We start from the raw sequence: 72,089 nt of genomic DNA, 5'->3' as shown, positions 1-72,089 counted from the left end.
ACATATAACATTTAAAAAAAAAAAAAAAATTTAGATAAATTTTAAGGTGTTTAAAACACCCGCCAGGCGTTTAAAACACCCGACAATTTTGGCCCAAAATCGAACTGGCGGGGACCCTAAAAATTAAATTTTTTAAATTTTTTTTTGCTCAAAATTATTTTTATACAAATAGTCAATTTATAAATAGATTCGCAAGTTCGATTTCAAAAATTGATAAAATATGAAACACCCTAATATATATATATATATATATATATATATATATATATATATATATATATATATATATATATATATATATATATATATATATATATATATATATATATATATATATATATATATATATATATATATATATAAGCACCTTACCTATAATTACTTTTATATATATACATACATATATATATATATATATATATATATATATATATATATATTCATATATATATATTCATATATATATATATATATATATATATATATATATATATATATTCATATATATATATATATATATATATATATATTCATATATATTATATATATTCATATATATTATATATATATAATTATTATAATTATTTATAATTATAAATAATTATATCTATAATTATTTTTACCTTAGTTTTTATCATTAGTTATAATTTTTAGTAACGTAATCATAATAGTTACTATTTGTAATGTTTTTTTTTATTCATATTATCATTATTTTTTTTATTATATTATTATTGCAGTTATTAATATTATCTTTATTTATTAGTGCTTTACTTTCTTTATTATCATTTTTTTTCTCTCTTTTTTAAGTATTCTCTGTTTATTGTTGTTTTTTTCTCCTTATTTTAAATTTTTTCCGTGTTTTATTTATAGTTTTTTTGTTTTTGGTGTTTTTTTTAGGTGTCACTCCATTGACTAGTTTTTAACTATATGAGTGACACCTAACCTTATTTATGTAAGTTTATAATATATTATTGTAAATTTTTCATATTTTATGGTTAAATAAATGGATATATATATATATATATATATATATATATATATATATATATATATATATATATATATATATATATATATATATATATATATATATATATATATATATATATATATATATACATTATTAGCACTAAATAGTATATATACTGTTTTTAATATAGAATTTAGATTACACTCAATAAGCATGACAAAAATAAAGTAATAGTTTGTTCAAGTTTTTATTTTAACTTTTTAAAGTTTTACCTTTGTAAAGTTAATATTAAAATGGGTTTAAAGACTATTGATTAGTTGAATTGGCTTTGATGGGTTTAAAAAAAAGTTAATTAAAATTTAATGATTTTAAAACTGCTTGTTTGATTTGCTCGTACTGATTTTAAAAAAGATTTGAAGGCTATTGATTGATTAAAATGACTTTGATTGGTTTAAAAAAAAATCAGGTAAAATTTAATGATTTTAAAATTATTCGTTCTATTTACGAATGCTTACACCAAATAAAATTTTTTTTAATGAGACTGCAAATAGGTCTGCGGACTTATTTGCCAACTTAAATGATCTTTATGCATTTAGATACTTAGCACAAATATTATTAGCATATATATATTATTAGTACTTTCCCAATGCTTCAGAGGGAAAATACAGGAGGGCCACAACAGTCGAGGAGGCTACTCGTTATTTTTTTTGTTTGGTTTTATTTCTAAGTCTCCTTCCTAATCCTAATATCCGAAATACAAACTTTCTTAAACAAGACCATTACGAGAAGAAACAGGTTGAGCGCGGTACATCAAGAGGCATAGGGAAAATTTGAATCTCGAAGCTTTTCATTGTGAGACAAAACTTCTATTAATTTTAGGCCCGAGTATTGTCTGAAATTGTTATTGTCCAATTTTATTAACCTAAATGTAAATTTGTCCAATTTTAAACCTGTAAAAGTAAGTTTATTTAAAGATCATCCAGAAAAAAAGCAAATTTGTATTTTGGATTATCCTTTAAATAAATAAACAAGTTTAATGTTTTTGTTTCTTACTACTGAAAGGTTTTCAAAACACGCTTCATTGTTAACTATTACAATAATTTATTATAATAGTCTGAAATGAAAAACTAAACATTTTGAGTGGGCATTCTAATTTTTGTTCAGGCTTGTTCAATATAAATTTAGAAGTTTAAAAATCTTTACGTGCCATTAGGAAATTTTTATTTATTTATTATTATTAAAGTAAATAATAACGAGTAGCAAAAAAACGCAGCATCTTACTCTAGTTTCTAAAAAAGAAATTAAAAATGCTTACACACTTGATCAAGGAGAAGTTGGTCATAATAATAAAAAACTGCGCAATGACAGATCCAGGATTTTTTTGGATTTTGTGTGAGATAGCTAACTTCCAGATATGGAGCGAACTCCAAACATTTGTATGTTTATACTTATGTCAAATAATGAGGCTTTGCAAAAAATTGCGATGATTGGAGGCTGGGAACATAAAAACCCTTTGACTTCATTGCCCCCCTCATACATCAAAAAATACTGGATCCGTTGTAATGTTAATATTTTACTCCGTTAAAATTTTACTGCGCAGTAAATTTTTGACGTTAAAAATTTTTTGCGCAGTAAAATTACAACGTTAAAATTTCACTGCGCTTGTTATTTTTTTTACTGTCATCAAGTAAAGAAGAAATGTTAAAGTTTATGGGAGAGGCGGGTATAAATATACATGTTTTATATAATTAAGGGTACTTCAATTTATCTTCCTATGAAACTTCTATTATTAAATGCATACATTAAATGATAGTTTACTTTCCAGGCTTGATTTTAGTTTACTTTTTTATGTAAAGATATGCATTTTCCTTTATTCTTTGCATTAGAAGATTTTACATTTAGGAACATATATTAAATAAGTCTACCAATAACTGAAGGTCATAAATTATTGACGTATATATCTGACGAATGGATTCAGATATACTTTCAATAGGACTGTAAATACTTCTAAAATAACATAAAAAACAAGTGGAACCGACAATAATTTATTTCGGTACAAATTTTTCTCACTTTAAAGTTTTTAGTGACAAATTAAAATTAAAATGATTATTGTTTTTATTTTCTAAAAGAATAATATGAGATGTTAGTTGGTCAAGTTTAGTGGAAGCTGGATATTTTAGCCATGTTAGTTTTTGTCTTGTGAATGACCACACCGCTATATCAACTCCAATAAGATTTGCAGTATCAAGAATCTCTACATTTGTAGCCCACATACCATCTGCGGCCATACCACTTTTGGTGAGATAACTTTCCACGTCATCACCTAAATATCCTGATAAGAGACTGGAGCAAGGTTCTGTTGTCATGTGTTTCACAACCAGATCGCGAACACATGTGTTAAACCTGACAGCAAAAACAAAATTGCTCAAAAAAAACAACTTCCATCAGCTTTGCATGCATGCATTTTCAAAGGTACTTCATTTTCTTTTCCATCAATAAGATCTAACATAACAAGTATTTTGAGAGCAAGTTTGTCAGCAATTTTCTGGCGAATATCTTTGGAGGGATGTTTCATAAGGTTTTAGAGGCGACGTTGAAATTCATCTTTATCACCACATTCTGAAGATAATTCAGACATTTTTTAATTACTTTCCTTTTTAATAAATGGTTTAAGATGATGTTGAGAGTATTTTTTTTCCAATGTGGTATTCCCTTTACTGATACTTAATAAGCATGTATAATTTAATAAAATATCAAGAACCTCATATGGATCCAGCCACGAGAAAGTCATTTTTGCACCTTTCCTATTATCTCTTTTAATATTTCTTAAAAGTACTTTCTGACCATCACAATACTTTGATGCTGTTGCATACTTTCGGTCATAGTCAATTTTTTGTTTCTTTTGTGAACAAACAATATTGTTCATGGCTTTTTCTTCAATTCCTCTTTTCATTTCTAAAGTTTTTTGTAAAACCAATTTATCATATACAGGATTATATTCATCATCATTTGAGTCTATCTATATATTTTACATCAATTGGAAGGCAGGGTTGTCGGTTATACATAAGGAAAAATGGTGAGTACCCCATTGAATCATGTACTTTAACACGTAAAGCAAAAAGGATTCCATCTAAAACTGAAACCCAATTTTGAACATTTTCATTTAAGACCTTAATGATTGCTTTCTTAATTGTTTGGTTCTGTCTTTCTACAAGGCCATTGGCTTGTGAATGGTAAGCCGAAGTAACATGCTGCTGAGTACCTGTCATGTTATGTAATGCAATGGATACAGAGTTTACAAACTCCCAACCTTTGTCATTGATTTGTATTTTAAAACAACCATGTCTGCAAATAACCTTATAGGGAAAGAATGCTACTGATACTGCTGTTTTGTTGCTTAGAGGTTCAGCTTCAGTCCATTTAGAAAAATAATCAATAAGAAATATCACAAATTTGAATCCATTCGATTCAGGTGATTAAATTAAATCCACACCAACTTGCTTCATTACTCGTTGTCCAACTTTAACAGGTTTTAAAGCAGGAGAGGCTTTAAGATTTTTGTTGGAGATTTTCTGACATCGCTCACATTGATTTATAAGATTTGTGATATCCCTCACTATTAAATGCCAAAAAAAAGATATTTGCTTTCTAACAGCATTAATGCCAAGGTGACTGACTAATGCAACAGCTTTCTCTGAAGTTCCTAGACCCTCATGCACTTCTTTAACTATGTTTAGTTGCTCTTCTCGATCTATTACCACAATCACCTACGAGAAACAAAAGTTTGTTTGTAGACAAAAAAAACAAAAACAATAATTAGAACCAAAAAAATGTTTTAAATGTTAAAATTTTTTTGAAATTTTGAATAAGTTAAAAAGTTTTTCTCACCATGCTAATATTTTTTTTGCAATGCATCAATTTGTTGTCTATAATTGCAAAGTTATTACATTGCCTTTTAAAGTTTGCCTTTTTTCCTCTCTCGTTTACAATTTCAGGAAACTTTTTATTATTCAAATATTTCCTGATATCATGAAAGTTAATATTTTTGTACATCTTGAAAACGCCGAAAAAACAAACGCCAAAAACTGTATATTAAAAAATTCAGTAAAATAATAACGATAGCAGTAAAATTCCAACATTGAAATTTTACTGCGCAGTAAAATTTTAACGGCAGTAAATTAAAAACGCTACACCGTCACTGAAAATGCATGGTTTTACTGAAAATGCGCTTGCGAAAGTGAAGAGTACTTGGTCAGTTACAAATTAAATGTCCAACTCAATTTATTTCTTTATATACTGCCTAAAACAATGGTACGGAAAAAAATTGCATGGATTTGATAGTAATACTTTTTTTTACTATAGACAAATTCGAAATGACTTTAAAATCATAAACATTCTACAACATTGGAAAAATAGAGCAGAAAAAGTCTACACGAGTGTAGGTGTGGATGATGCATCCTCATCTGAGCGCAGAATCTCAGCTTGGAAAAGAGATAGATCAGGTAAATTAAAAAACCCTTGGGTGGGAAATGCATAGCAAAGAAAATTACCATTTTTCACCAATTTTCACGTTTTTTATTGTTTTATGTACTACTTCAAAGTTAAAATAATTTCCTTGTTTCAGAAAAAATTGTTGCGGAGGAAGAATGTTGCATTTGCTATCAAAAAAAGACTAATAAAGATAGGAACGGATATGAAACGCTAACAAAATGCGTAACGGAAAGTGCTGCAAAAATGTTAAAAATTATATTATACATAAAGGCTTCTAGCAAAGAAGTTGTCTTTTTTATTTTCTATAATCGTTATTTGCTTCTTTTGAAATAAAATATATTAACAATAACAGTTCAATTGAAAACTTAATAACAGTTTCATTAATTTGTTCCGTAATTAATATTGACGTCAAGGTCTTTCCTATTTCAGTTGCTGAGTAGAAGACAACATGTCGCTCAAGAAGAGCTCTTCTAAAGCGGAGAAGAACAAGGAAGCCTGGACAAAGAACTTAGTCCAGTTTCAAGCCCCATCAAGAAGAGATAACGTGGCAACTTATGAAGCACCCTTGAGCAAACGTAGTCGCATGCTCCTAAAAACCACGTCATTGGACGCTTCAAATTTCTTGAATCCCCTGCCAAAGAACGGAGAGAGAGGATTGATTTAATTGCTGTAGAGCTTAAAGAACTATGGAGCAAAACGTTGAACTTCCCGAATATATCTGATTAAGCTATTTGTGCAAAACATGCAAAACTTCTGAAAGACTACGAGCGCTGCAGAAAAAAAAAAATTTGATTCATTGAATGAACTGTTTGGCATAACTATGATGAAAGGCGAATGGTTGTGCAAAGAGGTTGAGAACCTCTACAAACTGCAAATTGAGAGCAAAGGTCAAGTTAGTTATTCGACTGGCAAACCTGCTAGTGCCAATACCATCCACCCATCCAAGTGAAAGAGGGCGATGGAAGCGACTGCGTCTACACTTACCAGCTTAGCACTACCTGATTGTTCCGAAAGTAGCGCGGACTCATCCGAGGACAGTGCAAACGGTCCTTGGGAGGATGACAATGCAGCATCAATGAGCAAAAGGAAGCATAATCCAACAGGCATTGCAAGACATTTTGTTACATGCTCAAAGCTGTCGTCCAACGGAACAGCAGTCGTGTGTCGCCAGCTTTCTGGTGAGGGCATTGAAATCCCAACCCCATGTCAATCAGCAATTTACAAGGTTATCTACACAAGAGCTGCTCAGGTGAAGAAATAATTGGTGAGCTCACTTCATCTGGAGAAGTGGAGCATACACTTTGTTGGCAAACACATTGAGGGCTTTGAATATCAGACCGTGGTCCTCAAGAATGAATCTAAAGAAATTTAGTTGACTGCGCTAAAATTGAAAGATGGGAAAGCTAAAATAATCGCAGAAGGACTCCAGGATGTGTTAGAGGAGTTCAATCGGTGGAAATCAGTTGTGATGATTGTTGTTGACACAACAAACATGAATACCAGCAAGAAGACAGGCGTTGTTGTTCGGCTGCAGCAAATGTTTAAAGAGAATGGTCACCCCAATCCCAAATTCATCAGTTGCCAGCACCATGTGCTAGACTGCGTTCTTAGCGTTGTCATGGACGATGAGCTCAATGGGTCAACTAAATCACCAAACATCGAGTATTTTTTTTGTGCAGGACTTGATGAGCAGTTACAATAAATTGAAAGCAGCCTTCAGCAACGGTAAAACTGAGATTAAGGAAACAGGCGGCTGGAGAGATGACATGAAGTTTCTCTACCATCTCACTCGTGTCTTCCGTCACTTAACTGAGAGGAATGAGATCCCCTTCGTGAATTTCAAACAGATCCCAAACATCAACAATGCATGCTGGAACTGTCGTGCTATTCTAGCCCTTCTTGCATTTATTCTAATGCCAGAAACCCGGATCAGGTTGCGTAAAATCTGTTCATTCATTTCTTAATTATGGGCTGACCATTGGTTCAGCAGTCAATTGTTTCGCGTTGAAGATTTTGAAGAACTATCTGAAACTCTGAATGATGAGCATGCCATCAAATTTATGCAAAAATTGCACGACTCCTGCTGTAAAAAGGACAACCTTCCAGTGAGATTCAGCTTCTCTAATGACATTATCGTGAATATTTGACTTCCTTTTGCGTTTGATGATCCTATATAATGTTGTATGCATGTGAATCTAAAGCTTGTGTTCAATATTGTATCAGTGACTTCAAAAATTTGGCTAAAATGCTTATAAATAAAATTATTAAAATCATTTTGTGCGTGAGATTTTTATCAAATCACCTTGAATGTAATATTTTATTTAATCTTAAATAAAAGCTCATCAAATTATGATATAGGGAAACGGGGTTGTATAAAAGTCATCACCCTAATATATATATATATATATATATATATATATATATATATATATATATATATATATATATATATATATATATATATATATATATACATATATATATATATATATATATATATATATATATATATATATATATAGATATATATATATATACATACATATATATATATATATATGTATATATATCTATCTATATATATATATATATATATATATATATATATATATATATATATATATATATATATACATGAACCTCGACAAACAAGGCCGCTGCGCAGAGGTATAAGTTGAGCGCGGTACTACCAGGGACGTGGTGGGGATTAAACTCGGAACTTCTTGCTTATGAGGCGAGCGCTCTACCACTTCACAACTACCGCGTATTATCCGACTGATTGTTGCATATATTCTAACAATGTGATTTCGTATACTTTTTTCTTTTCTCTTCTCTTCTTCGTCTTACCTTTAATCTTTTGTTGTTCATTGTAATCTTTTGTCTATCTTTTTCAAAGCTAGTTTTACTAGCTGCATTAAGATAATCTTAATTACCAACTTTAAATTAAAATATTTAGTAAAGATATAATTAATTAATAACAATATAAATGCATAAATTCAAAACATTCAACTATTTAGATGGATTCCTGATAATGCCAACACGTTCTTAAAAGTACGTGTAATGTTTATGCATTTATATTTAGTGCCAAATCAAGCAGCATAAATTAACTTTTTATTTACTAATGTAGTTTAAGCGTTCATTTTTATAAATCAGTTATAAAAACAATGTTTCTTTTTAGAATAGGTTTTGCTAACGAACCCCTAGCACTCCACATGTTTTTTGTGTCTTAACCTCGAGTTGTTGCCTCTGAAAAACGATTAAAGCTAATTGGTTGCTGTTAACCGACTTTGCAAAATTATGTGCTTATCGTTTTAGAAACTTATGAAATATACTAGTTTAGTAATTTAATAATTAAAAAAAAATTTGTGCAATAGTATTTATACTTTATAAACATTTTTAAGTTTATTTACATATAAGAATTTTTAATACTTGCTTTTTTTTTGACATAATTTTTTTATTATTGTTCGTTTTTTGTTATTTTGTAAATTGATCTTGATGAAAAAAAAGGAGATACGAAAAGATTTTGTTATTGTTACGTACCAAGTTTTGCTCAGTCAGACTCTGTGATAAGCACAATGAAGAATAGCTTTGAACAGTTCATGAAAGTCGCTTTTATATTCAAACCCTTAATTTAAAAACTTTTTAGGATAAGGATTGTTTAGAACTTATTAAATTTCTTACAGAGCAGTATCCCAGCGATATCACAACTTTAGATGTTATCTCTCAAAAACTTTTTTTGTACAGATTTTTTAGCAAGGAAATTGGGATATAAGATTTATGCAGAAAAAACCTGTAAAGTTTTTTTTAACTATTGATTTCTACGACATTCACCCAATTATATCAACATTGTATAAAATATACATTTATTTATTTATCTAACTTTATTTAACGTGGGTGAATTTTACAAACGTATTGTAAATACCAAGCTACAGTAAAATACTGAACTATATACCAATCACATATATGTCCACTATGAGTGAGTTTTGATTATCAACTTTAGAACTACTATCAATTGAAAGAGACTTGGATAAACCTCGATCATAAATCTGTGCTGGATGGTTTTTCCCGTATAAAACCAAGAAGCCTGAATCTGAATTAAGTTTCAGACATTTAATTCTTAATGTATAGTTTGGAACATTATGAATAATTTAACAAGTTTTGTTTTTATCAGTATTTTAAACTCTTGTGATGAGCATATAAGCAATTCATAGTAAATCCAGTATAACTTAAAAAGATAAGCAGTTGTTACTGCTTTTAACATATTAAAGCTTTTTGTTTTTTAACGTTATTTAATTACAAAAACTAGCTTTAATAAAATTACAGGTACAAAATAAATTTTTTCTTCTATATATCTTCATTATCAAATTTTAGTTTTGCAATTTGACATTTTTTTCCTACACTTTTATTGAAGTTACATTTTATTGAAATTTATAGTTTGTCTATAATATTAAAAAAATTTTAAAGTAATGTCTTACCTCAAAAGTTCTCAAAAGTAACATCCAAGACTTATAAATGACCTGCAACCTGCTGCAGTAGTAGGTACAGTAACATTAAATAACATGGTATTGTAACGTCGTGTTATGTAACTGTATCTACACAAATAAAATAAAATGTATTTTAAAACATGCTTTTATTTAATTCTTTATTCCTTTGAACTACGAAAAATAAATGTTTTTCAGAAAAGTTTCGCTCCATCTGTTATAAAAGCCTGGCTATGCTTCTGGTGTGTGTATGTGTGTGCATAAATATCGCCCCCTCCTTAACTTAAATAGGTAGTCTGGATCCAATGAATCAAAAAAATTCTAAAATTGCTCCCACCCCCTCCTTTTACTGGATGGTTTAGATCCGCCCATGCACCTTAGGTCCTCAATATGTAATACAATATTCTGTGTATTTATTTTCCTTTTAAGGCAGTTTAATTGTGGTACATTGATTTGTTCTTAGAAAACACTTCTCATTCTGATTTTCATTAAATTCACTAAAAAGATTTCAAGAGTAAGCTTGTTAGTATACTTACACATAAAATTTCTAATATTGGGGTTCAGAGGGGATCGGGGCAAATTCAATAAGAGAATTCAGCAATTGAAATGGCTAGCCAATAATTCGGAAAGAAACGAGCACCGATTGTACTACTTTGATATACATTTTAACTCCAATAGGTATCTCAACTTGCAACCCCACATACAGAATGATGATAACGACGACAACTGCAATGATATACCTTTCTAAACTTTATTATCAACACTAGTTCTACCATATAATAAACTATATACTATACCTACACCTGGGATTTTACTCTAGAAAGACTATACTTAGACAGTTGTAGACAGATGTACAATAGAAAGTAATATGTGCACCTATTTCTTCTACGTAAGCTTTAATTTTTACTGGACATATGTCCAATTTTAATAACCTGATACTAACACTCAATCTTACTAGTTAAATCTTCCTTACTTTTCTCAGGCAATTACGGCTCAAAGTGTTCCAACCAGTACACGAACCCTGTTCGTGTATGAAACTATACAAAATTTAGTGTTTGTAAACATTGGTATATGTTCATCATTTTCATTTCTTTTATTAAAAGTTTAGTGCAGTTGTTCCGTTTTTTGTTGTATATAATTTTACAGGGATGTTTTTGTAAACAAAATTTTTTTTTGAAGTTTTGTTAGTCGACAACTTGCCCACGTCATATTTGAAAAGGTAACAATTAAGCAGAAGTAAATAAGTTTTAGACTTGGTGAATTTAATACATCTTACCAATGTAATAAGTAAATGAGTTTTTGACTTGGCGAACTCAATACATCTTACCAATGGTAGTAAGTTTTGGTTAGATATTCTTTATATGTGGGACTCACAGGGCCGCCCACAGGATTTTTTGATGTTTTAGATATGACACTTTCACGTATTGTGCTTACTCCAAACTTAAGTATGGTCATGTCTATGCCAAATAAGGAAGTTTTTCAAAAAATTGCAATGATGGAGGCCTGGAAACCAAAAAATAGCCCCCCTCGCTCAAAGGTGAGGGCAGATATGTAGTAAAATTTTGAACTTTATTGTTTATACTAAATTTAAATTTATCGACAGGTTTTTAATTTCATTCAAAAATATTTTTAATTAAAAAAGTTATTACCATGCAAAATTTACAATCCCCTCATTTTTTTTTTGGACGGGGAGGAGGGTTGAAAAGTTTGCATGGTAATTCAAAAGTTTTCTTAGAACAATATATAACAAAAAATTGAGCAATTGCACTAAACTTTTAATAGAAGAAATGAAAATGATGAAAATGTACCAATGTTTACAAACACTAAATTTTATTGATAAGTATACTAACAACCTTACTCCTGAAATCTTTTTAGTGAATTTAATAAAAATCAGAATGAGAAGTGTTTTCTAAGAACAAATCAATTACCACATATAAACAGAATATAGAAAGATTAAAATTTTACTACATAACTACCCGTTCCTTTGGGCAAGGGGGGCTAAAATCTGAGGGTATTTTTGTTTCCAGGCGCAATTTTTTGCAAAACCTCCTCATTTGGCTTAGGTATGAACATACTCAAGTTTAAAGTTAACACAATGCGTGAAAGTGTCACATCTGAAACATAAAAAAAACCTCTGGGCGACCCATGATAAATGTTTATCAACAAAAAATCCTAAAAATTTATAGTCTTTTGCTCTTTGATTTGATTGTTATATACTATAAGATTTTATGGCAATCGATGGAAATGTGGTAGACCGGGCAAAACAAGACCTAGAGACAATATCATCGTGAAACGCATCGTTGCGCAATCTCCAACAAGTTCCTGGAAAATTATTTCTGCTCAGTTCTTTACATAAGGTATTAATTTTAGTATAAGCACAGTTTTGCGTTGCCTCAGCAAGGAATTTGGGTTAAAAACCAACCACACACACTTTTGACGGAAAAAAAAATAATTAGAATTTGCCAAACATCACCAGCACTGAACTGTGGACAAATTGGGAAAAGTGTTAAATCAACATTACAACAGTTCATTGTTTGACAGTTTAAAACCGTTTCAACCATGAAACATCCACCAAGTCAGATGATTTGGGGTGTCATGAGCAAAAAAGGTACCACTGGATTATATTTTCTATCTCCTACGACAAAAATGAATCTCCATGAATGAATAAAAGTTTATTTATGGAGATTCATTATTGTCCTAGGAGATAACATACTTTTGTTCATTCATCTCCATGAATGAACAAAAGTATGTCGAATTACTCAGAGAAAAGTTAAATCTGTATATAACAATACACAAAACCACAGTTTTTACGCATAACGACGCTTCATTCCACAGATCCAAGCTTGTGAAGGATTTTTTAGAGATAAAATATAAAATATAATAAAATTGCGTCAAAGTCCTTGTATGGCCGAGTAATAGTCTGGACCTAAGCATAATCGAAAATATGTATTCTCAAAAAAATGCAAAATTTAGCAATAAAAAATAATTATGTAACCATAAATTCAGAGAAAGAGCGCGCGCGCAAGAGAGAGCTTGTGGCGCATATTGACCTTTTCAGTTATATTGTTTGAATTTCATTGTTGTTGATTTGAAAATGCCTAAATGTCAGGGTGAAAATCTTAAACTATTTAATAAAGCCATAAAAAAGGTTCATATATCCCCAAAGTTGATGAAAGTTTTTTTTTTTTTTTTTTGTCTTGTTTAAATTTCTGATATTCAACATCTGTTTATTCAATTAATTTTTTTCAATAACCTGTCTATTTATAGAACTTTTAGGTTCGCTCAAGCTATTATCAATTTTCCTATTATCAGATATCTAAGAGAGCGATTTCAACAGAAAATCAGATGAAAAGAGAAAAGAAGTTTATACAATTGGTAATATAGTTAAAAAGCAGCAGTTAAAAATATAATAAGTAAGCCGCGTTTGTTAATATTTTTATTGTTATTAATACTATAGTTATTATTGCTATTATTATTATTTTTATTTTATAAACGTATGTAGTTTATAGACCTGATTCAAAACTAAATTTCAAACAGCATTATAAAAAAGATTTTTGCTCATTCAAGTTAAAATAGAAACTTAGAAACTTATTTAAACAAAAAATTAGGTTTTTGAATCTAACTGATCATATACCAAACATTGAGCCCTATAATTAAGAATCAGTAAATATATTTGCATCAAAATATGATTCGTCAACTACGAAGCTAAATATTACAGCTGGGCCCGAAAAAAAATTGCGCGTGATTATAGATAAAATTATCTCATAACTAAAAAAAAAAGTTTATATAAACTAAGTAAAGTTCCTAATAAAAAGTTAAACGCCATTTAATGTTCTTTGTTTTTTATTTAAATAATAAAGAGACTTACCTCTAATTTTCTTTGAATAATAAAAAACAAAACATACAAACAACGATTTGACTAATAATAATCTTATTCACAAAGCATTTTACCAAACTATTTTTGACAGATGTTTTATTTTGAATAGTGGCGCTTATTTTGGAGCTAAAGTTCACCAAAGTTAGTCGTAATTTTTTGAAAACATTGAACATCGCCAATTAGAAGCTAAATATAAAAACTAATCTCTCAATCACAATCAATCTCATCGCCATTTTAAATGTACACTTTTGAGCTTTTTTTACCCTCTTTTACCATTATGTAAAAAAATAAAAATGTAACATGGTCTAAGTAGGTTTAGTTAGAGTTGCACAAAACATATCACGTTAACGTATGCATGAGCCTTATTTGGCATATTTGTGTGTATATTATTTATTTTGTATTGGTTTTTGAGACAAAAAAACAACAACAAAAAAACAGTATAAACCTTTTACATGATGTCACCAGATATTTGATCGCACTCTGTTTTTTAACCTTATGCCTACCTTGCAATCAACTATCATATAATATATTTCATATAGGTAAAGATTATTTTTTATATTATTAAGCATAAGGAATAGCAGCTAGTTAAACTGTCACTTTTTAGCCGACAAGGATTTGCGTTTTAGTTTTTTGTTAGGTGAGTCCCCAGAAAACATTGAACAGTTGGTAAATAGTTGGCCCGATTCTAATAACCAACTATTAGCTACAGTGGGGCCAACAGTTGGCTATTTAGTTGATACCGTGAAAAAAACGTACCGCTTTTACCAACACTTAGCCAACTGTTTTATAAACTGTTGGCTAATAGTTGGGCCGTTAATGGTACATTAACGGCCCAACAGTAATAAAACAGTTGGCTAACAGTTGGTACTGGCCCAACTATTTGATTTTTTTCGCGATTTTTTAAATTCGCTTTTGCACTTAAATTGAAAGTGCAAATGTTATAAATGTTTACAACTATTTTTACAACTTGAGGTGGTGGTGAAAAATGAGTTGCATATTTGAAATCAAAATGAGAAATGCTATACGAAAAACAAATTGTTTGCTCGGCACCAGAATATAATATTTTTTTGTTACCTGTGTAATAATACAGTAATAATCATTGTAATAATAACAGTAGTAATAACAATAACAACTACAACTATGATAATAGCAGTAGAAATTTACAACAGTAGCAATAATAAAAAAAACTAGCAGTAAGCAACCCTTAATAGGGGTTATGAGTAATTAAATCATTAATAACAAAAACACATTAACAACTTGATATATTATTTAAAAAATTAAATACAAATTTATCTATAAATAATATTTTAACTTTGACTCCTTAACAACAATATCATTGCTTATAGTTAACGACATAAAGACCGCATTAACATCAGTTAAGTTCTTTTTAAAATCTGTCACAACACAGGTACCAGAAAATGGAAGTCAAGTAAAGCCTGCAAAAACCTAAAAAAAGAAATTAAAAAAAAGTTACAATTTTTAATCAAAAAAGTATTATTTGCATTTTATTGTTAGTAGAATTAGGATAATAATATAACAGAAAATATAAAGAATAAAAAATAGCTATAACAGCCTAGGTCTATCAACACTAAACACAGCAACAATAGCGCATAACATAAAATATTTGTAAGCACACAATACTGTCTCCCGAGTAATTAAAAAAGTTTTATTAATTCTCCCTCTCATCTAAAATCGAAAGAGGGAGAGAAAGTGTTTGCAAAGCAGCATGTTAAAAAAAGTAGAAAAACACGCAATAAATAGTAGTAACTGGTTTTATTATGTTACCAGTAAATTATTTTTACCTGTTTTAATTTCCAGCATTTCTTAATTAAGCTCCAGCTTCTCTCTAACTGTTGACTAATGATTAATAGAGTAAACTTTATATCATATTAAATTTACAAAATTAAAACCATGTTTCAACAGTAAACAAACTAATCAAGTGATGACAAAGGCAACTAAAAAAAAAAAGAACATAATTATGTTTGAAATTGTAAAAAAATTTAAAATAATTTAAATTCGAAACTGTTATTAATTGTTACTATAAATAGTAAAATTCATATTTTGCTTTGTTCTAAAAAGTAAAATCAAATTAACAGACATTAACACTGCTTGACAAATTAACAGACATTAACACTGCTTGACATTAACACTGCTTGACTCTGGCAAGTAGGATTTCTGCTCGCTGAGTAGAAAACTTACTTGCCAGAATTTTTATTTCTAACATTTCCACAATGATTAATTTTATCTTGCCTAGACCTATATCTTTTACTTAAATACAACTATTTTCAAGTTGCCTATTAATATTTACATTAATAACTTCTTTAAGCCTAATATTATCCACTTCAATTTCACTATTATCATTAAACATATTGCCAGTAACCAAATACGCCATGGCCTAGGGGCCCCGCAAAAAAAGGGGCCCCAAAATCGAATTGCAACAAAATTAAATTTTAATTTTTGGAAAGTATATACATTTTCATTAGAAAGTAATTGTGTAAAAAATTTTACTTTTTTATTTTTTTAAATATTTTCATGATTAAAAAAAAAAAAATATTTTAAAACGAAAATTAAACAAAAAGCATTTTGCAACATTTTGTTTATTAGTATAAATAATAACTTGAGCGAATAATCAACTCAACAATTTTATTTAACATTTGACATTTTTTTAATAACATTACATTTTTTTATTAAAAGTTCAACCAAGAACCTTCTAAAATAATATTTTCTAGAATTACTTGGTTCAACTTATCAAACCAAGAAAATAACTATAATTAGGGCTGTTTTTCTAATTAATTAAGATTTAAAATAGTAGTAAACATTTATTTGCAAAACAGCCTGATTAATTTTCCAGATTGATATTAAAAACGGTAAATAATAAATTTGTTTTTTTATTATTTGTGCATGTTTCAAAATATTCTATTTAAAATAAAATGAATGCGCTTATTTTAAGAAAAATTTTGCACGCTTTTAAGTAAAATATCTTGGTAATTGAAGAAAGTAATTGTTTTAATTTTTAAATTGCATTAAACTTAAGCGATATTTTGGACGCTTTTAAGTAAAGTAAATAAGTGCGCTGGGAAAAAAGTAATCATAAATTTTTAATGTTTGTTTTCCTGTTTATTTTTAACAAACTTTCACTTATTTATGTAGGCTATTTTACTTAATTTTAATAATAAAAAATAGTGGAGTGTTATCTATTAGTAAAATTAGTGCTCATAAACAATAGCAATTAAATTAATTAAATGTGTTCATTTTCAGAACCTTTTAACAGATATGGGTAGAAGCTATGAAAAAGGAGCCGCAAAAAAAAAAAAAAAAACAAGAAAAAAACATAAAGAAACATCAAAAACTTGATAGTTTTTTATTAAAAGCAGAATGTCATGGTAATTCACCAACTTCAGCTAATCTTGCAAACTGTGGCATAAGTAAAGAGGTAAAATATTGGATTTTGTAGAGGACTCAATGAAACTCAAACTTTAAACAAGCAATCGGAACTCAATAAGGAGAGAGTGTGTTTCCCTATCGATTTGCCATTGAATAGGAAAAGATCCAGGATTTTGGGAAATTCTTTCAGCTGAGGATATACAACTTTGGATAGAGAACGGTCCATTAAAATGTCAAAATGCAGATTATGACTTTAAATCCTCTAAATGATGTATCAAGATCGCGATTGATATTGCTCAAAAAGCTTGTTAATGGGAAAAAAAGTAAATGATGAAACGTTTAATAGAGAATGGCTCATATATTCTCCAGTATTAGGTTGTGTATTCTGTTTTGTCTGCAAGCTTTTTGAACCCTCAAAATGTGCTTTAGCTTCAACAGGATATAAAGATTGGAAAAATTCAGGGGCATTAATTCAGGAGAATGAACACTCATCAGACCACAGAAAAGCTTCATAAGCATACTCTCACAGATAAAATAACAAGGTTTATTTAAATGATCAACTTCTTACAAAATTCGCAAAGAAAAAAAACTACTGGAGAGAGGTTGTAAGAAGAGTTATAGCTATAATTTGCACATTGATTGAAAGAAACTTAGATTTTAGAGGTTCAAAAGAAAAATTTGGGTCTGAGCAACAGGAATTTTATTGGTCTGCTTGAGTTGATTGCTCAGTTTGATCCTTTATTGGCCAAGCACATAAAAAATTATGGTGACAGTGGTTCTGGAAAAACAAACTACCTCTCGAAGAATACATGTAATGAATTAACTGTATTGATGGCAAGAAAAGTTTTGCAATCAATCAGCAACGATGTTTTAAAATCTAAGTATTATGGATTACCAGTAGATTCAACACCTGATGCGAGTCACAAAGATCAACTATGTGTGATCTTGAGGTACATTGATCAAATTTCAAATGAGCCTATTGAAAGATTTGTCAAATTCATTCACATCGATAATCACACCAGGGAAAATTTAGCAAATGCAACCATGGACTTTTTAAACGTAAAATTGAACTTGGAAATCAGCAACTGCAGAAGCCAGTCTTATGATAACTCAAGCAATATGACTGGAAAATATAAAGGAATGAAAACTAGAATTTTGGAGTTCAATAAGCTGGCAAAATTCTTACCATGTTCAGGTCATTCTCTTAACTTGGTAGGAGAGGCTGCTGTAGATTGCTGCATTGAGGGAATCAATTTTTTTGGTTTTGTTCAAGAACTGTTCAATTTTTTCTCTGCTTCTACAAAGTTGTGGCGTGTTTTGGAACAGTTTGCAAGTAGTTCATTGAAATCACTATCGAATACTCGGTGGAGCGTTAATGCTGACTTGGTCAAAATCATTCACCAGAACTACAATAAATTAGTGGAAGGATTGGTCAAAATCAATGAGTGTGAAAGTTTTGAAACACAAAACAAGAGCTGCAGCTGGAAATTTGCTATTGAAAATGGAAACTTTTGAATTTGCTTTACAAACAATAATATGGGATCAAATTTTGCAATGAAAGAATGCTGTTTCCAAATCATTGCAAAGTGCAATTATTACTCTAGATACATGAGCTGAACTTTATTCATTTCTTGGAGATTATCTGCTTGGATTAACAAAGATAAGCTGAAGACATGCGTTAATCGTCTGGTGGAAGACTACACGGAAGATATTGATGATAATTTATATGTAGAAATTGAACATCTACATCTGTATTTGAAAGAACATTTTAATACTCAAGCTCCTGAATTGTCCCATTTGTTTTTGTACAAACTTATATAGGAAAAACAAATGGAGGCTACATTTCTAAATACTGAAATCATTCTTAGGATTTTCAAATGTTTCATGATATCCAACTGCTCTGGAGAAAGGTCATTTTCAAAATTAAAATTAACAAAAAATGATTTGCGATCAACTATGTCACAAGAAATGTTAAACAAATTTGCATTATTATCAAGCAACGCAGACAAAAGTAAGTCAATTATTATAGATTCATTGATTAAAGATTTCGTTAATGAAAAATACAGAAAAAAGATTATGTAGATTTTAAAAAACATATTTAAAAAATTGAAATAAAACTTTTAATTATGTTAAACTAAGATTATATATTTTTAAACTAACATAATACTTCTAAATATGGGACCGCATGCTTTTTTTGGCCCAGGGCCCCTAAAACTGTAAATCCGGCTCTGCCAGCAACATTACTATTGTTAAAGCTAAATAATAAAAAAATGTAAAAGAATCTTACAAATTGTGATCTTTTCTAATCTAAGACTACATTTAAACTTAAGATTTATTGAAATCCATATCTTTTCATGTTTATATACATAAGTCGTTTGTTAAAAATATTAAACAATATTTATTTACATCAATTATTTTTAATTTAACAAAGAATCTAGACTCCAATGCACAAAATTATTTAAGTAAGTGATCAACAAATTACTGACTGTAATTTGTTAATCACTTTTGTGTCAACAAATTAGAGTCAGTTTTCCATGTTAAATACATAAAATATATATCTAATATAAAATAAATCCAATATAAAATGAATAAAAAAAGTAGTAAACTTACTCAAATCAGTACCAGTTATACTGTGTGGAGTGACTAAAAAACACTTCAGTTCTTTCCAATTGCACTAAAAAATAGCTTTCAGCTCTTTCCAATTGTACTAGAAAAAAAAAAAAAACTTGCTTAGCTAAGTTGCCTAGTTCTTAAGAATCTGAAAACAAATAAGTAAAAAAACCAAGAACAAACAAACATTTATTTATTAAAACTTCTATATTTAAACAAATTAAATTAAACAAAGAACAACATCGATTCTCCTTAAAGGCTAAAAAAATTTTCAGCTCAAATTTGTTTGCAGACCTTGTTTGTAAAACCGTGTGAATAAGAAACACATTTAGAAAAGCCAAGAAACTACTTAAAAATGACATACCATATGTCATATGCAACATTGAAGTTTTGACGTCAACTGGACTAATAATTAGTACAAGTTTTTAAAAAATTCATACAAATTTACAATACTTTGTTCTTCTATATCGCATAAATCCATCATATGATAAATATGAAATGAAAAAATGTAACGAATAAGTAAACACAAAGAGAAAGACATATATAAATCGAAAATCAATGCATTGATAAATTATTGTCAATAGCAATAAGTCGTTTAGATAAGTGCTAAAAATAATACCATATAAGCTATACCTACATTTATAGATTCAGTCATTATCAAACACAAAATGCATACATATAAATTATTATATTATAACATATATATATTTATACATTAGAATATAATAACCTCTCTCTCTCTCTCTCTCTCTCTCTCTCTCTCTCTATATATATATATATATATATGTATGTATATATATATATATATATATATATATATATATATATATATATATATATATATATATATATATATATATATAAATGTATATATATATATATATATATATATTGTAGATGGATTATAAGATTGGGAACAGTGGTAAGTCTTCACAAATGGCGGTCGCATTTTTTTAACGGTAAAAGAGAAGAAAAAAAGAAAAGAAAAATATAAATATTAAAGATAAAACCAAATTATAATAACAAGTAAATAATTATTTTATATGCTTAAATAATTCGTTAACAATCTTAAAAATCATCTTTAAACAAACGCACATAAAAAGTCATACAAAAAGGAAGGAAAGAAAAGAAAAAAAAAGAACACTAAATAAACTTAAATAAAGATAAAAAAAAAAAAAGAAATTAAAAGAAAACAAAAGAACGAAAGTGAAGTAAACAAATAAAGTAAAAATAAAAGTTAAAAAGTAAAGAAAAGAAAAAAAGAAAAATTAAGTAAACTAAGAAAAAAGAAAGAAGAAAAAGCAATATTAGAACTAGAAGATTGTAGTGAAATTTAAGAAGAATTTAGTTTGTTTATTTTATAATACATTTTTAATTTAATGTAATTATTCTTATTTTATTTTATGTTTTCTAGCTTTGTTTTATTTATTTTTCATTAATATTATTTTTTTTACTGTTGTTAATATTGTTATAATTCTTTTCTATATTATTGTTTTTTTTTTTTAAATAACTATTGTTGCTGTTATCATTGTTATCATTATTGTTGTTATTATTATTATTTATATTATAGTATATTATGTTAATATTATTATAATATACTCTTATTCATTATTTATTATTGATTTATATTATTTTAACTTTATATACTATTGCTTTATTATTTTCAACAATATATTTTGACATGGCAGTAAAGTACACTTGTAAATTCTGCAATAAATAGCTGTCATAGTCATAGAGCCATTTTATGTGATTTTTGTTCTTGTTGGGTTCATGCTAAGTGCAGTCAAGTCAATAAATCCTCATATAATCTTCTTGTAGAAGACTCTTCTGACTGGTTCTGTCAGACTCTTCCGACTAATATATTAAATTCTTTGGAAAGTCCGATACATTTCAAAAATTTTTTTAAGAATATGAATAAAAACTCTAACACGAATACTAACTGCAAATATTATGATATTCTTGATCTTAATAAAACTATAAAATCAAATTCTGAACTGTACCTTCATCTAAACATTGGATCTTTACTTTTTCATATTGACGATCTTCGCAGTCTCATAAGTTCACTTACTTCTCTCCCTATTGTGTTTGGTATTTCAGAATCTAATTTACAGATTAATGATTCTAGCATAATTGATATAAATATAAATGGCTATACTATCGAATATTGTCCAACTGAAGTCAAAAAAGGAGGTGCTCTTCTATATTTGCAATCCAACATAAACTACAATGTTTGACAAGATCTTACAGTATACGTCCCAAAGTATTTGGAATCTGTCTTTGTTGAAATTGCCAATCCTTTTAAAAAAAATATCATCATTGGCTGTATATACCGACACCCTACAATAATTCACCCTACAATAATTAAAGACGTATAACTTTTACATCAAAAACAATTATTGATAACATCTTTTTAAATTTTCAAACTCCTAATCTAATTTCTGGAAACCTCACAATATCAATTTTAGACCACTTAGCACAATTTATTTGTATTCCAAATACTCCTCCTAAAAATTAATCTATTCAATAAATTTAAATTATATAGAAATAAAATAAGCAATTTATTAAAGAGTTCTAAAAAGTCATACTATATTTCCTTCTTTAACAATAACCTCAACAATACAAAAAACACATGGAAAGGAATAAAAGAAATTATTAACATCAAACCTTCTTCGCCAAATAAGTCTTATAATCTTAAATATAATGGCAAAACTATCTCAGACAGTGTGGCCATTGCTGACATATTCAACAAACACTTTCAAACTATACAACATCCACCATCAAGCAAAATTAGTTCCTCTAAAACTATTTTTTCTGATTATTTAAAAAACCCAAATTCTAGTTCCTTTTTCCTTAATCCAGTCACTGAAAACGAGGTATGACTTAATAAGAAATACTCTGCAAAATGAGAAAAGTTTAGGTCCAAACAGTTTTCCCACTCGTCTTCTTAAACTTACTGCTCACGTTGTTTCTAAACCTCTCTGTACCATATTGAATAATTCTTTTGAAAAAGGGCTTTATCCGGATGTGTTTAAAATCGCCAAAGTCATTCCTCTCCATAAAAAGGGTTCTCAATTCAACCACAAAAATTATAGACCAATTTCTCTTCTTTCTAACTTAAGTAAAATATTTGATAAAGCCATGCATATCAGACTCTACAACTTTTTTGAAAAAAATCAATGTCTTTACAATCACCAATATGGTTTTTGTAGCAAACATTCCACAAATTATGCACTTATTAATATAACTGAGTCAATTAGGAAAGCTCTTGACAGTAAACTTTTTGCGTGTGGTGTGTTTCTTGACTTAAATAAGGCATTTGATTCTATTGATCACTTAATCCTTCTAAGTAAACTAGAACACTATGGTGTTAGAGGTATTGCTCACCAATAGTTTTTATCATATCTTTTTAATAGGTCACAGTTTGTCGCCATCAATAATGCTAAATCTTTGCCAATATTTTTCTCCACAGGTGTACCACAAGGATCTGTATTAGGTCCGCTGCTTTTCCTTATTTTTATAAATGATTTCAATATGTCTTTAAAATTTTCAACTGCTTACCATTTTGGTGATGACACAAACTTACTCCTTACGAACAAATCATTAAAAAAATCAACAAACATATAAATCATGATTTGTCCAATCTTCTTCAATGGCTGCGATCCAACAAATTAAGTCTTAATACCAGCAAAACTGAGCTTATCATTTTCAAATCAACTCAATCTAAAATCACTAAACACCTAAACTTTAGACTAAGTGGCCAAAAAAATCTTTCCTGTAATTTCTTCAAAATATCTTGGAATCAAAATTGACTGGAATCTATCCTTTTCCTCTCACTCATATCTGCAAAACAAGGCATTTAAAATAATATACTTTCAACAATATATACTATTGCTCTAATTCTAATATCCTATATTTTCTATACAAAATTCTGAAATTGTGTGATCTTGTTCATTTATTAAATTGTAAATTTGTCTGGAATAGCAAGCAAATAAACCTCCCTCCCTCATTTTGTAATTTCTTTATCACTATAAAATGTTCTCGCTACTATCTTCGATCTTGTAGTAACCTTAAATTATCTATCCAAAACCATTCTTCGGTTAAGTACGGTCATAAATCAACCACAAACCAATGCGTAAAATCTTGGAATAAATTACCTCTCCACCTTAAATCCCTAAACTCTATTACACAATTTAAAACCCGTCTTCATGCTTTTTTTTAGAGAGATACTGTTTGTAAAATGTTAGAATTATTGTGGGTCATTACAGTTATTGCTTTTGTATTGTTATATGTGATATAAATAATATTATAACATTATTCTATATGTGTGTATATATATGTCTATGCATATATATATGCGCGTGTATATGTGTGTGTACATATGTATGTAGGTATGTGTCTATCTGTATATATATATATATATATATATATGTGTATATATGTATATGTGTATATGTATGCATGTGTATGCGTATGTGTGTGTATGTATGTATGTATATATATATATACATATATGTATGTCTGTATATATATATATATATATATATATATATATATATATGTATATGCATATGCGTGTATGCATGTATGTGTGTATGTATATGTATGTTTGTGTGTGTGCATGTATATATGTATGTGTGCAAGTGTATGCGTATATGTGTGTGTGCATGTATATATATATATATATATATATATATATATATATATATATATATATATATATATATATTATATATATATGTGTGTGTGTGTATGTGTATATATATGTATGTGTGTATGCATATATATATATATATATATATATATATATATATATATATATATATATATATATATATATATATATATGTATTTATATATGTCATACATTTTTTGTAACAATAACTATTATTATTATTACTATTATTATTGTTAAATTTTGATAAATACTATTGTTGTTCTTTATTATTATTGTTTTATATCATTATATAAATATATTTCTAATAATTACTACAGTCATTCATATTTTATTATTATTAATATCAATTTAGATTGTATTTACTTTATATTATCATAATATCTGTTATTATTAATGTTATTTTTATATTATTACTAATATTATTATTAACCTGTTATTATTACTGAAATTATTTTAATTTATAGTTATTATTTATATTATTGTTGTTGGTATTACTTTTGTGGTTAACATCGTTATATAACTTTTACAGTTACTATTATTTCTTCCTTTTCTTACAACTATTACCTTTTATCTGACTTTACTTTTCTTTTTATTATCACTATTTATTATTATTAAATTTGATAGGTGTTTGCTTGAGATTAGTATCATTACTATTTGTAAATATCCTTGATGTAAAATCTTTATTCAGAATAAATTTATATATATATATATATATATATATATATATATATATATATATATATATATATTTATATGTAAATTATGTTAGTGTATTTTACAAATAGAGTGCTCAATGTTCTTAAAGAACAGAGCAATAATAAATTAGTAAAAAACACTTATCTTACTTTTATCTTCTACTTTAAGTTTCACCATTGCTGGATCATCAGGAAGAGAACTCTTCCTGATGATCCAGCAATGGTGAAACTTAAAGTAGAAAATAAAAGTTAGATAAGTGTTTTTTACTAATTTATATATATATATATATATATATATATATATATATATATATATATATATATATATATACATTTATATATATATATATATACATATATATATATATATATATATTATATATATATATATATATATTATATATATATTATATATTTATATATATATATATATATATATATATATATATATATATATATATATATATTATTATGTATTAGACATTTTAGCTCTATTTTAACTATTACTAAGAGTTAAAATACAGCTAAAATGTATATGTGCGTATAAAGTAGTGTGTTTGCGTGTGCATTTCTGTATATATATATATATATATATATATATATATATATATATATATATATATATATATATATATATATATATATATATATATATATATATATATATATATATATATATATATATATATATATATATATATATATATATATATATATAAATATATATATATATATATATATATATATATATATATATATATATATATATATATATATATATATATATATATATATATATATATATATATATATATATATATATATATATATATATATATATATATATATATATATATATATATATATATATATATATATATATATATATATATATATATATATATATATATATATATATATATATATATATATATATATATATATATATATATATATATATATATATATATATATATATATATATATATATATATATATATATATATATATATATATATATATATATATATATATATATATATATATATATATATATATATATATATATATATATATATATATATATATATATATATATATATATATATATATATATATATATATATATATATATATATATATATATATATATACAGAAATGCACACGCAAACACACTACTTTGTACGCACATATACATTTTAGCTGTATTTTAACTCTTAGTAATAGTTAAAATAGAGCTAAAATGTCTAATACATAATAAAATCATCATAAAGTTAAATTAAAAACTCTAACAAATGTCAAAATTTATATCTGAATGTGTAACTAATGAATAACAGTAAAATTAGGGTCGCCAGATGTCCCGATTTTACGAAGGAGAATTCTGCGTCCAATATGTAAAAATATTTTTTTTACTTAGTTCTCCTTCGTAAAATCGGGACATCGGCAACCCTAAGTACAAATATTTTACTAAAATATTTGTACTTATCAGCAAAACGATTATATTAAAAGGTGAAGGAAAGTTTGAGTTTAAAAGTTTAATTGAAAGGTAAAAAAGCGTTTGAAAGTAAAAAATTTATAAATTGCTTTATATTATTACTAAGGCGACTAAACATTTACATAAAATATAATTATAAAACTTACGGAAAACTTTTACGATTCAAAAACACGCGGTATACAGTATTATTGCGTTGATTCGATGTGTACCTTTATTTTGAGTACTTTGAAAGTTACTTTGGATTACTGAACACGTGTTTTGATTTTTCTTATAAAATTTATACTCAAGCTTTCTTTCTTTTTTTAAAGCTAAAGAATGACTTCAAAAACTATGAAACTATGACTTTAACTTATATATATATATATATATATATATATATATATATATATATATATATATATATATATATATATATATATATATATATATATATATATATATATATATATATATATATATATATATATATATATATATATATATATATATATATATATATATATATATATATATATATATATATATATATATATATATATATATATATATATATACATATATATACAGTATTGGCCATTAATATCAATCCACCATGATTGTTTTGAGATCATTCGACTTTGATTGATAATAAATCAATGATTGTTTGACTCTTTTCAAATATAAAAAGTGTAAACTGATGAGCATCATATTTTCTTTCAAATAAGTATAGATATTCGATGCAATAATTATCTGGCTTTTTTTTAACACTTACCTCATAATCTAAAATAATTTAATGGCCAAAATTAACAATCCACTCTATTTTTCAAAATTTTTTAAAATTGCATTTTTCTTTGAGTAAAACCTTGAACTTATTTGCGAATTAATAATAATTGTTAGAGAATTTTTTTTTAAATTGTTATAAATATTTGAAAAGTTTGTGTAAATGAAATATAAAAACTAATATCTAATTAACTACAACATTTCAGTAGTAAAAAAATCAAAATGACTGGAAAAACTATTGATAATATGACAAAATGTAAAATCATAGCAATGAATGAACAAAACATCTCAATGAGAAAAATTGCGAAACATTTAAACACAACACATGCAACTGTTAGCAGAATAATCAATCGATATATTGAATATAATACAACTGAAAATCTTCCGCGTCCCAGAAGACCCAGCATTTCAAATGAAAGAAATGAACGTTCACTTATTCGCATAGTAAAAAAAAAATAGAAAGTTATAATCCACTGATCTCAGTCGAAAATGGCAGGAAGCTTCTGGTGTTGTCGCTAGTGCTCAAACAATTAGAAGAGTACAACAAAAGTACAATTAAATGTGGCAGACTGCTTGCAAAAAACCACGTCTATCAAAAAAACATCAGAAATCAAGAATTAACTGGTGCTTAGCTCATAAAATTTGGTCTATGAGAAAGTGGCACAACGTTCTTTTCCGCGATGAAATGAACGTTAAGGTTGATTCAAGAAAACACCGAGTAATGCTAAGAAGAACGCCACATGACAAAATGCGCCCAGATTACTCTATGTATAGAACAAAACAATGTAGTGGCGGTATAGGCATCTGGGTCTGCATGAACTATGAGGGTGTTGGTTGCTATTTGATGAAAGGCTCGATTCTCGAAAACATTTAGACAAATTGGATAATTATTTGATGCCTTCTATTGACATTTTCTGAAAAGACACGGGAATTATCTTCCAACAAGATAATGCTCCATGTCATACTGCTAAGATTTGCATGCATTATTTTGAAGAAAACAACATTAAAGTCATGTCTTGGCCTGCCAATAGTCCAGATCTCAATTGCATAGAGAATCTGTGGTCTTGGTTAGACCATAATCTTGGTAAAATTGAAATAAAAGATCTGGACCAGCTAAAAGAAGAAGTAACAAAATTACTAAATAATGTTCCAAAAGTTATTACTAAAAATTTAGTGAACTCCATGCCAAAACGGATCAATGAATGCTTAAAAGCTAAAGGATTGTCAACCAAATATTAATTTTTTATTTTTTTATTTTTGTGTTTTTTATTTATTTTTTTGTTCTTATTGTTACTTAATTTTGTTGATGTGGTTTGTTTATTTTGACCACATTTTTTTTTTGATACATATGAACACTTGTTTTCATTTCAATATTTTAGTTTTTAATTTTGCTATTTATTATTACTTTATAATAAATTTATATAGTAGTCATTTGATTTATTTGAATAAAAAAAAAATTGAAGAAAAAATCTCTTTTAATTTTTAAAATATACAATTTCAAACTTATATCCATACTACAATAACATGATGGTTTGTTATTAATGGCATATGCTGTATATATATATATATATATATATATATATATATATATATATATATATATATATATATATATATATATATATATATATATATATATATATATATATACAGTACTTTTTTTCTAGAATAAAGGTGCCGGAACTCTACCTTTTTAAAGTCAAAAATAAAGCAATAGACCTTTCCCACATATCGTCAAATGCGCAATTTATTGTGGTAGTTATATTCATTTAAATCTAGGCAATGTAAATAAATTTTTTTTTTGAAGTAGATATTACTAGAGTGATAGGTTCTTTTAATTCTAATTTAGAAAACAAAACTTATGCTAGTTCTTCTCCAAGCTGTTATTGCATCTAAAGCTGTTTTTTGTGAACTTAAACATGATGTTGCTTTCAATGACTATATAAACAATAGTATTTCAACTTGAACAAGAGACATTTTATTTTAGTCAATTATAACTCACAACTATATCAAGAACTATCTTGTTAACGGAACTATATCTGCAGATAATTGTAAAAGAGGAGCCAAAAAGCATCAAACTCTTAGTTATCGCTTATTAAAATTTTTTTTGTAAAAAAGTAAAAGTATCCAAAAATTTGTTTATTACAAAGTGTAATGTTGCAGCGTCTGCGAAACGTACATAGTTGTAGCAGTCTACTGATGAAGTACTTTATGCTAAATGCAATTCTAAAGCTGATGTAGTGGGCTGTTGTAAGCATGTTGCTGCATCATTATGCCAACTAGTTGATTTATAGTTGAATTATTATCATTTATTTTTAGGTGTCCCAAGAAGTCCTTACGGTCTTATCACAGAGCACTGCGGATGAGCATTTAAGTAGAAGTTCACGCCTCCTTCCTAACGGATGTCGCAAAACTTGTCCAGAGGTGTGGTTTAAACCACGGATACTTTGTTTCTGAGGCAAGTACGCTACCGCTGCGCCACGGCTGCTCAATTATAGTTATAGAATTATAGTTGACTATACAGAGTCAGACACCAAAATGATCTCAGAAACTTAAACATGTACTGACGTTTTACAGAAATGGCGTGTTCGAGGTGAATCAAGCAATTTTATTTTCAAACTTAGATTTTGAAAAAACTGACGCTTATAAAGACAAAAATTATACTCCAAAAAGGCATTTAGTTTCATTTAGTTTCACCCGTAAATATTGTAAATATTGTTCACTGGTTAAAGACTTTATAATATTTTTTAAATGAGTTTTTTTTTTAGCTTCTTCTATGCTAATGAAGAATTCTATCGTTAATGCAGGATTGATGTCCAGATTTTTTGCGATCGAATATTTTCTCACGTATCAAACTTAACAGCTGCTCTCTATCTTCGCCATAATAAGAAACCTTATAATTGAACCATTTTTTAGATATTTTCATTCCCATCTTAGCTTCTATACCTAGTGATTTTACTTTTTGGCAGGTTGTGAGCCAAGATTTGTGACAAATAAAGCGACTTGTATTTGGAACAAAACTCTGTTTTTTGCTACAATGCCCAGCAACTTGGCCAGCTGTAGTTGGTGTATTGTCTGGTCTACCGATAGGTAAATCTGACGTAGTAATTTAATTTGGTCTGCCGATAGGTAATTCCTTGGTCTGCCGATAGGTAAACCTGTTGTTGTAATTTTAATTCCTTGTGTTTCTTTTGCACTTAATTTGATTTTTTCCTGAACCGGAGAGTTAACCGAGAAGAAACTGGCGGTTTTATTCATATTTAGTTTTGTGTTGTTTTGTTAATATTTTTATATTACTGTCTCAAATAGCGTAAAGTTTGCGCTTTAAAAAATTATTATAAGGCATTATAAGATATTCGGACAACCCTTGTACAGAAAAAAAAGAATTTCTTCGAAACGAACAAAAAATAATTTAGCTTCATAAAAACGAACAATATAAAGGAGAAATCAAGTCAAAGTAAATTCTTCTCAAGCAGATTTAGTGTTTAGTAAAAAATAATAAATTCTAAAACTCAGCGCTGTAACGTTTTCATATTTGCAAAATATGTTTTACTTGATCTTTACAACCCACAATTGCATTTTTCGACAATCCACATTTTCCCACAACCTACGATTGCATTTTAAAGAATTTTCAAGACAACTTTTTTTTGATTAAAAACATTCAATTTAAAAAAAATAAATTAAGGTCATTTATTTATTAATACGAGGAAAACAAAAATATTTATACCTGCATAAAAAGGTGCCGGAATGCCGTTCCAGTGCGTTTTAAGAGAAAAAAAGCACTACATATATATTATGTATACATTTTTTATATTTCAAACTAAATTTTTATTACTTCGGGTTACTATTATTAATAAATAAAAATATTTATTTAAAAAGAAATATTTTTAAGTTTTCATTTTCGCACAAGATAAATAACCGACAATAAAGGCGTTTTGTTATTCAAAACACCAATGGGTTGTTTTATTATCTATCGATTCATCCAATCAACACTTTTTTAAAAGTTTGATTACATACTTAAAAATAAAGGTAAACGGTGTTTTTTGTCACCAGCTCTGCTTAAAACACAAGGCAAACTGGGTGGCTGTTTAGAGCGAGTTTTTTATTTTTTTTATTTTTTTTGTTCTTTTATTTCTTCACAATAACTATTACAATAAAATAAATGAAACAAAAATGCATATAAATAAAAAATTACAAATTTTGTTGCATATAAAATAAGAACGCGGAGAAGATCAGACGATCTTGTCATCAAGAACCGCTTACAATCACTACGTGTTTAAAACAATTTTGTAATGCGTATAAAATAAATAAGGCAGTCAAATAAAGTACATAAAACGAAAGTTAGAAGTAAAAATTAACGTTTTATATAAATACTTAAAATACAAGACTTGATAGGTATAAAATGTATAAATTAAAATAACATGATACACAAAAATAAAATTAATAAAACAAAATTTAAATATTCAAGTATATAGTCAATCAAATATTTTTTATATAAGAATTCGTAAAAACATTATAATCAATTCATATATTCTGAAATAGTTGTTACATTCACGGAAGTTTACAAATAGTACATGTACTAATCTTAAGTAAAAACCTTGTAAATAAAAACTACTAAATATATTGTTAATGCTAATAGTAATAATCGTCCACAGCTGTAACCAGAGGCGTAGAAAGAATTTTTTGGTGTTAAAGATAAGTAACTTCCAGACATGGAGCAAACTCCAAACATTTACATGTTTATACTTATGTCAAATAATGAGGGTTTGCAAAAAATTGCGATTATTGGAGGCTGGGAACAAAAAAGCAGAAAAAATTTCGCCCCCCCTGCCCCAAACGTGAGAGCAACAAGTTGATGAAGTATTTTTTGTACTATTCTTAACTAGACTTATATTCATCGATAAATTTTAAGTTTCATAGTATTATCTATTAGCGTTTAAAAATTATTATCATATAAAATTTGCAACCCCCTCAAATTGAGGGGGGTTTAAACTTTATATGGTCATAATTTTTGAACGCTAAAATATTTCAAAATGAAATCTAAAATTTATCGATGAATATAAGTCTAGTTGAGAATAGTACAAAAAATACTTCATCAACTTGTTGCTCTCACGTTTGGGGCAGGAGGGGGGGGGGCGAAAATTTTGGGGCTTTTTTGTTCCCAGCTTCCAATCATCGCAATTTTTTGCAAACCCTCATTATTTGACATAAGTATAAACATATAAATGTTTGGAGTTTGCTCCATGTCTGGAAGTTACCTATCTCAAACACCAAAAAATTCTTTCTACGCCTCTGGCTGTAACAAAGCAAACATTAAAAGTTAAAGGAGTAAAATACTAATAATGATAATAATAAGTGTGGTAGTAGTAACAATAATAACAATACAATGATAAAAGTATAATGATAATAATAAAAATAAAATGACAACAATAAAAATAATTACAATAATCATAAAAAGAATAATAGTCATTTAGTATTAGTCACACACATACACCATTTATTAATGTGATTTATATTATTATCATATTTTGTTAATGTGATTTATACTATACTGTGATTTATAAACTCAAATAGATAATCAAATATATTAATAAAGTTGTTTATATAAAAACCTTACGCGACAGTAATTATGAAAATATCAGAATATAAAATTATGTTCATACACACATTATGTTACATACACACATATATAGACACATATATAAACACACATATATACACACACATACATACACATATATATACATACACATACACTTATATATACACATACACACACACACACACACACACACACACACACACACACACACACACACACACACACACACACACACATATATATATACATACACACATAGATATATACATATATACACATATACATATATATATATATACATATATATATACATATACATATATATATATATACACATACACACACATACACATACACACACAAATATATATATATAAATATATATACTTACATACACACGCACACATATATATACACATATAAATATATACAAACATACACATACACACATACACATCCATGTATACATATATACATACATACATATACACTCCCACTTATTCACATGCGCTTATCACAAACACTTATACATAGATACGCATATCTTTGGATTTATAAACTGTATTTGATTAGGAAGGAATGGAATAGGTTACTCTTAAAAACATAAATTGAATGGAGACCTTTCAGGTCATAGGGAAGGTTATTCCAAGATTTTATACTTTGGTTTTTTATGGACTTATATCCATAAGTAACAGAACGATGATTTAAGACTGTAAGATTGAGATTATCAGTTGATCGAAGATAGTATTGGTTATTTTCATTTTTTGGGAAGAAATTGTTGAAGTCAAGAGGTAGGTTTTTGTGTTGGTGGTTCCAGACAAACTGGCAATTCAAGAATTGAACAAGGTCGCATAGTTTAAGGATCTTAGAAGTAAGATAAAGCACATTAGGATTGGATTTGTAATTCTGAAAATGTATTATTTTTAAAGCTTTGTTTTGAAGATGAGATATCCTTAAAACTTCTTGCTGTTGAGATTGTCCCCATATTTGACAAGCGTATCGTATATGCGAGCCAAATTTGGCATGATATATGTTTAACAATGCTTTCAGATTGACATAATGGCGAACTTTAGCCAGCATTCCATTTGATCTGCTCAATTTTAAGTCTTTGAGGTGGGATTCAAACGATAGGTTGGAATCAATTATAATTCCAAGATATTTGATTGAGTTTACAGGAATGATTTTCTGGCCACTTAATCTAAAGTTTAAATTTTTATTGATTTTTGTTTTTTTAGATTTGAATATGACCAGTTCAGTTTTGTTACAGTTGAGGGAAAGCTTATTTGAGCGAAGCCACTGAATTAAATTGGCAAGATCATGATTAATGTATTTGTTAATTTTTTTTAAAGATTTGTTGATAATGAGCAAGTTAGTACCATCAGCAAAGTGGTAAGGAGTTGCTTACTTAATTGAGTTATTGAGGTAATTAATATAGAGAAGAAAAAGTAGTGGTCCTAATACTGAGCCTTGAGGAACACCGTTGGAACATTTTATTTGAGTAGATTTTGAGTCACCGACTGAGACAAACTGAGATCTGTTGTGAAGATAGGAGGTAAACCATTTAAGAGGTATTCCTCTGATTCCATAATATTCTAATTTCTTGAGTAGGATAGAATGATCTACTGTATCAAAAGCTTTTTGTAGATCTACAAAGACACCGCATGCAAAGTTTTTATTATCAAGAGCTTTTCTAATTGACTCAGTAATTTTAATAAGTGAGTAAGTCGTGGAATAATTAGCACGAAACCCATACTGGTGTTTGCAAAGGCATTTAAATTTATTCAAAAATGTATAGAGCCTCTTATGCATAGCTTTTTCGAAGAGTTTGCTTAGGTTTGAAAGAAGAGAGATAGGTCGGTAGTTAGACATATCCATTATAGAACCTTTCTTAAATATTGGAATGACTTTAGCGACTTTGAAAGCATCTGGGAATAAACCGTTTTGAAATGAGTTATTTATAATAATACTGAGAGAGTTTAGAAATTATGTCTGGAATAAGTTTAAGAAGGAATGTAGGAAGGCTATTAGGACCAAAGCTTTTTCCAGTTTTAAGAGTGGTTTTAATAAGACCAGAGATTTCATTCTCTGTGACAGGATCAATAAAGAACGTATTAGAATTTGGAGAGTTGAAATAGTCAGTAAATTTGGATGTTGAAGGTATGTTTTTGTTTTGAAGTTTGTTTAGGATAGTAACAAAAAAGTTGTTTAATATATTTGATACAGTAGTTGGATCTGTTATAATATTTTCTTTCAATTTAAGTTTGAGAGTTGAACTATAGTAGGAAGGTTTTATATTAATGATTTCTTTTATCCCTTTCCAAGTATTTTTAATATTGTTTAAGTTTTTACTAAAATAGGTTGTGTAATGAGATTTTTTACTACTTTTTAGTAGATTGCTGATTCTGTTTCTATAAAACTTAAATTTAGAAAACAGCTCATTTTTAGTACTAATATCTTTACATTTTGTGTGTTTTTTATATAGTTTGTTTTTAATAGAAATAGATTTAAGTATGCCATTGGTGATCCATGGTTTTGATTTAAGTTTAATATGCTGCTTAGTTAGTTTTTTGTATGGAGCATGTTGGTCTAATATTTTTTCAAATGTCTTTAAAAGAAAACTGATAGATTGATTTACATCATCATCTTTTTTAATATAAAGGGCCCAGTTAATGTTGGAAACATCTTCAATATATATATTTTTGTTAAAGTTCTTGAAGCATCGCCTGTAAAATATACTTTTTTTAGGGTGACTGGTTTTTCTTGGAATGCAGATAAATTGAGCCATATGATCAGATATTGAAATAGTAAGATTGCCAGAGATTTGGTCAGGTGAATTAAAGTTAATAAAGATGTTATCAATAAGTGTTTGTGATTTAGTTGTTATGCGTGTCGGTAGAGTAATAACAGGATGTAGTGAAAAAGAAATAAGCGAGTCAAGGTAGCTAGATATAGGATTTAATTCATTATATTTTAGTATATCCATATTAAAATCCCCCATAAGTAAAATACTTGTTTTTTTCAATATATAGCTTATCTAATAGATGAGTTAAATAACTATTAGTGAAATCGTCTTGATTCATAGACGGATGTCGATATATGCAGCCAATTATTATATTTTTTAAGTGAGGCTTTATAATTTCAACAAAAATGGATTCAAGATATTTGAAAGAGTAGATCTTTAGGTCGTTCCGAACTATGTTGTTTAAATTAGAGTTTAGATATAGAAGAGCACCCCTTTTTTAGCCTCAGTGGGACAATGCTCAATGCTAAAACCATTTATAGATATGCTTGTTATATTTGAATCATTTACATATAAATTTGACTCAGTAATACCTATTGCCAAAGGTAATGTATTAAGAGTGCTAATAAAGCTGCAGAGATCATCAATGTGACATGGTAAAGAAGCAATGTTGAGATGAATATAAAGATCTGAATTAGGATTAACTTTTTTATTGAAATCTATGGTGTCATAGTATTTACAATTAATTGAATCTTGAGGATTATTTAGATCTGAAGTTGAACTTTGTGGACTTGATGTAGTGTCAAGAGAATATTGTAAATTATGATTCTTGTGTGATAATGTTTGGTCAAGCTTAAGGTCAGAACGAGATCCAAATTGAATAGTCTTAGATGGCATAGCGAGGTATTACGATTTTAAAACAATTTGGTAATATTTAGTAATTTATGATCTTAGAAAAAAATGGAGTTTGTTAGATGAAATATAGCTTGTAAACAGTAATGAATAATTATAAACTCAAGGAGATGAGAGATAATAATACAGTAGCTATAATACATAACATAAAACATTATCAACTACGTACAAATACAGCAAAATAGTAATACAACAATACAACAAAGCAAGTAATACAAGTAATACAACAAAAAGTACTAAATACAACAACAATTATAATAAAAAGTACCAAAAAGTATATAGCAATAACTATAATAAAAAAATAGCAATAAAAAGTACTTTAAAAAGGAAAAACGAGTAATTTTAGCATATAAGCAACAATATCATGCCAATATACATACCAAGATATCATGGAAGTAGTATGGTAAATGAATATAAAGATAGTACACTAAATATAAATACACTTATAATAATCCAGAACAATAAGTAAATAAGTAGTTAAAAAGTTAAAAATAAATGAAAATTGAAATAAAAAATAAGTAAACAAGCTAACACTTCCAAAAAACAAATGGTCTCAAATACTCAGAGATAGCAAGAAAGAAAAAAAAAAAAAAAAAAAAAAAAGGAAAAAGAATCTTCTTGATATTTTCTTGATATTTTATATTGATATTATATATCTTGATATTATATATCTTGATATTATATTGATATTATATATCTTGATATTTTATATTGATATTATATAAATAAATCAAAATAACTAAATTTAAAAATATATAAGTATGTTTTCAATTGAGAGAATGATATTTTTTAATTTCCTTTTAAATGCGAAAAAGTACCAGTCTTGAGAAAAATCAAAATGTTTCAAAACTATATTGTTCCATAGAAACGCCCCTCGAAAATAAATACAAAGTTTGCCTATATTGGCTCTGAAATCTGGTTGAAGAAAGAAATTATCATTTCGTAAAATATATTAATTTTTTTCTTTTAAGGAATATAAATTGTGAAAAGTGACCGGAGCTGTACGAGTTTTACATTTAAACATAAAACGCAGTACATTAAAAATATTTAGTTGAAATATGTTTAAAATATTCATTTAAATAAAAAGAGGCTTAGCATGTGAAAAACGGTCTTTAAAATTAATAAGACGTGCAGCATGTTTCTGTTGGCGATGAAGAGGTTCTAATTTACTTTTATTAACAATACCCCAAGCCGTATTCGCATAGTTTATGTGGCAATGAATGAATGAGTGGTATAGTTGAGTTAAAATATGTTTATTTAACATGCCTCTTGCTTTATATAATATACCTAAATTTTTCGAAATTTTGCAGGTAATGTTTTCGATATGTTTTTTCCATGTGAGATTTTCATCAATTGAAACTCCTAAAAAGTTTGTACATGTTGCTCTCTAAATTAGAACGCCATCAATAAAAAGAGGAGGAAGCTCGATTGGAAGTAGTGTTTTTTAGAGATAGAATGAAAAAGAGACCATTTTTTTTTTTCAATATTCAGAGAAAGTTTGTTTGATTTAAACCATTGAGAAACTTTCATTAGTTCATTGTTCATTGTCGTTATGTCGCTATGAGATAAAAAAAAATTTGTATCATCAGCAAACATAACTATCATCAAATTGGATGCTTCATAGAGGTTGTTTATGAAAATGAGAAAAAGAAGCGGTCCTAGTACAGATCCTTGAGGAACGCCGCAAGTTATTTCTAATAATTGAGATTGCGATGATTGGTCGAAATCAACAAATTGTTTTCTAGTGTGTTAATAACTTTTTATTAGCTTAAGAAAATTTCCTGTGATTCCATAATATTTTAGTTTTTGGAAAAGGATTTTATGGTCAATCATATCAAACGCTTTTGATAAGTCAACAAAAATGCCTAAAGTAAATTTTGACTTTTCTAATAAATCTGTAATATATTGAGTTATTTTTAGTATAGCGTGCCCAGTAGAGTTATTTTTCTAAAACCCATATTGATTTTTATATAATATATTATTTTGAGACAGATGTTGAAAAGTTTTTTTATAAAGAATTCTCTCTAAAATTTTAGAAAAAACAGAGAGAACAGAGATAGGACGGTAATTACTGACATTCATCAACTCTCCTCCTTTAAATATTAGTGTAACTTTGCTATTTTCAACTGATCAGGAAATACTCCTTGATCAATAGAACGTTTAAATATTTTATATAGAACATTTTTTATGGTTTCATATGAGTTAATAACCACGTTTCCGCTTATATTATCATGCCCTATTGCTTTATTTGACTTAAGCATTTTAAATGCTTTATCAAACTCATCAAAAGATAATTCAAAAGAATCTAGACAAGACACTAAAAGAAAATTAAAATTATTAATTTTTTTTGTTTCGGTTTGAATATTTTTAGCTAAATATTTTCCAACTGAAATAAAAAATGTGTTTATTTTATCAGCTATCACTATCGGATTATAAAAAATTTCATCATTAATTTTGATGGCATTTGGTAAAGAGTCTGTTTTCGATTTCTAACTGCCTGTAATTTCTCTTAAAAGTTCCCATGAGTGTTTTGAATTTTGTTTATGTTTTTCTAGTAAATTTAAGTAATAATTTTTTTTTAACATTTTTCTTTGGACTTCACATTTTTTAACATAAGTCTTGTAAATTGTTTTATTTTCGAATGATTTTGTTTTTAAGTATTTGATATACAATTTTTGCTTGATTTTAGAACATTTTTTGAAACCTTTCGTAATCCATGGCGACGTTATATCTTTCTTTGCTTTTTAATATTTTATATTTCGGAAAATTAATATCATATACTTCAAAAAATGTTTTTAAAAACAAATCATAGACTAAATTAGCGTCATTAGAATCATTAATGTGATTCCAATGAAGTAAAGATAATTATTCCTCGAATGCTATAATGCAATTTGTTTTTGTAAAAAATTGTTTAATGAGAAGTTTATTTTGATGGAGCAGTTTTAAATTGTCTACGTTTATAGAAAAAAAATTGGAAAGTGATCTTTTTAATTTTTTTATTTACTTTTTTAATTTTATATTTATTTTTTTATATATTTTTTTAATTTTATTTATTTTTTTAATTCAATTATTTTTTTAAGTATCGCTCCATTTTCAAAAATGTCATTATAAATTTCTTTAATGTTGTTGTTAGCGTGGTAATCGTAGCAATTTAAATTAAAATCACCAATTATGTAGTTGAATTTCTTTTTTATTTCATTTCGCAAAAATTTATCAAATTTTCTATTACGCCAGATGGTGGGCGATAACAACAACTCAAAATTATATTTTTAGAATTTTGGGTTATAATTTCAATAGTCGAAACCTCTTTATCGTCATCAAAAACAGTTAAATTAGGCCTATTAATAAGCCGCAAGGATTCATTAATGTGAAAAAGAACACCACCACCCTGTTTTTTAGTTTTACGCGCTAAAGAAATTATATTAAAACTTGGAGGGTGGAGATTTGAGTTTTTTACATTTTCAGAGCTACACCAAGTCAATATGATGCATATAATGCTAAAGATATGTAATGTTTCCTTTAAGTTAACATACCAATTTTCGAAAATTTTTTTTTAAGCTTCTGATATTGAAATTAATAACATGAAAAAAACCCCTGCTTCGCAAAAATAATTCAGGATCGGAATCATTATCAAGTATAAAATCATTATTTTGAAAAAAGTTAAATGAACTTGATTCAAAATTAATTATTTGGTTTGAATCCATTTTTAGATTTTAATAATTAAAAAAAATGAAAGTAATAAAAATAAAATATGCTTAAAAATTGCGTGTGATTAGTTTATTGTAATCAACTTTAGCATACTTTCCTTTGCCTCGTAGCTCTTTTGCTTCTGTAAATAACATTCGTCTTATTTCCATTGTACGTGCACTGAAATACTCGTTGACAAACAATTTTTCATTCCAGAGTTTCGCCTTAACAAACTTTTCCAAAATCGCACTTTTGTCTTTATAGTTTAAAAATTTTACAACGATGGTTCTGTTTTTTTTTTAATTTTTTCACCCGAATCTTTTTCTCCAACCCTATGAGCTCTCTCGATTTTAATATTATCAATTACTCCTAGTTTAGACATAAAGAAATCTTTTACCTTACTTTTAATGTCGTCCCAGGTTTCATTTTCGTTTTCTTCTAATCCATCAATTTTTAAATTATTTCTGCGACTTCTATCTTCAAGTTCAGCCATTTTATCTTAAAAAACGTTTTCATTTTCTACCTTTGAACTGTTTTCGATCAGTTGATGAGTTGATGTCTTTTTAGTAGTTGATATAATCGATAATAAGTTTTCATATTTATCACTGACAAATTCAACAGATTTTTTTAGATCACATACTTCATTTTTTAAATATTTATTCTCTTCTTGCATACTCAATATTTTGATTTCAAGTTTATCAATTTTGTCGGTAAATATTTTCATTATTGTGTTTTCATGTGTATCCATAATTTCTTTGAAAAGCGCCATTGTAATTTTATTAGCCATATTTTAATGATTAAAAATAAACACGTCTGTTCGCCACGCTTATCAACTATTAATTCCAAGAGTTTAATTCCAAGAGTTTTCTATAGTGGCGCTAAAAACTCGCTGCATAAAATAACAAAGGCAACCTTAAATTTGGCTGTTAATGGTGCTAATAAATTTGCATAAAAGCAACAGTCATCTTTGGTTTGGTGCTTATGTTAACATTTTTATATTAATTTTATTGCATCAACTTGTTGTTGGGAAGTTGAATCCAGTCTCACTGCTCTAGTCTCACTGTTTAACGGAGTAAATCAAAATGAGAAAGTCAAATTGATGCTTTGTTATTATATTGGCGAATTCTTCTTTGTTCTGGTAGAGATTGATTTCACAAGTTTAACATTGGCAACTTGTAATACATAATAGAGAGATGAACGGGTAATTACAGAACCAGTTTCTAGTTTTTAGTTTTTTTAAATTGTTTTCTGATTGAGTAGCATGTTTTTTAAAGATAAACACAATTAGTTAACAAAAGTAACTACACGCAAAATAAATAGATATACACAAATCACATAGATAAAACAAAGAAGTTTTATGTGATTTGCCGAAATAATACGGAGTTTTAGAAAATACTGGTAGACATGGGCGTCCGCAGGATTTTCTGATGTTTCAAATAGGATACTTTAACTCATTGTACAAACTTTAAAATTAAGTATGTTCACACCTATGCCAAATGAGAAGCTTTGAAAAAATTTGGGTTGACGGAGGCCGACCCCCCTAAAATGAGGAGGCTCCATATTTTCAAAAGGTCATACCTTTTGTAATATACAATATGTTTTTGCAAAGTTTAAAGTTTGTCAATGAATTTAAATTTAGTTTTAGAATTTTACTACATCAGTGCCCTTACGTTTAGGCAGTGGGAAAGGTAAGCTTTTTCGGGTTTTTTTGTTCCCAAGCCTCTGCCATCCCAAATTTTTGCAAGACTTCCTCATTTGGCATAGATATGAACATACTTAAGTTTGGAGTTTGCACAATGTGTGAAAGTATCCTGTATAAAACATCAAAAAATCCTGCGGGCGCCCATGCTGGTAGATAATGCTTAATTTGCAGTCAGTCAGATATCTCTGAATAACTTCTACCTAACTGTTCTCAAGATGGCCGTTATAGTTGTCAAAAGACTTACTTTAATGCAAGAAATTAGTTTGGTGTTTTGTTTCCTTTATGATGTTTAAAATCTAATCTTTGCAAATGGAGACTCCGAAGGTATCAATGCAGCTTAGATTAACAGTGAAATGAAATCAATTATGAAACAAGTTCCAAGGTGTTCCAAACTAAGAATCCTCTTGACAATTTCAGTTTTTGTAATAAAAACTGGTCAGAAACTGTCTTAAGGAAGTTCTTTTCATAATTCTGGTGACAAACAGCTTTTTATATCTTAACTGAGTTGATTTGAATTTGGAGAAAACAGATTCTCTGTTTGTTTAGCAAAGCTGGCAAGGCTGCATTGGTTTTCTTCACAAAAAGGTAGAATGTGGATCAGAGGCGATTCAACAAATAAAATCAAGAGAGGGGGGGGGGGGTTAATTCTTATAAAGTACCGACTGGCTTCTAAATAATAAAAAAAAAAGGTCCTTAAAACTAAAATTTATCCGACTAAATTGTGTAAAATACCCGACTAGCCAACTAAATTCGTAAAAAAAAACCAACTATAACTTGAAAATGGCCTTCTTTGGGGGTTGGTAAGGGGTGAAACACCCCCGTAAAATTGCCTCTGATGTGGACTTGATAATGTGGATCTTCATACTGAGGATAATGTGTAATTATAGTCTTTTGCAAACTTTGAACTTTCAATCTACCAATGGATTGCTTTTTGCAATATGTGGCAGTGCGATGGAGTGACATCTTAATAAAGTAGAGAAAACAACATAGAGTTCTCAACAAAGTAGAGAAAACAACAAAGAGATCTCAAAAAAATAGAGAAAACAACACGGAGATCTCAACAAAGAGTTCTCAACAAAGTAGAGAAAACAATAAACTAGAACATTAATAAGTTAAATAATTAAACAGTTTCGCGTTTGTCAATTAATCAATTTATTTTATCAATCAATTTTACAATTCAAATCGTTTATAAATAGTATAAACTAACCCAAAGTAAACACCTGGTATCCATCATTTTCATTGGTTTGTATTTTAACTAAAAAAATTTATAAACATTTTCTCGAAGTGTAAACATTTTCACAAAAATTTCATTTGAAAAAAAACAAAATTATTTCCACAAAATGCAGCAAAACTAGAAGAGTAAACAAAAATAGTTTTTATTACGCATCTTGATATTTCGTTCAAATTCAAAATTCAATTTGTTGCATTCAATATGTTTTTTTAATAAAATGAAGCGGGAAAAAGAAATATTTATGTTTAATTAATTAAATTTTAGATTTTTCAGAACTAAAAAATATTAAGAAAAGAGAAATTTTTTAAGTTTCTATTTCACTCTTATAATGTAATGCAACAGGATTTTCCCAAATTATTAACAGATTTTTACTCTAAAATAAAGATCAATTTATTAGGTGTAAATGAAATATAAAATTGTTAATAAAAATAATGAGTTCGTGTAAATATAATTACCAGAATTTTTATCAAAACAAGGCCGGCGCGAAGGGGAGGTGTGTGTGTGTGTGTGTGTGTGTGTGTGTGTGTGTGTGTGTGTGTGTGTGTGTGTGTGTGACACTCAATCAATGAATGATGAATTCATCAATGAATGATGAATTCACCAATGAATCACGAATTCATCAATGAATCACAAGTTCATCAATGAATTACGAATTCATCAATGAATCACGAATTCATCAATGAATCACGAATTCATCAATGAATCACGAATTCATCAATGAATCACGAACTCATCAATGAATCACGAATCCGTCAATGAATCACGAACTCATCAATGAATCACGAATCCATCAATGAATCACGAACTCATCAATGAATCACGAATTCATCAATGAATCACGAATTCATCAATGAATCACGAATTCATTAATGAATCATGAATTTGGAATTTAGTCGGCAAATTTGATCCTTTTAGACAAGTCAGTCGGCAAATGTAGACCTTTTAGACAAGTCAGTCGGCAAATGTAGACCTTTTAGACAAGTCAGTCGGCAAATGTAGACCTTTTAGACAAGTCAGTCGGCAAATTTAGACTGTCATTTGGCGAATGTATACCAGTCGGCAAATTTCAAAAAACAAGGAGCTAATTCTTTTATATATGTTTTATTTATATATATAAATATATATATTTTTATATGCTTTTTTTTTTAAAACATCTTCACTTCAAACATGGCTGCAAGTAACCACTATTAGAGTTGGAAGTTACTGGAGGAGAAAAAAAGAAGTTTAAAAAACAGGATAACAATTAACAGACGACTTGAATGATTTCAAATTAAACGAATAAGAAAAACAAGATGAAGAGAGCGAATTCCAAAGAACTGATGTTCGAGGAAAAAAACTAGACAAATAAGAATTTTTCAAACACTTAGGAATAGTCACAGTAATCGAATGACGAGTAACACGAGTATGAACTTTAGTAGATAGCTTAAGAAACGCTAGCTCTTTAGAGCAGCGCCCCCTATAGCATTCATAGAAAAGAAAAAGAGAAGCAATATTACAACAATGCAGCAATGGTGAAAGTTATTTGCAAAAGCAGGTCCAGCTATGTTTACAACGCGTTTTTGCACCTTGTCTTAAAGAGAAAGAGAACTGTTCGAAGATCCACTTCAGATATGACAAAAGTATTCCATACAAGGACAGATTTGAGGTTTATAGAGATAAAGAATAGAATTTGTGGCGAAGCACGATAAATAGATGCAATCATAGCGGTGACTAATTTTGCAATATGATTTGATGCATTGTTTCCGAGAAAAATCAGAAGTAAGAGTTAATTCTAAAAGACGAAGGGTAGATGAATCATCGAGTACATAAATGTAAGAAGATCTAGATTGTTGCGATAATGATTAGCTAAAAAAAGTTGAGTTTTATTTTAGTTAAAGTTTACCAGCCAAGAAGAGCCCCATGCTTAAACATTTAATTTAAACATTTAATATTTTTCTGTCATTAAATACTTTCCTTTTGCATAAACATGAATTTTCTTGCCAACCGACTTTAATAAAATAAATTAAACTTTAATGTTAGTATTTAAATTGATGCTCAGAAAAGAATATTTAGTACTTCTGAAACCAAACCAATAAATGACTTTGTTGGAAAAAGGAAGCTAAAATTTTTATTGATAGTTCTTGGCAAAGCGAGATTAGTTCATTTATTGGCTTTTAGTTCGTTGTAACTGCTGTTTGAGGTGATAAATATGTTGATATTGCAATATTGGAAAAATTTGGAGATTTAAAAAAGGAACTTTAAAATATATCTTATAGTTAGTCACCATGTGAAGTGAATCACAAGGGTTTATCTGGTAGTATGTAATCTGTAAGAGCTGTTGCAACGTTTAACAGGTTTTTAAAAAAAATCCATTGGCATATAAAAAATTTCTTGGAGACGGAAACACTCTACTTTTAAAGACGTCGAATAGGATGGAACGAGTGGAGAATCCTTATTTTTTAGTTAAAAAAATAAATTGATTTTTCTTTTTTAAGATAAGGCCACATTTTTTACGGGTCCCAATATAAGTGAAAAATGAAATAAAAAAAAAGCCATTATGAATATAAAAAAGTCGCACTATTCCAATTTCTGTTAAAAATGGTTGTTGGTTTTTTTAAAAAAAAGTGATTTTTATAACTTTTATTATGAAGAAAAACCAATATTATTTTCTAAACCAGCATATAATTTTGTTTCTTTTTGAATAAAATTAATTTCACATGCGTCGAACTAATTATGTAAAGGACAAAAAAGGTTTACTCTGTTTCTTAAATGACTCAAAAACTAATCATGTTTTTGGCCTTAAACTTAAGTGAATGATAATAAAAGAGCAAAAATTAATGTGAACTAAAACCAATATAGGGTATAGATTCTACATTTAGTTGGGTAGAAAATCAACATAGGGTATAGATTCTACATTTAGTTATAAGACATATGTGAAAACACTCACATACATTGCTCCAAAATTTATTTTCTATCAAATGTGAATATTTAATTGACATTTACGTGGTACCCATATTCATCCCAAAACCTCTGGGAAAATATAAAACAACTTGAATTTGAAACTAAATTTTATAAAATTTTTTGTATTTGGGTGTTTATGGTGTTTATAGTAATCTAACGGTTGAGTTAAGTTTATTAATTTTCTTGTTTAGTTATAAGAAGTTTATTTCTTTTACTATATATCCATCTCCATAGTTTTTAGATAAATGATTTTTCTTCTTTACTTTTTATTCATTTATTCCGTATTACGGAATTTTGATTTTTCGGTCATAATATCATTGTTTATTTTATTTTTTATTGTTGGCACACTTTTTCTTCTTGCATATTACACACTTATGTATGCAGTCGTTCTACTTTGTGGGTAAACATTTTCAATATCGCAAATTGAATCTCATATAAATAAAAGTACTTGTCTGTTTGAACTGATTTGGTTTGTCGTAAAAGTTCTTTCTTGTCCTTCATTTCATTTTTCGACTTTGAAATATGCACAGGTTGGTTATGAAGACAACAAAATAGGTTAGATATGAGTTTACATACATACACACTCGCATATACTTATATATACATGCATATACATACTCATACATACAAAGTACACATACACACGCATACGTACACGCTTACATAGGCACCTCCATACAAGCATATACAATACAATATACATTGTACACGTAAATTTTTTTTTCTTTTTAATATTATATTATTTTTCGTTTCACAACTGAAATATAAGTTAAAAATCGTATTATAATAATAAATATTAGGCATGATTTATGCTTTTATGAGAAAGTAAGAAAATCGAAAATATAAGAAAATAACGATAAAAACATAGCACATTCAAAGTCTTTTTATATATCATGAATCATTTATTTAAATGGTTCATGATATATTTATAAAAACTCAGAAATAATTTTCTTAAGTTTTCTTTTAAACGAGTTAAAATTGAATTCATGAGAAAAGTCAAAATATTTCTAAACTATTTAATTCCAAAGAAAGGCTCCTCGAAATGAAGCATAAGCTTTCCTATAATTAGTATGCGAAAATTTTAGCATTCATTAAGTTTTTTTTACATTAATTGAATAAAATTTTTTTACATTTATTGAATAAAATGAAATTTTGCATTTCGTAGATGGCGCTTGTTTTTTTTCTTTTAGTGAGTGCAAATTATAAAAGGAAGAAGGGGAGTCGTTGGTTTTACATTTACACAAAAAACATAAAACATTATAAACGTTAAGCTGATATATATTTGAAATATTCATTTTAAGTAAGAGAGTCCTGGCATGAGTAAAACGATCTTTAAAGTTTATAAGAAGTGCAATGTGTTTCTGTTGACGATGAAGAGGTTCTAATATAGCGTATTTAAAATGGCATTGAATAAATAAATAATATTATGGAATTAAAGTATGTTTATTAAGAAAACTTCTTGATTTGTATAATATTCCAATAGTTCTAGCAATTTTGTTATTTAGATTATTAACGTGATTTTTCCATTTAAGATTTTCATCAGTATGAATGCGTAAAAATTTTGTAATTTTTGTTCACTTTATTTCAATATTGCCAACAAAAATAAGAGGTGTAATACTTAGAATTAACTTTTTTTTGAAGTTGAATAGGAAAACATCCATTTAGTTTTTTCTGTATTAATTGATAGTTTGTTTGTTTGAAAACTAGTTATAAATTATAATAAGCTGGAAAGAAATTTTAATAACCTTAAAGCTGACTGGGGCTCTTTCCGTGATTTTCTTCGTGATGGCCCTCGGGTAGAAATCTTCCTGTTAAAAAATATGCTTCTTACATAACTTCGTAGATTCAGAGGTTTCGCTCTTCTCCAAGGCTTTCCTCACATTGCTGGTGCAATTGCCAATCGAAACCATTTCTTCCATATCTATCAGCAAAACAGTTCTCCAGAACGCAGACGTCTGTTTATTACTGCTAGAAACAATTGTAAAATGTTTTGTGTAACACCAAAGCCCGCTATTCTTAGTTCATGAAATTTTGTATTTTATCACAAAAATTAGGCTCTTGTGACTTCTGGAGAATCCTTAAGTCTTAGTATCAATAATAAGAGCAAATCTGTAATTCCTCCTCTCTTGTATGGTACAGACTTTGTCACCTCACCTAAAGACTAAGCTGAACTGTTTGCTAAGAACTTTTCATCAGTCTCATCTCTTGATTCCACTATTTGCGTTTTACCTGATATAGCCGTCAAACAGATTGATCCATTGCTTGACATTCGTATAACTCCAGCTTCTGGATCAAAAGTGATTTCCTGCTTAGACTCTTCAACAGCTTGTGGTTCAGACAACATACCTGTTGTAGTCTTGCAGAAGTGTTCTCCGGAGCTGTCATTCATACTTTCAAAATTATTTAACAAGTGCTTATTAGAGTCTTGTTTTCCAGCCTGCTGGAGAGCGGCATCTGTTATCTCTATTTTCAAAAATTCTGGATAGCAATCTGACTCTTCTAACTACTGTCCCATTAGTCTTCTTCCTATCACAAGCAAGGTTTTTGAGTCTTTAATTAATAAACACTTAATCTCTTATCTTTAATCTAATAACTTACTTTCTGATCATCAATATGAATTTCGATCTTTTCGTTCTACAGCTGATTTGCTAACAGTAATAACCAATAGGTTTTATTTCTCATTTCTTAAGCTTTTAATAAAGTTTGGAATGCTGGTCAACTACATAAGCTTTCTTTTTGCGATATATCTAGCAACATCTTTAAGATTATTGAGTCCTTTCTTTCCATTCGCAGTATAAAATTTGTCCTCGATGGACAGCACTGTTCTTCTTATTTTGTATCTTCAGGGGTTCCTCAAGGTTCAATCCTTGGCCCTATACTCTTTTTAATTTACATTAACAATCTTCCAGATATTCTGACATCTAAGGTGACATTGTTCGCTGATGATACTAACATTTATTCTTATCATGATTAGAAGCTAACACTTTCTGATTGCTTGGACGGGGCATTTAAGATTGAAAAGGATCTCACTTCTACTATAGCATGGGGCTCACATTGGCTGGTGAACTTCAATTCAGATAAATCTCAATTTTTTTCATCGTTCAGCCAATTGTTATCGTAATAATTTAGATCTTCCTATATTTATGAATGGTAATGTACTCAATGAGTCATCTACCTTTCATCTTCTAGGATTAACTCTTACTTCCAAGCTTTCTTGGAAACCATATATCAAATCCGTTGCAAAATTAGCATCTGCTAAGGTTGCATCTTTTTATCGAGCTGGACACTTTCTTACTCCGGATTCTATTCTCTATCTCTATAAACCTCAAATCCGTCCTCGGATGGAATACTGTTGCTATATCTGGGGCGAATCTTCTAATAATGCCCTTTCTCTTTTAGACAAGGTGCAAAAACGCATTGTAACATAGTTGAACCTGCTCTAAAAGCCAACCTCCAACCATTATCACATCGTCGTAATGTTGGTTCTCTTTCTCTTTTCTACAAATACTATAATGGGCACTGCTCTAAAAAACTAGCGTCTCTTGTGCCATTTACTAAAATTCATTCTCGTGTTACTCGTCATTCAATTAAGTCTCATTCTTTTTCAGTGACTGTTCCTAAGTGCTCCAAAAATGCTTATTCGTCTATTTTTTATTCCTCAAATATCAGTTCTTTGAAATTCGCTTCCTTCATCTTGTTTTCCTGATTCATATAACTTGCGATCCTATAAGTTGTCTGTCAATCCTTATCTTGCTCTACAATCTTCATCTTTTCTCTTCCAGTAACTTCCAACTCTAATTAGTGGTTGTTTGCAGTCTTGTTGGAGGCGAAGATGTTTAAAAAAAAAAAAAAAGGCTCTTTTTATTGTTTATATTGCTAAATAATGTTGTAAGGTCATAGCTTGTTAAAATAATGCTGCAAGGTTATTGCTTGTTAAAATAATGTTGCAAAGTCATAGCTTGTTAAAATAATGCTGCAAGGTTATTGCTTGTTAAAATAATGTTGCAAGGTCATAGCTTGTTAAAAAACATTTTTGTTTTTCAGACAATCAGAAGAACTGCTTAGTTTTATTGCTTAAAAGTAAAAATTTTTCTTCGCATGTTAATAAATTTAATTTAAAAAGTTAATTAAAAAAAAAATAATTTCAAAACTTTAACTTTGAAGGTTTGGGGTTTTTTTTAATCTCAAAAAAACAGGCAAGGCACAATGCAAACATTGCCCAAAATTATCATAATGCAAAGATAAATCAAAAAGAAAACATCCACAATATTATTTAGAAAACATCAACAATATTATTTGAAATAAAGAAGGTAAACCGCCCAATAAAAGACGTTATGTTCAATCAACAACCAATCAATTTGAACAAAACAATCAATTGGTTGGACAAAAAAAGAAAGGAAAAAAAAAAGAACTCATTAGTAATAAGATTAAAGGTACCTTAAAACTTATGAGCTTTAAAAACTAATAAATTACTTTGTCATCAAAAAAATAAAAATTTCGATCCCTCGCAGGCCTAATGATGTCAAATGATATCATTTTTTTTAAAACATAGCTCTTGTTGCAACTGTTTAACTATATAAAAGCGGTTTTCACAACTCTTAAAATGCCTCCACAATTACAATGTTTCATGGTGCCCCGCTCTCCTCTACTAAAAAAGTTCACGACAGCTGTTACCAAAAATATGCATACTTGTTCTAAACATATATCTTTCATTTGCGCCTTGTTTTATAGAAATATATGCTCCCGTATGATATAATTATACTTTTTGTAAAGATTTCACTTAAAATCAACGTTATTACATAATATATTACAAAAAATATTATTAGCCATCATTATTATTAGATATCTAAGACACAAATGGATTTTCTAACTATAATGAACAAACTGTAAAAAATTTCAAAAGCAAGTGTTTAACTAAAGTTATGAAGTTTTGAGCTTATGAAAAATTACAAAAACGAGAAAATCAAGTTTTAAAGTTATACTTTTAAGTTTAGACAGTTGCAACTTAAAATAACATATCATAAGCCCCCAGACATTTTAGAAGTGATACAGATTTTTTAATTTTCAAATACAGAAAATAATCTTGTAAATGAGTTAAATATTCGATGTGCTGACGAATTCTTTATCATTCAGTGCGTTTGCTATGCATCTTTTACTCATAGAACAACACCTTCATTTTGTAAAGATATAAATTACAACTACCAATAAGGAGATCATAGCTTAACCTGATCTAAAAACCCAAAAATCTGGATGTTACGATTGATTCTTACTTAAATTACAATAATCATACTTCAAAAAATGTCCGCGCATCAAACATTCGAGGATATTTAATTCTTATATGTTTTAAAAGTCGCGATCCACCTGTTATCGTTAAAGCCTGCACTACCTACATAAGACCGATCTTAGAATATTGCTCTCCGGTTTGATCGCCAAACCACACTGAAATGAAAAAAGCAGTTGAAAGAGTGCAAAGACGTTTTACCAAGAGAATTGCTAAACTAAATAACTTTTCACATTTTAATAGATTTAGAATTTTTGGTTTGGAACAACCAAAAATTTGTCGCCTTAAGCAAGACATGATTGCATGTTCCAAAATTCTGAAGAATTTAGTTGGCCTAAATAAATCCAGTTTCCAGAATTTATTACCTCGAGTGTAAGTATAGTTTTTTTAATAAAAAACTATACTTACACTCGAGGTAATAAATTCAAATTACGCAAACTAAAGTGTAAACTCGATGTCATATGTACTAGCATATGTATTAGGTGATTGTAGGGTACGCTGCCAGAGTCTTTCATATTTTATGAACCTGCGTGTCCTTTAGAACATGTATCACTTGTTCTAATAAATTTTAATCTTATCTAATCTTTAAGGTCAGATTTTATTCAATAAAAAAAACAAAACTAAAGGAGGTTTTTAAAAGTTTTTATTACTATAAGAAAGCTGAATAAATTATGAACAAAAACCTTTCGAAATAAAGAAAAAAAAATAGATTTTGTATTTTTTTTTTAAATAGGTGAACCACCTTAAAAAATAAAAGAGCTTAATAATCCGAGAACCATTAAATATTTTGAAATAATTTCTTAACACAGGACATTCTATATTTATTTTTGTGCAATCAAATATTTAGAAATTCGGATTTTTTTCTTCTTTTCCGGTTTAAAATAGTTTACCAGTAATAAGGAGTTGTAAACCGATAGTTTCTTTATTGAACATGACAGCATGTTTATTTATTATACCATTTCGTTTTTTATTGCAATAATAACAAGTTTCAGGAGAATAATCTATTGTCGATATTTAGAGGTGGTTATCTACACAGTTCAAACCGGTAAAAATTATCTGAAGTATCTATCTTACTACAGAGGTAGCCAGAATAAATTTTTAACTTATAAAAAATCGATTTGTTGCATGAAATTTGTATCAAATAAAAAATTGGCTACCTCTGTAATAGCACGATTCAATCCATTAATCTTTACAAACTGAAATAAACAAATGTTTTTTTTGAATAACCCCATAAAAAACACAGCATGTATCAACATTAACCTAAAGGCCCTAATTAGTGCTGTGTAAAATCATTTATTAAACAATAATACTAATTTTTACTAGTATTTTTCATTTATTAATATTTTTCAATTACTTATATTTTTCAGTCGTTTAAAGACTAATTTATTTTACTTCGTAAAAAAAAAAAAAAAAAAAAAGAAAAAGTTTAATTTTACTTCGTTAAATAAAAAAATAATTTTTTTTTTTTTAAGTAAATGTGAATCGACGTGTCTAAAAACTAAACGTCAATTTCGGCTAACAGTTTTATTAATTATTATTAAATTTTATATAAAAATCAATATCTATAAATAGAATATAATATTCACTAACTCTTTAAACACAAATTTAAAAAATCTTAAAGTATTGTCTAATTAAATAAGAAGTAATATTTAAAATGGAATAGAATATTAATACAAATACAATATATAATAAAAATTGCATTTAAAATGTTTCATGTTTAAAAAAATACTTCGAGTTAACTTAAAATGCATAAACATGAAAAATACCAAGAAAATCAATGTGAAAATTTATTTGATAATATAAATTATTTTGAATTTATTTAGAGGCATTAAAGTTCTGTTTTTTAATTGCCATCTACTATAAACATTTTTTTTTCCACCTTTCAATTTGAACAAATAGCTGTTTAACTCCGAGCTAAAAAAAACAAAAAACTTTGCTTTAACTCATGCAACATGTTTTTAAAAAATATTCGAACTTAATAATAATAAAAATAATAATAATAAAAAGATAATTAAATAAACTGATTTTAATGATGAGGATTTAAAATATCTTTTTTTTTAAATTTGTTCAAGTTTATTTTGTTTCAAATAATGAAATGAAGATAGATTCTTTTTAAGTTTTAATTTTTCAAACTTATTCACAATACACACTAGAATTGTTCCATTTACAGATGTACCGATGTTCAATGGAAGGCTTCCCGCACCTCAAGGTTCACAGATGCACTGATGTAAAATGAAAGGCTTCCCACACATCAAAGTTGCACTAATGTAGGGAGGCCGGGGCTAGTTGGCCGCAGGGGTAAGTTGACGAACTGCGTTTATCTTCAGAGCCTTTCATCAAAAAATGACAAAAATTACACAGAAACTTCCTTATTGACCATTTCATTATTCACTGTAGTTTTGTCAGGATTCGCGCATGCGTATGGGAGATATTGAGATTTATGCGTTTTTTGGACAGAAGCGTAACTTTTAGAACATCGCTTCCTTTTTACTTTACAAAGAAAATAGTTAGTCGTATGAAAAAAAATTATTGTAAAAGTTTCAGTCACAATCGGTTTATTATACCCAGTCAGACATTTTTTTCAAAGTTGCCGTCTTTCAGGATCTATAGACTGTTTATTGAAAAAAAAGCTTTCGGGGTAAGTTGGCAAAATTTTTACGGGGTAAGTTGGCAAAATTTTTACGGGGTAGGTTGGCTCATAGCATTTACTATGGAAAAAAAAATGTATTTTTATAAAATTATTATTATTTTTTTTTAATTTTTTACAATATTGAAAAAATTTATTCTTACAAAAAAATTAAGAAAATTTTTTTTAAGTTTTTTTTTCACAGATAAAAAGTGGGCTACTGTTTTGGCTGTTATGTAGACTAATATTTGGTACCAGCTAAAAGCAATACTAATTTTTGGGATAAAATTGTTGCGAAAATTAGTAGTAAAAAAATTTCTATTAATTTTGCACTTGATAGTGCTTTAATAATCATTTTTATAGTTTGCGCCAACTTAACCTGTGGTTGGGTAAGTTGGCGCAAGTTTTTTTTTTTTTGAGGACCTGGTAAGGCCCCCAGAATTTTTTTTTGTAAATGAATGAAAATTTTATAAGTTACCCTAATTCATACTCTTTAAGACTACGCTTTAATATTTTCAAAAAAACGTACTGTTAGAGCTACAGAGCTCATAGAGTACAAACCGAGCCAACTAGCCCCGGTCTCCCCTACAATGGAAGGCTTCCTATTAACTTTCAGTTAAATTTATTTAAGGCTTGTTGAGCCGTTAACAAATTCATATTATTAATTATCGCTTTTTCTCTAAACTTGACAACAATAATTAAGATGTGAATGAAATATTGCAAAACACAGACATTTAAAGTGATTCTTATGGAAAAAAAACCCTAAAATATCATAACAACTGTTTCTTGTTTAGAATTTATTGCTTTTTTATGCTGGGTATTTAAATTTTGAAAATTTTAGCTATAAGTCGTAAAAAAAAAGGTTGCCTTAGCAACATCATAGCATTGCTTACTTTTTTTTTTACTAATTCATTTAATAATATTTTAACACAAATTTGTGATATTCCCATATTATATCGTACTTGCTTTTCTTATTCTGTAAATTATTAGAAGGCTAAAAAACATACGCAAAAACATCAATCACATTTCATTATAATTAGCTGGTTTTATTATCGAGTAATTGGTGTAGTTAAGGCGATTTACAAATTATTTGAATTCTTTTATTTGGAATTAGCATGATTTTATCAGCGCATTATGTCCAAACAAATGCTTTATATGTTTTAATTTTTTTTGCTTCAGGTTTATCTAATATTTAAAAAAACTTTTCTTTTTATATATAATTTTCAAAACCTTTTTTTACTACCCCTAATAGTGAATCTAAAGAACACCATTTTGGAGTCTTTAGATCACTTTCGCTCATCGGCGTTCGCATAAATTTAGTTCAAACCTTTTGAAAAACTGCCTTAACCAACTATAGAATCTAGTTTAGGTAGTTGCACCAAAAAAGTTAATTTAATCCAATACCAATAAATGTGTAATAAAATAAAAGAGAATGAAAAATGCTTTCCAACAACACCAATTTTATGATGCTGGCATTATTGGTTCAAAAGTTATTGAGATTTTTATTTTGTCCGAAGTGCCTTGACATCCTATGGACTTTATATAGAGAAATAAAAAAAAGTGAAGCAATTTTCTTTCAAATGGAAATATTTCAGAAAGTATTATGAATACATTAACAAAAGTATATACCAAAATGAGCAGTTTCAAGAGGAATTTATTTGTACTAGTTGCAATGAAAAATGAAATGAAATAAAGAAATTATTATCCATAAATTATGCAAATTACAAAAAACGTTTGATGATCTTTTTTAAATAAATATGAATATTTCATAAGTTTTTAAGATTACATATAGGTAAAAAAAACACATCAAAATGAACAGTTTCAAGAGATGAATTTGAACTTATAAGTAGCAAAAGAACATGACAATTTTTTTCTTACATAAACAATAACAGTTAACTAAACTTCAAAAAATAGTTTGCCAAGTATCATGTCAGCAATAATTGACTCAATAAACATGTCAAAATCCTCTGATGAGTCCTCGTCAAAACCCCAGTAAGATGTAACATACACAGTTCTCTTGTCTTTTTGCCTTTCTGTTAGTATTCGTCCATAAAAAATTTTGTCCTGTCCATTGTCTAGTTCCCATTTATGATTAAACAAATGATTAGTCATACTTTGATTGCTTAACATTTTTTCAAGAAAAGGTTTCTGGTTTGGGGCAACTTTTATAAACATTTCATTACCAACAGAGGCATTATTTAGCAAGACTTTTTTAACGTCTCGTTCCAGTTTCTGCCTGGATGCCTTGTTAGCCTTTTGAGATGCTTCAATCCGTCTTGTTTTAATGTTATCGTCTATCCCTTTACTTTCAAGCACTCCTGCTTAAGTAGACAGTCTGTCATGCCAAGAGCACGTTCTGCATGCATATTGTTGGCAGGTGCTGATAGTGTGTCCTTCAATATTTTCTCAGTAGGGTTAGATAGAGGCCCAGATATATAATTGTGCAGTTGTCTATGAATAACACACTCAATAGAACTCAGAAGAGTTGATGTTATTTTGTTGAGGAGCGTTATATCAGTTGTTTTCAGCAATGACTTGTGCACCTCGTCAAACACTAAATTTTGCCCAAAAATATCTAGATCTGTTGACAACAAATCATTGGAACTTTGTTTCATCTGGGTGATTCTTTGATGGCAAATCTGGAACATGGGTACCTAAATTTAATGAAATGTAAAAATAAATGAAAAAGGGTACACAAATTTTCTTAAGCTAAAATAATATTAAGCAAAAAAGATAGAAAGACAACAATTAAATATGATCAATTTTACTAAAAATAAGTTTTAACCACTATTATTTAAAAAAAAAAAAAAAAAAATACCAGTTCAAGATTAGATTTCTGCAATACATTGCCATAAACTAGTTTCATCCACGGGCCTGTAATTACTTTTCCAATCGAAAAATCCTAGAGCTTGCAGCTGAAAGATGATGCCATCTTTACCGATGTCCCCAAAAAGAGCTTTACTCACAACATTTTTGTGGTGTCTGAAAGTAATATTTCAAAATGTTAATTTGATTTTCAATTATATTTTTAAAGCTCTATCAATAATTTGTAAAAATAAAACTCTTACTTCTGAAGAAATGACTTTAGCAGCTGTAGATGGAATATAGTAACTCCAGCCATGTGAAAAATTACATGTACCCTGTTTCCAACATAGCGCAGAAAGGTTCCTGGAGCAACTCCATGTTCTCTCAAGAAAGACTTAAATGTTGCTGGTTCACCTTTGAAGCTATATCTAAAAATAGTTTTCAATTTGTTTTACTTTTAGAAGTAAATAAATAAATAAATAAATAAATAAATAAATATATATATATATATATATATGTATATATATATATATATATATATATATATATATATATATATATATATATATATATATATATATATATATATATATATATAAAATATATATTATGCGTTATATTTTTTTATAGTACCATACATCATATTTGTTATTTAAAAAGGTTAGCAAAACAAAGAATATATAAATTAGATATAGTTACCTAAGTTTTGAAAGGTTGTACAGAAAAGACAATACAGATCCTTCTTTTCCAGTGGCAGTTTTAATTTTCAGCTCTTTGTCTACATCAATGAGAGCTTTTTTAGACGCTGTAGCTATTCCGTCCAATGGATGCACATTGCAATGAAGTTCTAGAAGTTCAACATTAATATCCTGTTTTAGCAATTCAATAACACAATAATTCATAGGTGCCCTATCTGAAAGACAACTTTTAATTTTGGACAAAAAAATTTCTTTAACTGTTACTCTAGACATCTGTGTAAAATCAGCATAAGTATCAGCTACTTCTTTCAATGCTGTTAATATTTGTGTGGCATAATCAAATGCTCTACCCCCTGGTAGTCTCATGGTAGAAATGGTAAGTGACTGCTTTTGTGGGTAAACACTTACATGGAATTCGTTGAGATGTTTGTCCACCACTGTAGTGGCATCAAATGTCAAAGTCGCAACATCACAAGTATGTAGAGCCTCTCCTGTCTGAATAAGAGATATCACTCCTAGCTCAAAAGCCATTCTGGCAACATTTGATTTGTGCGGAACTGAAGACAGTTCTGTCCCAGTCAAAATCTGACATACATGGGTTAGAACATCACTTATATTTGTGATAGGTACTTGGCTAACTAAGGACCTGTAGACACATTTCCTCAATGCTGGACTATATGCTCGTCCTATCATGGTTTCAACCACACTTTTGTCTTGTGGCTCTAAGATCAAACTTAAGAGATAATGGTTTTGTTCTGTGAGTTGAAAACATTCCTTTTTTACTTTCACCAACTCCATTTTGAACTCAAGTTCAATGCTTTTAATGTGTTTATCTCTTTCTTTTGCTTCAGATCTGTTTTTTTCTAATAAGTTATTTAACTGAGTTTTTAGCTTACTGTTTGATATCTTTAGCTTCCTTATTGAATTAATGTACTTTTTATGATTCAGAGATTTCAAAACTATCTGGTTGTCTTTAGCGTGAAGATACTTTTGTTTCCACATTGTCAATGAAGCAGGTTGTGTCAACTATTCCTGTATCAGTAGTATCTGCCATAAAGGCTGTATTAAGATTTATACTGGTCATTGCTTTAGTAGACTCATCCTCCTTTGGTTGATACCTGAAAGGCATATCACAATAATTAACTATTTCAAACCAGTATCGATCAGGAACTTTTTTGAATTTTAAAAAACCATCTTCTGTTCTTTTAATGGCAGTCTTTAGCTTAACAACATCAGCCTTTGGCAAATATTCAGTTAAAATCTTTGTAGACTCTGCAAGAGTTTTTTTACTTTGATATTTTAGATATAAAATACACCCATTCTTGATAAGTATGTTGATTAGGGAAAAATTTTCTCCAATGAAACTCCATAAATCCTGGGTTGTTTTTCTCATTTTGAATTTGTGGACCTAAAAACGGAAAAAAAAAGAAAGAATTAGATCCATAATATAATAATATATATATAGTCACAGATTCTAGAGTCTAGAATAGATCAATCAACAATTAAAAGTTCTAAGACTGTGTCACTACTGACTAAACTAGTCACTTAAGTTCACTGAATAAACTTATAAAGTAATAAAGTCTGAGTCACTAAGTCTAATTTTCCAATCTAGATCTAGAATAATCTACATTCTAGATCTAATAACTTACAATTATAATATGTTCACATTTTAACAGATAGAAATAGATCTAATTCTAGAGTAATCTAGAGTCTAGACTAGTATCATGGCTCCTTAGTTTTACTTTTTAAAAAAAAACGATATCATTATCGATAATTGGTAGTCGGCCGACAATGGCAACATGTAGATTTGTGCTTAAAAACTTTATATTGTTGACTAAACTGATTGTAATACAATTTTAAACTAACATAGAAAAACGAATTTGCTAGGTGTATGGTTAAAAATTAGATATGTACGGTCAATAGATAAATTTTATTTAAAAAAAAAAAACTTACCTTATTTCAAAGGGAAAAAACACCAAAATGGCTACGGATACACAAAAATAAAAATTTACTGATGCTTAGAGATCCTTCTTGTTTGTAAAATGAAACAAACAATGTGACTGAAAGTGGCTGATCTATCAAACAATGCTTGAAGCGCTGACGTGCCAAAAAAGCATTTTGTAAAAACGGAACAGAAAATGGACGCAGATGTCGACGGTACTTCAGGATCCAATATAGCGGACTATGCGAGTCACTAATCTAGTTCTAATCGGTTCTGACGTTTTTTAACTACATATAGTTGTCAAAATAAAATATTTCTACCTATTTTCACAAAATATATTAAAATTCTCACCAAGAAAGAGCTTATAGTAAAAAAAAAATTGCTAATCAACGATCAGAACAGATCATATTAAACTATGATCTTCATTTACCAAAAAAAAAAATTTATTTAAAATCTTGTTCAAATTTGTACAAGCGATTGTGATTTTAAGATTTTTTTAAAAAAAATAATTTTTGGTCTGGGTTTTTTCATTACTAACATTTGTATTTTATGATAACGCAAAATTTTTCATTTTAATTTTTTTCGTCTTTTCATAATTCACAGACCTGATTTTTTAACGGAAATATGTTGTAGTCAGCAAAATATCATACAGGCGGTATAATATTTTAAAATTGCCTTAACTACACCGAGTAGTTAGAGTCCTTGCCTTGTTCTTGAAGAAGATTTATTGAAAATAAAGTTTATTGTTTCTTATTATTATATTTGAAATTAATGAGTAATCCATCCAATTGTCAAAGAAAGAGAAAACATAAGTTTAGAAATAATCAACACATAGCTAAGAAAAGTTTAATTTCAGAAAATTTTTTCAAGTTTTTCAAATAGAAAAACTTTAAGGGAAGTGAAAATTGCATATATGTTCTGATTGCATGAATGTTCAAGTTTGCATAAATGTTCATATTCTGATTGCATATATGTACATATATATTGCGAATATGTTTTGAATGTGACTCTATAGAACAAACTTGGTGTATGTTTGAAACACTATGACACTATGTATACATAAATAACTTTAAGAGAAGTGAAAACTACAACTCAAGTTTCATCCACTAATGAAAACGATTATTCAATTTTAATTGACTGTCAACTGCTAAAAAGATTCATAGAGCAGACCACTATATGTTCTGACTCTAGAGACGTGACACTATGGAACATACTTGGTGTATGTTTAAAAAATACAAGTCAACAGGAAAAGGTTTTATTAGTCACAGCAATACCAAAATGGAGTCATGATGTTATAAAGCTAATTCTTATTAGTCTATCAGAAAATGAGCTGTTACTCAAATGTCTTCATGGTCAAAAACTAAACTCAAATGTAGGCATAAATCAAATAATTTGGAGAAAGTGCATAAAATTATTTTTGTTGAGCAAAAAATATTAGAAATTAGAGGGCGCTACTGCAGTTTCTCCCCCTTTTAGTTTTATCGATTATGATAGAGAATTTTGGGTATGAAAATCAACAAAAAATGCTCTAACTTGATGTTGAAGTTAAAAAAATTACACTAAAAAATGCTAACATTTAAAATTTTTTTCATACTTAGTTATGATTAAATTCCTTTTCAAGGATAACTTTAAAAAAATCCTGTTTAAACTTGAAAAGCAAAACTGTATAAAAATGCATAACCCATCAATTTCTGATTGATCTTAAGCCCTAACCCTAAAACTATCCCAAACCAGCTACAATTAATTACGTCAATCCCTAATTTTCAGTCAATGTATGTATATTTAATTGCGCCAATCCCTATTTGTCAGTCGATGTATGTACATTTAATTGCGCCAATCCCTATTCGTCAGTCCATGTATGTACATCAAAAAAGCAATATTTTAAACTCATTTTTGAATAAAATTAATTAAAAAATATATATATATATTTATAAAAATATTCAATTTAATTTTATTAAATGTTAATTTTGATGACAATAAAAAGCGGGCCGCGTAATTTAATTTTTTTTTCTAAACGATTGATTTCTAAATGTAAATTTAGGTATAACACGTTTTTAAAATATGTTAAATATTAGCTTTTTTTAGTGTAATTTTTTAAACTTCAACATCAAATTAGAACACTGTCTGTTGATTTTCAGACCTATGTTTTTATACGATCCTTAATTAGCATAAAATTCTCTATGATAACCAACAATAAAAATAAATAAGGGGGAGAGGGAAGAAACTACAGTAGTGCCAATTTGAGTTTATTCTGAAATTGTTTATTTCGATGATAGCACTAATGCTTTACACAAAGTTTTAAATCACTTTAATATTAGTGACGGTATATTTTTTCAAAATGGTTAAGCTCATAAAGATAGAATAAGTACTTGAATGTCAAAAAAGAAAGCATCAGATGATGGTAAAAAGCAAAGAAAGGCAACCAGGAAAATTAAGAAAAGGATTTATAGAAATTCAAAATGAAAAATAAGTAACAGATCCTTATCTTCCTGGAGGATATTTTACTTAAAGTTATGCTTTTTATGAATATTTTTTTGATTTGTGTTTTTTTCAAAGATGTGAATTTTTGCTTCAACTTCAAACAATGCATTTCATAAAATAATTATGCTACCGCTCTGAAGTTTTCACTGAATGTTCTGTTAACCTATGTCATTCACCAAAATCAAGGTTCAAATAACATTTTTTTAGAAATTATGATCCCAAAACTGGAAGGAACTTCACATTTATGATCAAAAAACTATCGCCGTTACCATAAGGGCATTTAAAAAATATTGGAAGAAGGTACTTCAATCATTTTAATTAGTGTCTTTAACTTACTAACAATAAATATTTGGGCCAAACTTGAAATTTTTTTTGTTGAATAGTTTCTAAGTTATTTGGTTAGAAGATATAGCTAAATTGCATCAAATTTAGGTAAATATTGTATTAAAGCCTTCTTCTTTTTTTTTTTTATAAAAGATTTAGAAACCATGACACTAGCTTGATCTACTATTTATGGAGCGTATCTTCATGAAAACTCCATGAAATGCGTAAATACTGCCTAAATCTAACAAATGGTATTAATTATCTTGATATCTATTTCTATAGATATCGATAATCTATATCTATAGATATAGGTTATCTATATCTATAGATATAGATTATCTATATCTATAGATATATATTATCTTTATCTATAGATATAGATTATCTAAATCTATAAATATAGATTATCTATATCTATAGATATAGATTATCTATATCTATAGATATAGATTATCTATATTTATCTATATCTAGATAAAGACATTGAGATTTTAATAACATTTATTGCATTAAGGCATCTTTATTAAAATTTAATTTTACATTTTTATCAACGAGATGAAAAAAATAGTATAGTTTTCCCGAATTAGGAAAAATTAAGTTTGCATTTACTCAATGAATCTGTTATATTTATATTTTTACACAAAGAATGAAAAGATGTGCAAGATTATTAGTATACAAGATATTTGTATCATTGGCAAATGGATGGACTAATAAGAGTATATACATCATTAGATATGTCAAAAACAATAGAAAACCAAACCCAGAACCCCGAGGAACACCAAAAACAATGGATTTATGAGTTGATTAATTATTGTGAAAAATATGTTAAATTTTTTGGAAATAAGAATTGGTTAAAGTTATGTATGTTTTTTGAAAGCAATTTGGAGATAAGCTCTTGACATTTAATAGAATTTTTATGCCTTTTAAAATTTCTTGTAAAGTTTTTATATTTTCTAAAAAGAAAATGTATTTTCTTACTCATATTTTAATAAAAATAATTATGGTGCATTTATAATAGCGTTTAAAAATAAAGTTTTATTTATAGCTTTAATTTATTTATCAATATAATGATCAAACCAAATACATACAATATTATCACGTCGCATAAAAAAAAAAATGTCATATAAATTTGAAATTTTTAAAAAGCAAAAGTTGCCCTACTTACTTGATTAAAAATACCAGGAGTTTGAATTAAGACGTAAGATGCATCTGCCTGTGGTGATATCAATACTCGCATTGATCCAACATTATTTTTGCTAAAATAAACTTACAAATTACAATTGAAACACTGTGATACTTAATAACTTGATACATATATATATATATATATATATATATATATATATATATATATATATAATATATATATATATATATATATATATATATATATATATATATATATATATATATATATATATATGTATCAAGTATATATATATATATATATATATATATTTATATACATATAAATATTTATATATATATATATATATATATATATATATATATATATATATATATATATATATATATATATATATATATATATATATATATATATATATATATATATATATATATATATATAATACAGGGCTTGTGATGAAGCGAGCGCGATCGCGCTCCACTCGTAAAACGCGCCCGTAAACGGTATTTTCAAACGTTCTAGGCGCGATAAACAACGCTCGTTCAGCTTATAACGAGCGTATAAAATAACGCTCGTGCAAGAGTTCGGGATTATTTTTTTATTTTCATAAAATATTTAAAAAAGATTTTTTATTAAAGATATACTATTATCAAAGCACTAATATAAAATATAAAAAGCACTACGTCGTTCTCTTTTGCACTAACGTAATGAATGAGCAGTTCGAAGTCGTTAATAGTCACTAATTTCTATTATGGAATGTGCACGTGGAAACACAATGTGAATACAAAAATGCGCAAATAAAATAAGAAAAGAAAATTAGAAAACCACTATAAGAAAATTAAAACTTTATTTTTAATCTATTTAGAGTATTTTTAATCTTGTGAAAATATCAAGTAAGATTTATTTGATTTATTGTTTGTAATATTCCACACATCGTTTATAATAAAAATAAATATTAATAATAGAGTAACTTTTAAAATTAGTTTTTGTTTATAGTATAGGTTTTTTTATTAACTATTATTTATTTTAACTCAAATTTAAAACGATTCTGTTGTTTAGAATGTTCGCAATCGCATTCGAAAAGGAAACAAAGTAATAACGTCAACATTTATTAAATGGAAAGTTATTATTCTAATTTATTATTATTTCAAATTATTCTTGTGTTATTTTTTTAAGGTTAAAAAAACGTAATTTAAAAAAGAAATTTTAGAAAAAAATTAAATAATTAATTTGAATAAAAAATATCAAAAAATATAAAAACCATTAACCGTTAATTAAGTTTACCGCGTAACATTTTAAAATGCATATATCAAAACAACGAATCAAAACACTAAATTATACTTCAATACTAAATCAATAAGAAGTTGCGTTTTTGTTTGATATTATTTTTTTATTAATATAAATAGTTAAAAATAAAATCGCGATCTGACAATATACAAGAAGTTTGGAAATATAAAAATCTACTTCGTTGAAGTAGTTTCATGAGTGTGATACTAATTCAAACATTTTTTGACGAAAGAATTATGTAACAAATAAAAAAAGATATAAAAAAATAAAAAGCTTTTTATGAGCATCGCCTTCAGCAATTTTCATGATCGCGCTCGCCGACGTTATTTCGAGCGCACATAATCACGCTCGATGAAAACACTTTCTAATTTTACGAGCGCGATTTAACACGCTTGACGATTTTCTTCATCACAAGCCCTGTATATATATATATATATATATATATATATATATATATATATATATATATATATATATATATATATATATATATATATATATATATATATATATATATATATATATATATATATATATATATATATATATATATATATATATATATATATATATATATATATATATATATATATGTATATATATATATATAGATATATATATATATATATATATATAGATATATATATATATATATATATATATATATATATATATATATATATATATATATATATATATATATATATTATATATATATATATATATATATATATATATATATATATATATATATATATACAGTAGTTGGACATCATAAAAAATAACTCAAAATTTGCAGTGTTGGACAGTATACATACAGTATATATATACAGTAGTTGGACATCATAAAAAATAACTCAAAATTTGCAGTGTAAATTTTTATTGAATAAATACAATAGAAAATGTAAAACAAATGAAAAAAAAATAGATAAAAATTATCAAATATTGTTGATATTCAATAAAATAATAGTTATAGCACCAAATTATAGCAATAGTACAGTTTAAATGACTTGAATGTTATAATTCAATACTTTGTCGGATGTCCCTTATTAACAAGCACAGCTTGTATTCTTCTTGGGATTCCATGTACTAATGTTTTACAAAATTCTCGAGTAATTTCATTAGTCCACACTTTAACTTTTTAACTTTTTGAACTTTTAACTTTAACTTTTTGAAGATGTCCTTCAGATTTTGGCTGATGTGCTGCAACTTTCTGCTTCATTATATTCCAGCAGTTCTCAATAATATTAAGATCGGGTGAACTTAATTCAATTTTATCATCAGTAAACCACTTCTTAACTGTTTTAGCTGTATGACAAGGTGCTGAATCTTGCTGGAAAATACTTGTTTTAGTAATTTCCATGTGCAGTTTCACTTTATCTTTCAATACACTTAGATACTTTTGTGCATTGACTTTTTAACCTTTTTTAAAGATGTGCGACCCGCATCGGTCTTGCGCTGTGATTGCTCCCCATACCATGACTAAAGGAGGATGTTTTACTGTTTTTATGGTATAATTTGGATTCAGGCGTTCTCCCACAGGTCTTCTAACATAATTTTAGCCCGTGCTTCTAATCTGTTGAAACGTACTTTCGTCTGTAAACATTACGCGTTCCCACCATTCCGGTGTCTTGTCTTTTAAACTCTTACAAAATTTAATCCTAGCTTGAAATTGAGATGGAGTTAATAAAGGTTTTTTAGCTGGTCTTTTTGCAACTAGACCTAAGTCATAGCACAACCTTCTTCTAGTTGTTCTCGAACTAATAGTAAGTCCTCTTTCAATAGCAAGTTGTGATAACCTTGCAGATGTTGTGTGGGGCTCACTATTAACAACATTCTTCAAAAAACGGTCTTCTCGTGATGTACTCACACATTTTCTACCATAATTTTTGCGATTTGAATAGTCTTGAACACATGTAAAGCATTTTGCATGGCACATCTTGATATTTTTAATTGTTTTGCTATACTACTTTGAGAATAGCCCTCCGAAAATAGTGCATTTATTTTACCTTTAACAAAGTTATTAATATCACGCTTTTTACCCATTTTATCACAACTATGGCAACCTGACAGTGTAAAATAAATCAAAATATCTTCAAAAATCAAAATATAATAAAAAAATTATTTGTATCCAAGGTAATAATGCCATAAATAAACAATAAGTTAAAAAAGTTTAAAAAACGTAACCTGCCTTAATTTTTTGGCCACTACTGTATATATATATATATATATATATATATATATATATATATATATATATATATATATATATATATATATATATATATATATATATATATATATGTATGTATATATAGGTGAAACTGAGGTAAATGAGATAGAAGCTGTGAAATATGATGAATATGATGATTGTAATGAGATTGTTGTAGATGCCTCAATTGAAAGTTTTTTGTTTGTTTATCAAAGTAAAGAAATACAAAGATTATTGAAAAGGTATGGCAATGAAATTACTCTTTTGGATGCAACATATAAAACAACCAAATATTCTTTACCTCTTTTTTTCCTCGTGGTTAAAATAAATGTGGATTACCAATCTGTGGGTACCTTTGTTTGCGAAGGAGAGTCAACAATGAATATTCGTATGGCTCTTGATAAGAAAACGAGTGGAATCCAAATTGGAATCCTGCTTATGCTATGGTTGACTGTTGGGCTGAAGAGATTAATGCAATTGAATTTTTACATCCAGTTATGTTATGATTTTTCTGCAATCATGGGTTAAAGAAGGGGGAAACTCTTCAAATTTAACACATTAGGTGTAAACTCTGAGTATGTATTAAGTTAGTTATGATTTATGTTTTAAAGTTTGCACTATTTAATGTGCCAAGTTCTCATATGTGACTTTCATCGGGAACAAGCATGGGAGCGTTGGTTTAACAAAGTTAGCAATGGTGGCAGTGAAATTAAAATAGAAATGCTCAGCAAGTTAAGGCGGATTGCCAGAGCTCAATTATTCGAAGATTTAACTACTGGCAAATTTAAGAAACAGTAATCCATATAAAAATCCTATCCACAAAAATATGGTTAATTGGTTAGAAAAACAGTGGTTGCCACAAATTAAGGTTTTAATTTTTAATGCGTTTATTAAATTTTAGCATTTAGTTTTTTTATAAATTATATAAAAATCCGTGACTAAACATTTACTTTTATTTACCTGTATTAGAGATGGGCATATTTTTATCGTAAGGATAGATTAATGGTAAGTATTAATACTAACAATGGTGTCAAAAGGCAAAATGAAACCTTTAAACATTCTTACTTAAAAAAGCTTCAAAATTTATCATTGACTTCAATGCTAACAGTACTTATTGAAGAACACTTTCCAGATTTATACAATAGGTACTTTTTGAATTTTTGTTATTAAAGTAGAATAAGTGAATTTTAATAAAAGATCTTCCTTTGAATTAATTACCGTTATTAAAAAGTTTTTTTTTAATTTTTTTATTGACAGCATTTAACTATTTACATTTGGCAATTATTTATATATTTTATTTCTATTAAATTAAAACTATTTTTTACAGATTATTTGTAGTAATTGATTTTGTAACTTTGTAGTGAGTTTATTAAGTTATTGGTCAAAAATTACTCGAAAGTATTTTTATATCTAGATACTGTGAGATTAATACAAAATCTAGTGGACAATATCGCCAGTATAGCTCTTATCTTCCATCTTTTTTGCATCATAGGCCAAGACACTTTGTAAAATATTGCTTGCAAAAAATGTCTTTAGCACAACATATTGACTCGTCTGGACTTTTAGTCAGAGAACCTGGCATGTTTACATGTCAATCTTTTACAAACTCTGGTGAGTTTTATGATGTTTCTTTTGGTGATTCTGTTACTATGCCTAATTGCACTTGCCATGATTGGAAAACAACAGGATATCTTTGCAAGCATTTTTTTGCCATTTTTAATAAATACCCTGCGTTGAACTGGTACACTTTATCAAAATTATACATAAACAAACCCTTTTTGAACTTAGATTCAGAAATTGCATTTTCCAAAAAACCCATTTCTCCTACTCTAAATCAGCAAATTATAACAGAAAAAGAAACAGAACACAAAGAAATAAATTCCAACGATAAAAAATTGGAGGCATTACCAAAACAAAAAACATGGTTTAATACTAAGGCTGCTGCATTTAGAGATCTTGCCAAACAATTAATTAATGATTCCTTTATTATTGAAAATGAGGAGGTGTTAGAAAATGGTATAGACATTCTAAAAACAATCAAGAACTTATTTGATAATTCCATTCCAAATGAACAAGGTGTTCATTTACAACCAATTGTTAAGAAAAATAAGGGTAAGTTTCAAAAATTAAATATTCCCCAACAAAAAAAACATGATTTTCTAAAAATATTCAAAAAAAAAAGACATGGGGTAGGTGCAGAAAAACGCAGATCATTAAAAAATTTTACAATAGTTACAAATAATAAAAAAAAAAAGTTACCCTTAGAAACGGTAGAGGTGGAGACATGTGAAAATCTAGAAACAGAAAAAGATGAATTTAGTGTTGCATGGAATATGTTTAATAACAACAACTTGTTAAATTTGCCACTTGAAACAGATATGGAAACAGTGCAGGGAGAACATTGTATTGATTGGTTTACCCTTGACAATAACCGGTTCATTTTGCCACAAGCTGAAATAACTATTATTAAGAACAATGACATGCTAACAGATTTAAGTATTAATGCTGCCCAGTTCATTCTTCAAAATCAATTTCATGTTAAATCAGGTTTTCAAGATACAATCTTCGGGAAAAAATACTTGTTCAAAGAGGAGAAGGGTCAATTCATTCAAGTATTGCATACTGGTCAATATCATTGGATCACTGTATCAAATGTTAATTGTCCTGTGGACACCATTTACTATTACGATAGTCTTTTTCATGGAAAAGTTAATGATCATGTAAAGAAACAAATATGTAACATTTATAAAACTAAAGGTAAAATATTAACAGTTCAGATACTTAAATGCCAACAGCAAATAAATGGAGTAGATTGTGGGGTTTTCGCAATAGCCAATGCATTTAACATATTAAATAAAACTGACGTAGGAACATTGTCGTTAGACAGGAACAAGATTAGGAGCCATTTTCTTGAATGTATCGGAAATAGAAACTTTGCACCTTTTCCACTTAGCCAAGCAGAAGCACCATTTAATAAAGAAAAAATTATAACTTTAGAAATTTCTTGTTCATGTCGATCATATTGGTTATGGTATCATGCAAAGAATCCAGCTCTTCATATGGTGCAATGTGATACATGCAGCGAATGGTTTCATAGAAAGTGCGAAAATATATCTGATAAAATATTCAAAAAAATAAATGCTGAAAAATATTGGACTTGTTAAGGTTGTAAATAAATACCTCATACTCTCAGGTGATGAATAAACTTATTTATTTTATACTATTTTTTATATTATTTACCTTAAATAAACTATAAAAAACTATACATCATAGAAACTAAAAAAAAAAGTGAAAATTGACACATCCTAATAACCATAATCATATATCATACATATATTCTTTATAAATATCATATATATATTCTTTACAAAAATCATACATATATTCTTTATAAATACCATATATATATATATATATATATATATATATATATATATATATATATATATATATATATATATATATATATATATATATATATATATATATATATATATATATATATATATATATACAGTATTGGACAAAACATTTGCAACCAACATCGAACACTGCTAAAAAGTGTTCCTAATTTTACATGTCTTAAAAACGAAACGAATTATACTACCACAGCAAACAGTTCAGGAGTCTGGAGTCATAATATGCCATGACATGAGCAATTAGCTGACAGCGGACAAAACAAGTGCAACTTTTTTGGTTTGTTTCATTTTCTTAAGTCTGGTCTGTGTCAATGTCACGGAAGTTTTTAATAATTAAAGGAAGTATCCAGAAGTTTCCAGAAGCATGCAGAAGCTTCCAGAAGTTTCCAAAAGAAGCATCTGGAAGCATCCAGAAATATCCAGAAACATTCAGAAACATTCAGAAGCATCCAGACGCATTCAGAAGCTACCAGAAGCATCGAAAAGAAGCATCTAGAATCTTCCAGAACAGGTTCACACAGGTTCATTTTACTATATAAGAGACATGTAAATCGACATGTAATTCAGTCAGTATATGGAAGTCAATCAGTCAGTATTATCAAGACAGTTTATCGAAGTGAGTTTTATCAAAGTGTTTTATCGAAGCACATCAATACAAGAAGTGAAATACAACAAGTGTTTCATTACATCAATACAGTCCACATCCAACCAAGACATTGTGTTCCACAGAGCATTATTGTATCATCACAAGGTAAATGTAACACGGTAAGCCTTGAGAAGCGTGATTGTTTATTTTTATTATTTTTATGACTTTAAGTGCAAAAATGGCTCTCGACAGTCTTGGATTGGAACTAAGAAAGAAAACTATTGGCGATTACGTAAGTGGAATGTCACAGAAAAGTATTTGTGATAAATATCGCGTGAAAAAATGGACCGTATCAAGACTCATCGTATCAAGTAAGACCGTATCAAGTTCCAAATATCGTTCTACAGAAGTTTAATAATAAATATCGTTCTACAGGGAAGTTGGCAGCAGATAACAAAGGTGGAAGACCGCGTTCCACCACTTCTAGAGAAGATTCTATAATCGTCAGATCCGTCAAGAAGGATCCCTGGATATCATCAGTCGAGATACAAAAGCAATTAGAGCTGCCTGTATCGGACCGAACAATCAGACGAGGTGCTGTTGAAGCCGGATGGTTTTCTCGTCGCCCTGCAAAGAAACCGCTGATTTCACTAAAAAACTGGAAGAAAAGACTCCTGTTTGCTACATCTCATTTTGACTGGAATGTGCAGAAAGGTGTTTTTTTGATAACGGTCTAGGTCCAATACATCGAGACGATGGAATAATGGACCGTTTTATGTATAAAAATATCCTGAAAGATGTTATGTTACCTCATGCTGAATGGAATATGCCAATAAAATGGGTTTTTCAGCAAGACAACGATCGAAACACACTGCAAAAGTTGTCAAGAAGTGGTTTCAAGACAACCACCTTTCGGTGATGGATTGGCTGCCTCAATCCCCGGATCTCAACCCTATCGAGAACCAGTGGGAGATCGTCATTTGCAGAATTAATTGTGAAAATGTTCGTAATAAGGATTAATTGTTT

At 27.9% G+C, this 72,089-nt stretch overlaps 1 protein-coding gene and 3 long non-coding RNA genes across 4 annotated transcripts in view; 3 read left to right on the top strand and 1 right to left on the bottom strand.

Moving 5' to 3' along the window:
* The first annotated feature begins 17,077 nt into the window (after window positions 1-17,077).
* Window positions 17,078-30,187, top strand: LOC136082134 (uncharacterized). The gene is made up of 3 exons (XR_010639418.1): window positions 17,078-19,214; window positions 29,106-29,193; window positions 29,288-30,187. It is a non-coding gene; the product is annotated as an uncharacterized LOC136082134 (long non-coding RNA).
* Window positions 30,188-53,307: 23,120 nt separating this feature from the next.
* LOC136082133 (uncharacterized) lies at window positions 53,308-63,679 on the bottom strand. The gene is made up of 2 exons (XR_010639417.1): window positions 63,575-63,679; window positions 53,308-53,447 (listed from the first exon to the last, which is right to left on the bottom strand). It is a non-coding gene; the product is annotated as an uncharacterized LOC136082133 (long non-coding RNA).
* Window positions 63,680-67,203: 3,524 nt separating this feature from the next.
* LOC136082351 (uncharacterized) lies at window positions 67,204-70,311 on the top strand. Its single transcript, XM_065801372.1, has 3 exons — window positions 67,204-67,926; window positions 68,028-68,203; window positions 68,473-70,311. Exons 1-3 carry the CDS (start codon window positions 67,885-67,887, stop codon window positions 70,220-70,222), a joined length of 1,968 nt encoding a protein of 655 aa, XP_065657444.1. The 5' UTR covers window positions 67,204-67,884; the 3' UTR covers window positions 70,223-70,311.
* A 1,465-nt stretch (window positions 70,312-71,776) lies between these two features.
* LOC136082350 (uncharacterized) overlaps window positions 71,777-72,089 on the top strand; it is a 1,811-nt gene continuing 1,498 nt past the window's right edge. The window contains exon 1 of the long non-coding RNA XR_010639626.1: window positions 71,777-72,089. This exon is cut by the window's right edge and continues 794 nt beyond it. This is a non-coding gene — a long non-coding RNA (uncharacterized LOC136082350).

Source organism: Hydra vulgaris, chromosome 07 (genome assembly GCF_038396675.1).
Source record: "Hydra vulgaris chromosome 07, alternate assembly HydraT2T_AEP".
NCBI classification, from domain to species: domain Eukaryota; kingdom Metazoa; phylum Cnidaria; class Hydrozoa; order Anthoathecata; family Hydridae; genus Hydra; species Hydra vulgaris.
The sequence above is the reverse complement of the archived record's forward strand: the minus strand, read 5'-3'. Positions and strand labels throughout refer to the sequence as shown.

Coding starts and splice junctions, on each gene's coding strand:
- LOC136082351 (XM_065801372.1), top strand. CDS start 67,885: ATGGTTAATTGGTTAGAAAAACAGTGGTTGCCACAAATTAAG. Junction 67,927..68,027: donor AGTGGTTGCCACAAATTAAG/GTTTTAATTTTT, acceptor TACCTGTATTAG/AGATGGGCATATTTTTATCG. Junction 68,204..68,472: donor TTTCCAGATTTATACAATAG/GTACTTTTTGAA, acceptor TTTTATATCTAG/ATACTGTGAGATTAATACAA.